Here is a 71,494-nt window from a genome sequence, read left to right as displayed (position 1 = left end):
CCTGAGTGACAGTCAAATGTGGGCGTGGCAACAGCACTGTTCCTTCCTTCCTGCCCTAGGTTGGGGGCTCGAGTCCTGGTCCAGATACACCTGTGTGGCATCATTCCAAGGCCTTTCTCCCTGGTGACTGGAGGGATTTCTCTCCCTGTTGACCTTAGTGGCCAGTCCCACTGCTACGAGACTGATTCCTGCTGCCTCTAGCTCTTCTTAGGGTGGGCTGTCTTCAGGCAGGGACACTTCAAGTCCCTCACTAAGTTTAGTCTCCCCATCTCATAAAGACCCTAATGAAGAAGTGCCTCACACTGAGTGAGTTATTCACGTGATGAATTTCAGGTAGTCCATCCCAGAAAACAGTCCAAGCCTGGGCAGACACACGTGCTCAGTGTGAATCCCAGCCCTCCTTGCTGGACTCTGAGCTGTCCTCAGGCTAAACACTCTGCTGTTACTGGGGCAGGGATTTACCCTGTGAGGTCACAGAAGCCTTACCTCATGGCACTCTGAGAATCACACGGGGCATCTAGTGCTCAGCCATCTTCCAGCTTGGCCTATCCTTTTCTCTACACAACCGATTCAAGCATCCTTGGAAACACTTAGCTTTGGGGAAGTAGCTGCAAGTGTTTCTCAGAGTCACCTCCCTGAGAATCACCTACAAGCATCTCCTGTCAGCCCTCCATCTCCCCACATTTGTCCTTGAGAGGAGGAACACAGTGGACAGCACTGCTTCCTCAGCTCAAGTGTCTGACCTCACACTCGGCCTCATCATCTCAGATTCTCTATTGTCACCATGATTTATTGCTGCCCCTCAGCCTGCAGGGTGCCATCATCTGCTCCTGGCATCTGGCATCTGGCTCCAACAGTAACCATACCATGTTTCCTACCTCAACTCTGTGCACCATTAATCTTTTAACTTGAGTTGGGTTGTGGGTTAGTAGCTAGTGCTTGCCTGACATGCCCATGGCCCTTGGGTTTTTAGGAGGATCATTGCAGCCACTTGGTGAGTTCCAGGAAAAGAACACTGAAGAAATAACCACCTCAGAGGCTGTCCAAGGAAAGAACCCCAGGCCTCTGCCCATTCTCTTAAGCCACAGTCACCATGGGGTTTGGGGGTGATGGTCAGCATGCTTCAGTCCCTTTCAGGAACAACGGACACTGAAAACACAAGAGCCAAGAAGCCAAGCAGCAAACCCTCATGTTCTTCATGTTCATGTATCTTATAGATCCACATGTGTGTTTCAGTGTGTGGTCCTTGGCCTCCATGTATGCACAATTAAGCTGGAGCTAGTCATTTTATCACCAGGGTGGTAGCACTGAGAGGTGAACACCAGAGGGATGTTCAAGTTCTCAGCCTCATGGAGGACTGATACATCACTGTAAGGGCTGCCTGCATGAATTGCCCCATTCTGCCATTTGTTCTACAACTGGACATGTGAGAGGACAGCAGCAAGGTATGTGAGAAACCAGATTCCAGATGCTGGCACCTTGCTCTTTATCTTCCTAACTGCAGAACCAAGGAAATCTCTCTCTCTCTGTCTCTGTCTCTCCCTGTCTTTCTTTCTACCCCACCCCTTTTTTTCTGGTCAATTTCTTAGTCTATGATACACTATTGAAATATATAATTTCACAACTTTATTCTGAAATACTGACTTGGATTAAAGGGCAGAAAATAGTTTTCACCTTTGTCTCCAACTTCTTTTAAGTTGAAGCGCCTTCATTTTCCTAGATAAGCTGATACTAACTTGAGACACTACCTGCTTATAATTTTAGTACTTTAGCTATTGCTTTAAATTTTTCATTGTTAAAGACCGTCTTAGGGTTTTTGGTTTTTTGTTTCACTTTTTTGTGTGTTTGTTTTGTTTTGTTTTTCTGTGAAGAGACACCATGGCCTCTGTGAAGGTTCTGTGCCCCAGTATAGGGGAATCCCAGGGCCAGGAAGCAGGATTGGGTGGGTTGGGGAGCAAAGGAAGGGGGGAAGGGACAGGGGATTTTTAGAGGGGAAACTAGGAAAGGAGATAACATTTGAAATGTAAATAAAGAAAATATCTAATTTTAAAAAAAAGGAAAAAAGGAGAAAATATCCAATTAAAAAAAAAAAAAGACACCATGACCAAGGCAACTCTTATAAAGAGAAACATTTAATTGGGACTGGCTTAGAGTTCAGAGGTTTTGTCCATTATCATTACGGCTGGAAGCATGGCTGCTCACAGACAAACATGGCACTGGAAAGTAGCTGAGAGTTCTACAGTCAGATCCACAGGCAGCAGAAAGATTGAGAGACACTGGGCCTCTGAAACCACAAACCCACTGCAAGTGACACATTTCCTCCAACAAAGCCACACCTATTCCAACAAATTCACACCTCCCAATAGTGACATTTCCTGTGAGCCTCTGGGGGCCATTTTAGTTCAAACTACCACATTCCATTCCCTGACACCATAGGCTTGTAGCCATATCATAATGCAGAAAGCATTAAATCCAACCTCAAAAGTCCCCATATCTATCAGTCTCAATGTTGATTAAAATCCAAAAGTCAAAGTCTCTTCTGAGACTCATGACAATCTCTCAACTGTAATTCCCTATAAAAATCAAATAAAAAAAGCAGATCACATACTTCCAACAAAAATGGTGGGCTGGCTACTCCAAACTCTGCATTTCCATGCCTAATATCCCAGTGTCTTTAAATCTCCAACACTTCTCATCTTTGTTGACTGTAACATACTTCTGTCATTTGGGCTGGTTCCATTACCTATTAGAAGTTTTCCTTGGCAAGTATCCCATAACTATGACATTGTCAACATGTTGAGGTCTCCATGGCAATCTAGGCTTCATCTTCAGAGCTTCACTTAATGGCTTCTATGGACCTCCATGCAGGGATACCCCTGCTATGCACCTGGACTCAGTGGCTCACCTTAGTCACAGAGGGAGATTCTATAATTCCTCTCTTATATCCTGGTTCTAAAACAGTGGTTCTCAAGTGGTGGATCACGACCCCCTTGGAGGTGGAACAACTCTTTCAGAGGAGTCACCTAAGACCATCAGAAAACAAAGATTTATAGTATAATTCATAACAGTAGCAAAATTACAGTTATGAAGTAGCAACAAAATAATTTTGTGGATGGGATCGTCACAACATGAGGGTCCAAACTAAAGGGTTGTAGCATTAGAAAGGTTGAGGACCACGGCTCTAAAACCAGAATGTGGCCCAAGATGTAAATTCCGCTGCTTTCTGGTATTGGGGTTTGGGATTCACCCCCAAAACCACACCAACACTAATCTCAGACATGGAGAGTTTATTGAGCATTTTCCCCAGGACGGATTGATTTTGGGGGCCATAGGGGAGGCTGTTACACTGAGTTAGAATCCTACAGATCTTTTAAGCCTGAAATCCACAAACATCTGTGCCAAGTTATTCCATCAATCAGGATTTAGGGATGGGACACTTCCTTACAAATATGTCTGTGTTGTACAATTATCCTGTTCCCATTTGTTGGGAGTATTCTACTGTGGCAGGGGACTTGCCTTGCCTAACATTCATGTCTTAACTTGCCAACAAGGATTTCAGTTACCCACTAATGTGTGTTTTCTGTCAAATACTGTGTCAATTCCCAGGGAGGTTTTGGGAACTTAAAACTTTACTTGATCCCTACTCAAAGTGGAAGACTTATTCCAAATGACTTCTTATAGTTGTACAGGTGTCTCTCTTATGTTGGGGTACATCTCAGGGGCAGCTTAGCATACACACGTGCAGGAAATGCTGCTGAACAGTTGGTTCAGGTCCAAGTTTCTTGTGGCTAACTATTCAAAGCAGTTCTGACTGACCTCTATTGTGTTTGGTTTCCAAGAACCTCAAAGCATAGAACATAACAGAATATGCATTCAACTCAGGCATCAGCAAGTTTCCTAATAACAGTAGTGACAACACATGAGAAAGTTTCCTTGTAACATTAGTAACAGCATAAAATGGCTGGCTAGACACACATGAGAAAGTTTCCTTGTAACATTAGTAACAGCATAAAATGGCTGGCTAGACAGGCAACAGTTACCCAGGCACTGGAACATGGACCCCTTGTTCAAGTAATTTTTCACCAGCTTTCTGACTTTGATGGTTTTCTTCACTGTCTAAGCTTGGTAATCCTGTAACTCCATCTGTTGAGAGCAACTAGGCTGCTCTCAAACACAGATACCTGCCTGCCTATAACTCCAGAATTCTAGGATTAAAGCGGTTCATCACTACACCCAGATCTAAAGTTTTCTTTAATTCTTTTTCACTTTTCTTTCATTCATTTTCATAAATTGGAAGCTTGGTTGTGTGGGGTCTTGCTCTGAGGTCATCACTCCCTTTACTCTAATTAGCATCATGGTTTTCTTTAATCTGTATACATTTTCTGGTGCTTCTTTTCTCTACAAACTGTTCAGTTTGTATTTTTTCCTTGCTCTGTTTGCTTCTTTTCATTATAGATCTGCATAAGTCTGGCCACTAATAACCATACAAGACAGTCAACACTAGGCTATAGCCTAGTGTTAGGCTTCTGCTATAGCTGTTAATCCATAACACTTCAATTTAGCTGTAGGCAGACTTTTTTGATTGAAAGTAGCCATGTTCTTTGTCAAAATATCAGAAGAATGATCTCTAAGCTACATACTGAAAATTTTCTCCTCTGAAACCTTCTAAGCCAGGCCCTGACAATTTTAGTCATCTTCAGCACCAATAGCTTCCGTTTTTCTACTTAGAATGGTCCACTGAGCCGCTCTTCTAGTCCAAAGTTCCAAGGTCTGTGGGAACTAAAAGGGGCAGGGGAAGAGGGGGGAGGGAATTCCTCCTATGCTCTGGGCAGGCAGACAGACGTGGGAGTGCTGCTAAACACTTTCCACTCGGCCCCAGGTGGGCATCTAAGCCACTGACCCCACTTGATGGGGGAGTGGACAAGGGGCAGCCCCTGACGGTGGGGGTGTGGGGTGACACCCTGTGCCCCGGGGTTATGGGAGAGAGGGCTGAAGGAGAGACATTCCCATGCAGGTGAGAGTAAGTGCAGCAGGCCTTGATGAACAGAGACAGCCTATGGTTTTAGAGCTTTATTGTAGAAAGGCAGGGGGAAAGAAGAGAAGGTAGAAAGAGAGAGAGAAAGACTGGCCATGGCCAAGAGGAGAGAAGGGGGAAAAGGAGAGAGAGAAGAAAGGCTAGAGAGTAAGAGAGTGAGAGAAAAGAGTGAGGAGAGTAAGAGGAGTAAGAGGAGTAAGAGAGCGAGGTGGGGCCAAGCAGCCCCTCTTATGGTATGCTGTTATCTTTACTGTTGCTCGGTAACTGGGGAGGAGTCTAGCCTGAAGGTCAGAAGCTTGGGACATTGTCTACATGACTAAAAGCCATGCTTCTCCTGTAAGGGCTGTGGGGGGCAGTAACTTCCACAGGAACCTAAGTTCCAGGAGATATGAGAGAACTCCTTCTGTCCCATGTAGGTGAATTATCACCACCAGGTCCCAGGGTTCAGACCTCAACTCGACTGGAGACCAGACTGTCTCTGCATAGCCCAATGCCCCACAAAGGTCTACATTGCTCCAATCATGAGCACTGCCAGAACTATTACAGTAATACACCACTCCAGATACCAACTACTGTCTTAGGATTGTATTGCTTTGAAGAGATACCATGACCACAGCAACTCTTGTAAAGGAAAACATTTAATTGGGGCCTAGCTCCTTTAATGGAGCCTACTTTAAATACATGTTCTCCATTGCCTGAAATTGACTTTAAAGTGTGGGGTGAGGAATTTGATAATCAAGTCAATCTTGAATTGTCTACCTTCCTGATAAGGATCTAGGAGAGCCTATGAAAAAGCTAACTTAACCTATCAAGATAAAGTAAATGGGAAAAGGAATTAGTTTCCCAATATCTCCCTGGCCTCATGAGCAGCACTTGGTATTTCCAATGCACTAACAAATCCATTTAAAACTCTAGAAGGCTTTGGATAGTCCTCCCATGTTATCTTGAGAGGCAAGATAAGAACTACAGCTATTTGAATCCCAACATAAAGAAATTTGGATATCGTGCGGATTCTTCATTAAACTTACTTATTTCCCTCACTAAATTGTTTCCTGCATGTGTTATAACACAAGAGGATAAACATTTGGAATGGATTTGTATACACAATATAGGCCATAAAATACTAACTACCTACATAGCTCAATTAGTAATTCAGGGGAAGACCCAATGGCAACAATTATATGGGCTTGACCCTTGCTGAATCATTTTACCATTACCTAACAATGAGTTTTTAAGAGCCTTACAGAACCCTATGGATTCTCAAATTTCATTTGCAGATTACTATGAAGGATAGGGAATAGTTATCCCGCTGGCAAACTATGGGATTTTCTCCTACAAAATGAATTTGTGATTACAAAAATTGTCTAGCCTTCTCCCATTCATAAATCTCTTATCTTTTTTCCTCAGTCCAACAAGTGGAACTGGCAGTTTTGATTTGTTTATTACAGTTAGTCCATAAACACTTAAATATTGTTTCAGAATCTGCTTATGTTGTAGAATTATTTCCAGCAGTTGAAACTGCTTTAATTTTATCCTCCCATCCTAAATGTTCCCATTACTACAGGAACTAAACAGCTGGTAAGCACCCTTACATTGTTTGTACTTATAACCACGCACATTCTAACCTCCCTGGTTTGATTGCACAAGGGAATAAGCATTAACTTGTCTGATTTTTATTTTTCCAGATCAGAAACATCAACACCAACACACTAATGCTAATAATCTTCACCCACCACACCACAGCCTGCGTAGACAAGAGAGACAAATTGTGCAAGAATGTCCTGCTTGTGCTCCCTTAAACTGTCACGGTCATGTAGTGGAGTTAATCCCAGAGGTAGAAATACTTATGAACTGTGGCAAATGGATGTCACTTACTTTGCTCTTATGCCTCCCTGGATGCCATCCCTGCAGCTCTGCATTGGTACAGGTATTCCTTAGAATCCTCAAGGTCCTTATGGAATGGTAGGACAATAATAATTAAAAAACAAAAATGGACACTAAGGGATAATTTTTTATTTAAAAAATTGTTTATTTATTTTATGCATGTGAGTACACTGTAGTTGTCCTCAGACCAGAAGAGGGCATCTGATTCCATTACAGATAGTTGTGAGCCAACATGTGGTTGTTGGACATTGAACTCGGGACTTCTGGAATAAAAGTCAGTACTCTTAACTGCTGAGCCATTTTGTCAGTCCTGCAAAAAATGATCTTGCACTTTCCTTTTTTACTCTTGATTTTCAAAATTTGCCTCCAGGGGATAAATGTTCAAGAGCTCAAACACTGGTTGTGGCAGCTCATACTTTCATCCCAGCACTTGGGAGGCAGAGGCGGGTAAATCTCTTTTGAGTTTAAGGTCAGTCTGGTCTACAGAGTGAGTTCCAGAACAGCCAGGGCTACACAGAGAAACCCCATCTTGGAAAACAAACCAAACCAACCAACCAACCAACCAAACAAACAGAACAAAACATCCCAAACATTTCTCTACAGAACACTGAACTGCCTTTAGACAGGCCTGTGTGGTTTAAACAGTCTGAGACTTGGAAGCCTCCTTGGCTGAAGGGAAGGGGAAGGAGATGTATATCTACCATTGCAGTTGGGTCCACTGAGGCATTATGGACTTCTCTCGGATTCCTGTGGCCCCAGTCACTAAGGACAAATGTAGAGGATAGAGCTGAAGTCAGGAGAAAAATAGAAAATCTCTAGCTGAAGGGCAGAAGATGGTGTTGACCATCAGAGTCAATCTGCTCACCTGGGGCAAGTTAAGCCCACGTGCACCAAGGTAGAAGATATTTAAGAGGAGACTGCATTTGTCCATAGGGCATCATAACACACACATTCCTATTAGAAGGCTAATATTTGCTTAGGTTTTACCAGACACCAGAACTACTCATGTGGGTCTGTTTTCAAGCGATTTTCTGGACATTTTTGGTTAATCTAATAATGTAGTCAACTGTACTGGACATAGTTTAGATCCTGCTTGTACTAATCTTTCCTATGAAAATTCCTAAATTTATTCCTGTTCTTCAGTCCAGATGTAGATGTCAAAGTAAAAAGAAAAAAAGACATTCAACATGATAGGTTAATTGATTGAAATCCTCATGGAAAATATGTTTCTAACTGTTCCACAGATCATAGTAAATGGTGTAATTATGATCAATTGGTTCTATGGCATATTCACAAATATACTCTTTTTCTACTGTGAACCCACAGTGTTAATGGCTTGGCAGGCTTAGCTCCCCCTCAGGCTAGGATTTGGTTTAATAATAAACTGAGACTTGAACAATGACATATATAGAAAGTTCCTAGAGCATTAAATTCTGTACAGACATGGTCTGGTAATTTTACATGCACTCATCCCAGTAATTATACATTTAGTTTAATAAAACCTTTTACATTATTTATGTAAATTTGCCCTATGATTACCCTAGAGGTGGCCTTAACATAAATATTACTCTAAATAGTGTGGTTATTTTGATTGCAAATTATATACACGGATCAATTGTACTTTTCCTTTCAATAAGTCACTAGATTCTATTATTTTATGAAAGTCTAGCATAGGATTATGGCTACCTGTGATCTGACCAGGCCCGCCCTCCTAGCATAGCTGCAGCCATTTTGTTCCATGCCCGCCAGCTGTTTCATATCATTGCTATAACATGCCTGCCAGTCATTGACACAGAAAAATAACTTGATTCAGAGCAGGATCAGGCTGAGCACATACCTCGTTATGTTCTGTATGTTATCAGGTTTGCTAATCTTATGAAATTCTACAACTGTAAGCTTCACATAGGACCCATCAAATTAAAGGTCAATACGAACAGTTATGTCTAAAATGACTTGAGTCAGGGCTAACCACCGGGCAGCACTTCCAGGACCTGTGTAAGCTTATTGTATTTTTGCAGTTTTAGCCTTTATAAGCTGTCTCTGAGAAATGTCCAGCATGCAGCTTCCAGCTTTCAAGTCTGAAGCTGTTGCCCTGGTGGATCAGTCTTTAGGTACACATTCAATGAACCACCTCTGTTAAACTGGGGTTGGGGTTCCTGTGGTTTTATGGGGTGACTCCTAGACCCCAACAGTAACAAAAAGGCAACAGGATTCCCATAACTTATGGGTAACACAGATAAACATTGATGAGCAGATGAAATAAGAGGTAGAAGACTGACAACACACAAGGTTAAATGGCTGAGGGATCAGATTATAAATGTGCAAAAGCAAGTGTCTATGAGGTGTGATTGGAATCTCAGTTTTGCCTTATCCGCATGAATTTTAATCAACAAAAATCACACATGAGAAGAGATTGAATACCACAAACAAGATTTTTGAGGGAATTTAAATTTTTATATCAAACAGTGATGACAAGGACTTTTTGATACACCAATTACCAGGTATTTCTTTCTTACAGCATGGCTGGTGGAATATCTAAAGCATTATAAGAAATGGATCTTCATTCCTGGTGGCAGAGTATAACACACATGCTTTCACACTGTTCATTGTGTTTATGATTTGCTTACTTATAGGATACTTGTGCATCAAAACAGTTAGATTTATCTACCATGTCTCAAATCAAAATCACTCTGGACATTGTTTGTTTAAAAATAAAATGGGGTGAGGGAGATACTGGATCATGGCCCAAGAACGAAGCTGTATGAGAATTCTGAGAACGTGTGAGAAAACTCCAAGAAAACAAGCCAAGAGTCTTGTGACCTCCGTTCCTTCTCAACACAGATTTGTCCTCGTGTGGGTTTTCTGCCTGTCCCAGGTAAATTAAGTGCATTTGCTTCAGATTACCCATTATCTTACTTTTGTTATTCACAGATGTTAATAATCATGGCCTGTCCTTGAGTTTGTATACAGCTTGAAGACATGTGAACTTTGCTCTTGTAAACTTGCTTAATCCTTAGAATATAAATTAACTGTTGCTCTAAATAAAATTGGCTGGGGTGAGGCTTTAGTCTGTCTCGTTTCTAGGCTCCATTCTCCCATGCTGACACTGCCAGCTAGAGTGGTGACAAGGAAATGTGTCCAGATCTGCAGATTATATGGCTGGAGACTAAAAGAACTTTATATAAAATACCAAATTCTAGTTGGTAAATTGGTTCTCACAAACATATAAAATGTCACATACTAGGGGTTCAACAAATAAGCTAGCATAGTTCAGAGGATGGATCTGGGCTTCTCCTTGCCAGAGAACAAGTTACACAGAGTCAAAGGGCTGATGTTAGAGTAAATTCTGGTATTGGGCTGGAGTATATACGTCAACACTTTCCCATGGGAATTTCTTTCTTGTAGAGAAATAAACATAGATATGCTTTGGTTGTCAGCTTGATTGGATCAAGAAACACTTAGAAAACTAGTTAAGCTCGTTCTAGGCATGTCTGTGAAGGTGTTCCAGAGGGTGATTGGCTGGTAGACCAGAAAACTGAAAGCAAGCAGAGCCATACTGCAAGGTGAGGGCAGGATGGAATGAAAAAGCAGAGGCAGAAAGCTGTCATGGACCCACATGGACACTGTGTGACCCTTGAGTGTCAGACTCCAGACTCCTTAGCCTTTGGCTGTGGCTTTACACCAGCATATCTCTGGACGTCTCAGGCTTTCACCTGGGGCTGGGGCTGAATGCCTGGCCTCAGTTGTTCTGGTTTCATCTAACTTTAGCCTGTAGGCAGATGCTGTGGGATCATTTATCTTCTGATCAAGCTGATAAGTTCACTCTTTTGATTATATTATCTGGGTTCTGTTGCTCTGGAGAGGAAGTAATACAGTATTTGTGTATGTGGTAATACATATCAGAGCTATCTTTTTACATGTTCTGTTTGTTTAGTGTCTTCGGCTTAAAATAATTATCATGCTGTATGCTCTGAGAGAGTCTCCAAAAGCAGGATTTTTTTTTTAAGTACTTGTAGGCAATTTGGTAAAATTGAGGCAGCATCATGTTATAATTCCCAAGACAACCTCAATTATGTCTAGATATTGCTAGAAGAGAAAAACAACCATATTCCTTCAGAAGAAAGGGCACACACTACAAATCAGCTAGGGCACTGTGGGCCTTGAAAGTTTTACCTTACTAAACATATGATGGTCACTTTTCACTGTCAACTTGGCTGTGTTTAGAACTGCCTAGGCGACATATCTCTAGATAGGTCATCAAGGGTATTTCCAGAGAGTTCATGGGAGGAGGAGGCTCTATTTTGAATGTGAGCACCACATGGGCCACAATCACTAAATAAAAATGGGAGAAAATGAGAAATCCACCTGAATTCCAGTTTCCTGAATGCATCATGATCAGCCACAGTACATTTGCTGCTATACCTTCCCCTACATGGAATGCACTGCCCCGGGTGTGAACAGTCCTTCCTTCAGTTGCTATCTGTTGGATGTTTTATCACGGAGATGAACCAAGTGAGTAATACAACGTGTTTACCAAGATTTTGATTGATAATAACAAAGGAAAAGATTCCTTGATTTTTGAAATATGTTCAGAGATAATTACAATTTCTAAAACTATCTTTTAAATTATCAGAAGGGATGAGGATTTAAATGACACAAGATGCCTACACATGGCAACAGTTAACATCTAGCCATGTGTGAATCAAATTCGGTGTACCGTTTCTTCTCTTCCTCTTCCTCTTCTTCCTCTTCCTCTTCCTCTTCTTCTCCTCCTCCTCCTCCTCCTTCTTTTCTCCATTTTTTCTCCTTCTCCTTCTCCTTCTTTTCTCCTTCTCCTTCCACTCCCTCTTCCTCCTCTTCTTCTTCCTCTTCCCCTCTTCTTCCTGCCCCCTTCCTCCTCCTACTTCTTGGTATAGACATCTTGCCAATTAAAAAGCTGTCTGAACCAGTTTTATTTCTATTGCTTGATAAACACCATGACCAAAAGCAACTTGGCAAGGAAAGGATTTATTTGGCTTCTCCTTCCAGAAAATAGTCCATTACTGAGGGAACTCAAGGCAGGAACCTGGAGACAAGAGCTGAAGAAGAGGTCATGGAGGTACATTGCTTGTTGGCTTGCTTCTGTATTCTGCTCTGCTAGCTTTCTTAGGGATGATGCCTCCCACAGTGGGTTGGGTGGCTCCTTCCACACCCCATCCTTAGTAATGTAGAGGATTGCCACACAGACATGCCCACAGGCCAGTCTGATCAAGGCAGTTCTTCAGTTGAGGGTTCCTCTTCCCAGGGGACATTTGGCTGTATCCAGTTGACAATGAAAACTAACTAATACATTTTCTAAATAGATTCACAGAAACTACTGAACTATTAAATTTTACAATGTTTCAGCTTCCTCAAACATTTTAGATTAATTAGTTTATCAGAATTCTTCTCGGGCTGGCGAGATGGCTCAGTGGTTAAGAGCGCCGACTGCTCTTCCGAAGGTCCGGAGTTCAAATCCCAGCAACCACATGGTGGCTCACAACCATCCATTACGAAATCTGATACCCTCTTCTGGAGTGTCTGAAGATGGCTACAGTGTACTTACATATAATAAATAAATAAAACTTAAAAGAAAAAAAAGAATTCTTCTCAAATCAAAGGTAGAATTTATAGTCATTTGATAGGTCTTGGTAAAGGTTTTTGGTATATGTCCCAGACAGGTTTTAATAAGCAGCTAGAGACTACCCTGAAAGCCAAGCAATTTCCACCATCCTGTTGTCAACAAAAAGGAAGGCAGATGTGTCCATTAATGGGCCATTAAAAATAAAGGATAGACCACAATACTGTCTGGGGCATTTATCTTAAAGCAATGCAAAGAACTGACTTCCATGGCTACACCAAGATTGTTCTCATTCTTGTCAGTTTACTTCTGTGGAAAAGATTCCTCAGTGCCAGCACTGGTCAAAACAAGGAGAAAAACAGGAATCATATTAATCACAAACACTGTCTTGTTTTAGAACAGTATGACTCTGTGTGTGTGTGTGTGTGTGTTAAAAAAGACTCCTTCAGCCATTGAGAGGTGCATTCCTCAAACTTGAAAGTTACTGACAAATAATTTTACAAATATTTTTGTCATTTTGATCATGAGTACTAACTAATAATATGAGGAAATTTTCACAGTAAAATACTTTTGATCCAAGCCCACTCTCTAGTGACATACTTCTCCAACAACTCCATACCTACTCCAACAAGGCTACACCTCCTAATAGTGCCTCTCCTGTGAGCCTTTGGGGGCCACTTTCTTTCAAACCACCACAGTTAATATTTTATCATAGAAATGTGTAGCAATATAATTAACTTTGGAATATAAAAACCCATCACAACCAGATAAAACTCTGTGGGGAACTAAGTAGGCAATCAAAGAGAAAAGAGGGAGAGGCTGTCCAAGACTCTAGGTTCAATCTTCTTTGCTTGGGGGGGGGGGGTAAAAAGGAGAGGGGAGACAGGATAGAGAGGAAGAGAGAACAGTAAAATCCTAGGAGCAAGGGGTATGCTCACGTATTTTCTAAATAGCTGACAGGTTTTTCAGTTGCATGCATTTGTATTATCGAGGAAAGACTTTTTAAAAGATGTAGCCATTTCTTTTTCTTTTAAAATATTAATATTTACAGCATGCTTTGGAAATTATATCATTTGAAAATGGAAAAATTTATTAGTGGGAAAAAATTAAATTTAACAGTTATTTTAGTAAATTAACAAAACTTTAAAGTACTTTTCAGAAACTCCTGTGTGTCCATATCTGAGCGTTTTTAGTAGAAGACTCATGGCAATAGAACTCAAGGATATTCACTAACAGTCAAGGGAATACACAAGCTGTTAGCGTGCATGCCCAGCACAGTGACACACAATCACAAATATGAACAAGCTGCACAGATGTGGATAATTCCATGTACAGCAAGTTAGCCAAAGGACAGACATTCTCTTCCCAAAAGAGGACAGAGACTAATCTCATTTCTCCAAGGTTAATCATGGGAAAATTAACTGTTGTAGAGAGGAACAGTTATGGCACTAAAACCATAAAGAACTATAAGGGCATCGTTGACCACAAAGGACAAATAATGATTCCACCATCTGTGGGCTTCTCAAAAATTCATTATATAATATAACCCTGTTGGAAAACATGAAATAAAATCTGTTTAAACTGGAAAATTACCATGCTCCTGTGTGTTATCCTCATGATAACAATATTTGTTCTTTAAAAACTGACACGTAAACATAGACTTCCAACTGCAGTTTCTGCGTATGAAATTTGATAGTATGGGTTTATTGATCTTTCTTTTTTCAGTGCTGGGGAATCATTCACAGCTCCTTGTACATGCTAGACATATCCTCTGTTGCCTATCTGAGTCCCCAGCAATTGATAACACCTTTAAAAAATGTTATCTCTATTAAATCTATTCAGGATAAAGGCTTAACCACATAGGTCATAAAGAAAAGTAGGAGATATTCCAGGTAGTGAGAACCCTACATAATTCAAGATATCAACTAAGTAAAACGTTGAAATGGTTATCGCACACAAGAAAGAGATGCTTCAATATTTTCAAAGCTCCTCGCGAATATATTTATTAACCAAAAAAATTCTCTTTAATACTTCTTGTAGTAAGCAATATTGTTGGTAAAAGGGCCAGAAAGAAATGCAATGTCAAGTGTTTAAGTAAATAAAGGGCATAAAATGAAAATGTAAAGCATTATAGTTAAGAGGAAAAGGAGGTTTGGCTTTATAAGTAGATACAAGCTATGCCAAAACCTTGAATAATGACAATAGTTACTTTATAATAAATGCAACTGTCATAGTTGGAAATGAGCTTCAAAAATGGCAAGCAGCTGGGGCCTGTGCTGGCTAGTTATGCCAACTTGACAGAAGCTAGAGTCATCAGATAGGATGAAACCTCAATTCAGAAAATGTCTCCATAAGAGTGTGTAGTAGGCAACCCTATTGGGCACTTTCTTAATTCATGATTGATGGGGGAGAGCCTGGTGGTCCTGGGGTCTATAAAGAAGCAGGCTGAGCAAGCTAAGGAAACCTGTAAGCAGCCCTCCATGGCTTCTGCATCAGTTCCTACCTAAAGGTTCCTGCCCTGCTTGAGTTCCTGCCCTCACTGCTTTTGATGAAAATCTCATATGAAATTGAGAGTGAAATCAACCGCTTCCTTCCCAAGCTGCTTTTGGTCATGTGATTCACCACAGCACTAGTAACCCTAACTTAGGACTGGAGAGATGGCTCAGTGGTTAAGACCATGTGCTCTTGCAAAGGACCCAAGTTCAGTTCTCAGCACCCTCAGCAAGCAGCTCACATCATCTTTTTAACTCCAGCTCCATGGAAATCCTATGCCCTTTACTGGCCTCCATGGGTACTGTAGACATGCAGCACACAATAAATGAAACAAATTTTTAAAAATTGGTGAGTAGGGGCTGAAGAGATGGCTCAGCTTTTTAGAGCAATGCCTGCTCAGCCAGAGGACATTTGTTCAGCCTCCAGCATCTCTATGGCGACTCACAACTGCAACTCTAGTTCCAGAAGACCTGGCGCCTCTGCTGGCCTTTGAGGGAGCTACACACACATTCATGCAGAAAATCACCCATACACCTTTAAAAAAAGTCTTTCTTATATTTGATGATAGAACTGCCTAATTTCTGCTAAGAAACTAAGACTTAGTCTTCTCCCCCATCCCCACCAATTTTATAGCTGTGTTTTACAACTCCGAAGGACACATGTCAACTGTGAAGCGTTTGTTTTGTTTGTTTTGTGTTTTGTTTTTATTGTAGATTGCCTTGGCCCCATTTGGAATGTTTTTTCTGTTTCTGTGCCCTTTACTTTGGGAATGAACAGGAAACCTCAGGCACGAGGAACTTGGCATTCTCTCAGGGCCTGTGTACCTGTCCTTGTCACTGTCTTGGCTTTGGGTTCACCACTACTTGGAGGCCAGCAGCTCAAATCCTTTCCTCTTGATCATGGTTCACTATGTGCAGACCAGGATCTGAGTGGTTCAGATGCCTTGAGGTGGACAGATCTGAATCCTCAGAGGGGCTCCTCAGTAGGACAGACTCCATCTTTCCACAGTGACCACAGTGAGTGCTGACCACTCTGTTACCAGGTAGAAACCCCGTGTCTGCTGGTTCGCTGTTGCTACTGTTTGCTTCAGTGCCTCTTAATGGACTTTTTGGATGTATTCCAGCCTTTCTCCTAGGGCCTCCATCTCCTCTTCCTGCTGCTGGGGTTCCTCCTTCCAGCATGAGACAATCAGAAGTAGATTGTTGGGGCTGCATCCCATCCCTCCCTTTTAAGGCAGCTAGACACACCACTGCAAGGCTCTTCTCTGTCCTGGTGCATTTCCCATAAATATGACATGAGTGGCTATCAAATACAGCATCCCCGCTGCTTGCTTTTAAAAGACACTCCATCTACCAAGTAGTCATATTCAGCCACTGGTGAGTCAGCCCAGATGCTCCCTGAATGTGTGCTTCACAGCAGACCAGCCTTTTCTCTCCATAACTCTTTTCAAAGGTGCCCCTGGAATGAAAGTGAAATTCTAAACATAACCAGTCTGATATGGGCACGGCTGATCCCAAGAAATCCTGGGACTCAACCTAAAGGTGAGGACACAGTGACTATTGAATCAGATGAAGATGAAGCTAGGAGATTACCTCACACTGTGTGAAACTCTGAGAAGCTGTCATCCCAGGACATGGAAGGCTGGAGCAGGAGGGTCGGAAGCTTCCAGCCTGGGTTACAGAGGAAGATCCTGTAGGAAGGAAGACAAAAGCAAGCAAACAAACAACAAACAACAAAAGAAGTCTCAGCCCTACAGGAGGGATTTAAAGTCAGATCTATATAAAATAAATTAGGCAATAGAAATCTTAAAAGACAAAATACAGCAGACTATATCTAGAATCCAAGAATAAGGCATACTTTCTTCACCAAGACATGAGTCCATAAATTATTTCTTAAAAAAGAATACAAGGTTTTTGTATTCAAAAGACATCAACAAAGTTGAAAACAAAAGATGACTTTTAAAAGAGAAAGATAGATACTCTACTGATATTTTATTTTAAAAGCAAAGAGAATTCCCCTAAATAGGGAAAATTCTCCATTGTTTAGGAGTTAGCTGTACCTTTTCTTTGCATTTTTGCTTCAGATTTCTTTACTTGGAGCCCTTTGCCAGCCATGGGCACCTCTGGCTTCTTTTTTTGTGGTCATGTTACTAAAGAAATAAAATAACCAACACAGGTGTAGTGACAGAGTCAAATGTGTGCTGTTAAGAGATACCAGGGAAGACCAAAGGGAAATATTCCTTTATCTTAACTTTTCCTTTAATGCTTTAAGTTAATTTTTAAGCTAAGGAGTAGTCAAAACTTATAAATAGGTACACAGTGAAAAACTTCACTCATCAGCTTCCTCTTCTGAACCTGTTCTACCTATAGTGGTAACCACTGTTGTTATCTTGGGTATTTCCTTTCCAAACTATTCTACACATGTATGGATAATAAATAAATAAATAAATAAATAAATAAATAAATAAATAAATAAATAAATAAATAAATAAATGGTGTTTATATGTGGGGGATTGTATAGTTGACAAAAATATTCAAAATGTTGCTTTGTAATATGGTTTAATAAAGCAAAGTAATTCACAAAGGATTGGCCAATTAAAGGAACGGTGGAATTCAGAAAGCACATTGGTACACAAATTTAATTTCCCCCTTTAATTTTTATCTGGAGATGCCACAAACCAGAAAGCTCACTGGTGCACCAGAGCACTCTTCCACTCTCACCACTAGATGGCGCGTGCATACTACGTGTGTTGCCCACGTTCTCGGTTCTCTTTTTTTTTTTTTTGTGGCTTTATGGTTTTGAAAGGGTTCCACCAAGGTTTCTCTGATCTGTTGTGTTTTTGGCTCCGTAATTTAGTAGATTGCACTATACCTTATAAGAACTACTTTCCATCAAGTTAAATTTATTTATTTATTTTACAAAAAGTAAAGCCAGGGTCTTGTGTATCTACCTGGCTGTGAACTATGACGCTGAGGGTGGTCTAGAAGTCCACTTCCACCTCCCAGGTGCTGAGATTACAGACATGCATCATCACACTGAGTTTGTGTGGTGATGGGGATTGAGCATATATGCTAAACTAGCGTTCTACCAGCTGAGATACCTACCTCCACATCCCTGAGATTTTATTATACTATATCTTTCTTGTTTATAAGGAATTAATTTATCACTTTCATTAATTATTATGTGGTGTTTGGGTGTTGTTTGGTTTTGGTTTTTTGCTTTGAACTCTACATTCAGCGGCACAGATTCTTAACAAGGCACGCTGATCTTGGCATGCTGGTAGAGGTTAATCACATGACATTTGCATGGCTGTAAGGGTCTTCAGCACAGATCTTTATCAGGAATTACCACCACCACCCAACACACACACAACAGCTTTTAACAAATAACAAGCTACCCATACACACATCGCTCTGTAACCGTCGTCCATTTATGAACACTAAGTACAGAGATGTTTCTTTTCTCTCACAGCTGCAAAGTGCAAAGAAGAGCGATGAGAACAGGTCAGATTTCAGACTTGATTCTGATTCTCTTGAACTGACATTCGGGTAGATATATTCGAGGCCTCGAGCAATAGTTCCCACAAGGATATTGTCTAAGGAGTGGACTCCCCAGAAGTAGAATCTATGATGCAGACACTGTAAGAAACGTGGCTGATGTAAACACCGCATGAAGTCGGAGCGCTGGTGCCCACAAAGTTGTGCTGGAAGCCAAGCAAGATGGCGGAAGGCTGGGTGTGTTTCGCCAACCTCGAAATCAAGGTTACCGAAGATCAGTGAAAAAGGGGTTTGCATTCACACCGTGGTCACAGGTGAACAGGACTGAGGAAGTCAAACATCAATCAACCCATTCTCACAGAGTTGTGCTTTCTAGGGTATCCGGGTCCTTCCCCCGAACAAGAAGACAACACTAACGGAGCACTCGAAGTTTTCCTCAAGAAAGATGGCTCTCATTTACTGCCGATTTACTGATCTGGAGATGCAGCGGAAGTGGCAGTTGCTGGCAGCCTGTTAATGACTGTCTACACTGCCATTAAATCTGAGGAGCTCTTAAAAACAGAGACTCGGTGAGCAGCCATCAGGTGCCAGAAACACTGTCGATTATGCTTCATTGCTCCTTCAGGACATGGGTTTTAGCCGTTGGATATTGGACAGTTTATGTGAAAAAGTGACTATCATCTCACAGTTGCCAAAGCAGAGGCTAGAGGGACACCAGCAGCTTAAAAATCAGGTAATGAGACAAATCCATGGGCATGAAATGAACAAACGTGGATTTCCAGAAACAGGTGTTTGGAAGACAAAGGTCAGTTTACCCTCTGCTGTGCGTGGTTTGGCTGTGTGGGGAGGTGGGGTGGGGTGGGGTGCAAGGTAGGGGAGGAATGCTATCAAGGCCTGCTGTGCATGGTCTGCTGGAATGCTATCAAGGAAGTTGCTAGGGGTAGGGTCAAAGAGGGAGGCTTGCCTTAGCATGTGGCTAGGATTGGAAAAGGTGAACATTGTGAGTTTACAATTCTAATAAGTAAGAGCACACAGGGCCTGAAGGGTTTCTTTTTTCTTTTCTTTTTTGTTTTGTTTTTTGTTTTTTGTTTTTTGTTTTTTTTTTGAGACAGGGTTTCTCTGTATAGCCCTGGCTGTCCTGGAACTCACTCTGTAGACCAGGCTGGCCTTGAACTCAGAAATCCTCCTGCCTCTGCCTCCCAAGTGCTGGGATTAAAGGCGTGCGCCACCACACCTGAAAGGTTTCTAACCATGCACACTGAGAGGATCGCAGAAGCAGAGAGCAATCAGCTATAACTTGAGCAGAGTGCATAGCAACAGAAGTCAGGGCCATTTACAAAGATCACTGTGGGGTAGACAGAAGAAAGAAAGGTGGGACCAGGCTGTGGAGATTCAGATAGAGATGGAGCAGGTGTTTGAGATGAAAGCAAAAAAAAAAAAAAAGTTCAGGAGCTGCAGGACCGTGAAACGGCGCTATGGCGCCCATGAGCGATGGGAAGGAATTTGGAAGCGCAGCACTGAGATTTAGAAGGAATCATTGTCAGTTTGAAGAAGAGAAAGCAAACTGGGAAGTTCAACGATGTATTTTTAGAGCAGACCTCTTGAGAAGAGCTGTGGTAAAACAGGCTAGACATCCACTACTTATTCACTACTTATTTATTTGAGACTGTTTCTCTGTGTAGCCCTGACTGGCTTGGAACTCATTCTGTAAAGGAGGCTGGGCTTGAACTCACAGAGGTCATCCTGCCTCTGCCTCCAAATGTAGGGGTTAAAGACATTATAGCTCCCCATACCCGGCTACAAGATCTTTTAAACTTTATTGACTATGTATTAGCTGCCAATATGCCAGCTTGGACGTCAGTGTTTGGTGGATCCATTTGACCAGTTTGCACCAGTTTATCCACAATGGTGGATTTAACAGTGTAAAAAATGTTTTTGTTGTTATTGGTCTTGATGGAGATTTAAGTGACTTTGAAAGATCCTGACAGAATGTAAAAGGTCACAGAAGCCCTGAAATTGGCAAGTTAGATTTCATTGTTAGCAGAACTGGCTTCACTGATTTAGAAAAATAGAGGTGCACAATGCTCTGGCCACTCCTTGAACCCGTGTGTCTGCCAATGTTTTGATCGTTCCTTGAACCTATGTGTGTGCCCACTGATGAAGCCCATTGCCAGGTGTTTGTGATATTGGTTGCTGGGAAAGAGTCGGAAAATCTCCCCAGCAACCACAACCAGGCCAATCCTGAGTTGCTACACCTGCACCAGACTCTTTCCTTGTACCCCTCCCATACCCATTTCTTGAGAATAGATATTGTTTAGATCTGGAAATCCCCTACTCCCCCTTTCTCTTTCCCCCCCTGAGGGCCTATAAAAACTGGGACCCCTTTCCCCTCGTGGTCGACTCCTCTACCCCTGCATGGGATACGAGTCATCCCCAGAGCTCTGGCTTTCCCCAAATAAAGCCTTGTGTGGTTTGCATCAAGCTTGGTCTCTCGTGAGTTCTTGGGGATCTGCTATTCTCCTGAGGCCTGAGCAAGGGGCTCCTCTTGGAGTCTTTCAACTTGAATTCTCTATGAGTCAGGGTACTTACAAATTAACAGCCATAAGTACATATTTATATTCTCTTTCCCTTATTTAACTAAAGAGATGTTTTCAGACTTACTTACGTACTTACTTACTTACAAACATGTTCTGGTGGTTTGATTGTTTACAGAATATCCCCCCCCACACACACACACACACAAAAAGACACTGGAAAGTTTCACTGAGGAAAAGTTGCTAGAAAATGATGCAAATCATGCTTCTCTATGGCAATTATAAACAAATCTTCCATCCAATGTCACTTTACAATAATGTATGTAGTCTAGAACAGTGGGTCCTGTGTCGAATAATTCTATTGTCTAAAAGAACACATGGGAAAGAAAGCCTACATGCTTATGGTACATGCAAAGCTTTTTAAAAAATAGTCTTTGTTTGTTTTGGAATACACACATTCACATACACACATTCACATATTCTCATTTAGTGCTCTTTTAGCTGGAATCTTGCTGCTGCCTCATTTTAAATAACATTTAATTTAAATATGTTCCATATTCTGCCCATGTTAACATGAACTATAGCATCCTCCATTTGGTAGGGTCAACAGGGGACGTGCCTTTAACTCCCTCTCTGCACTGTGTGGTAAGGAGCAGAGGGAATGATTTTCTAGAGAAACTGCAAAGCTGAAGGTCAACCTTTGTCTACGCACACCCAGTCTCTCTGTCTTACTAGACATGGGAATCAGGGCCTCTTGAAAAGGAAAAGGGATCATTCAACAGCTAGTTGTTCATGAATCACATACCTTCTTGTTTGTGCTGTCAAAGAATTCACATGACAATCAGTGTTGTGGTGTGACACTCACATATACGTTTATATGTATATAAATATACATTTTATAAGTGCATTTGCAGAGCCTGCGTTTATGTGCAGCTTCCTGAGGAAGGCACCCTTGACCAACAAGAGTTGCTCCTGAATATGTGAATTCCTTCCTCTCCACGTGGCACCTCTTCACAGCCCACTTGGGGTCTCCCCGGAAACAGCACCCTTACAGGAGGCTTTGGAGTGCTGCCCCATAGGGCCAGGACTTAGATATTCAGAGGGAACCATTTAGACATCAGTTACTGCACCCTAGTGAGTCTAGCATCTTGTGTAAGAATCAGGACTTGTTCAACAGCAGGGAGATTCAGGCTTGGGTCAGCTCAGCACCTGGGGGAACAACTGCAGGAGAAACGTTCCCCTCTAGGGTCTGATTTCAGCACGTGGTCTTCATCTTCAAGCTCGATGTGATCTTTGGTAGCCCCAGGCAGGCATGGGGCAGCAAACAGCAGCCATAGACCCTACATTGCAGCCTCAGGCTTCAAGTGCAGCCTTTGCTGAATCTGTGACCCAGAAGCTGTAGATGTGCTGACATGACTAACTCAGGCTGTGTGCCCATGCCTGAAGCTACACGCCAGGGTATATGATCTGCGGTATAGGTAAGTCTGAGCCACATGCTTTATTCCTGGATCTGAAGACATTTAGCCTGTCAGAAATGAAAGAGGTCTCTGATGAATCTAGGGCTGCTAATAGAAAGTAGGTGTGGCTGCTGAGGCCATCTGTTTTGAAATTTTATACTAACGTCCACTCGGTGGTTCATAAAGTTTTCCCGGTTTTAAGTCTCAACCAAAGCCAGTGGGAGAGCAACCAAGGTGCTCCTCCCTCTCTATGGTGATGCTCAAGAGCTCCACCAAATTCAGTTACCGCCCAGATAGGTCACGGTGGTCATGATACAAACTGGCAAACACAGATGGTTCAAAACACACTAGATCAAAACATTTCATGCTGTTTATTTATTTACCCAACAAATATTTGGAGATTGCCTCCCACTGGCCTCTAATAGCATTGCTGCTGTGTACAGAAGGCAGACATGTGCTGTCACTATTGAAGTTTACTGTCAACTGTCCAGTTTATATGTACAAACCTGTAAAGTAAATTAAATTTACCTCTGTCAGTGGCACACTGTAGCTTAATATAGAGATGGATTCCCTGACCTAACTTGTGAGCAGTCTTCAGGTGAGTACACGAGTCTCAGCCAACCAGGGCACCAACGCTTGAAGCGGAGGTGGTCACCAGTCCAGACACAGCCATGAAAGAGGAAGGCTGAGCTGGAGCCAACCTGTTTTTCTCTCTGTGTTGTCTTTTTTTTTTTTTTCCCTGTCACCTTGGGCAGAGAGTTGCCTGGTGGTCCTCTCTGAACTTTTACTGGTTCGGGCTATCTTTTCTTTGTTAAATTTAGTCTGTCTGACAAAGCAAAAACAAAAAACAAACAACCAGGGCCAATGATCTTGAACCCCACCCCAATTCTCCCCACTCTCCTCCCTCCCCCCCCCCCCGATTTCACGTTCTTTTAAAAAATGCATCAAGTAAAGTTTGTACTGCTCTAACCACTTCCCTTTCGCCACGATTAAGGTCCAAAGTCCCGCCAGTGTTTGCCCTACATTGCCACAGGGATCCTTGTTGATTGCCCCATCGCTCCAGCTCAGGGCTCAGGCTCCACAGGAATCTTTCTCACCCCACCCCCAGTTCCATACACTCCAGCTTACCCCAAATCTCAAAGGAATGGAAACAAGAGACATCCAAAGCTGTTTTTCATGAGAACAAAACGTCCTCAATTCCTGGAAGCTTTATCTGGCTTCATGCCCCTGCATTTGACTCTGGGGCCATGCCCCTGACACAAGACAGTGGTAAAAGGAGGGTGTGGGGCACCGTGGGTACCCAATTGTCCTCTCTCACTCATGCTCTGCTGCATCTTCCCATTGCAGAATCCCACATGCCACCATCCACGCTCCCCTCCGCGACTTCTGTGCTAAGTGTGTATCATCACACATAGCTTTAGGACTGGATTTAAAGACCAGATCAGCTTTTCACTGTCTGCAAAATTTGGAACTTACTGGCAAGGACATACTGAAAAGGAAGGGTTAGAAGTGAAAATACCAAATAGAAAATACTAAAGTAGAAGCTCTTGACAAATAGAAATAATTATGGGCACATTTGACAAAATGGACTTCAAACAAAAAACAATCAGAAAAGAAAAGGAACCTGCCCTATATTAATTAAGGGACATACTCATCAAGATATAATTATTGCTATAAGCATAGGTGCACTGAACATTGGTGCAGCCAACCTCATAAAGCAAACACTACCAGATATAAAGGGGCAGATGGTCCAATAACAACGAATGAGTGAGAAAAACCTATTCTAATCAGTATATAGGTCATCTGGGTTAAAAAAAATCAGAGAAATTTCTGAATTATACTGTACCATAGATCAAACAAATCTAACAGACATCTACATAATTCTATTGTATTCTATACAATAACTGTAGAGTATACGTTATTCTCAGCAGTCCATATAATTATCCCTCAAGTGGACCACATTTAAATCACAAAACAAGGCTCACAAATATGGAAATATCATATCACATAAAATAAAAATAAAAATCAATAGCAAGAGAAACAACAAAACTGTGCAAACATATGGAGGCTAAACAGTACACTCTTAAGTGGTCATAGGGTCATTCAAAAAAATCAAAAAGGAAAATTAAAATGTCTAGAATAAAATGAAAATGAAAAGCAGTTCCTCGTGAAAGCTTACCCTCCTTACATGTGCAGAGATAAGGAGGCGACAGCACAAGTGTGGAAGTCAGACAGTGTGGTGGAGATGTCTGTTGTCTCTCCTTCCATCTTTCTGTGAGTTCCAGGGACCAAACGCAGGTCACCAGGCTTATGTGGCAAGCATCTTTATCTTCTATGCCATCCTGCCGGCTGGAGGAAAGAGTCCTAAAGTGGAAGAAAACAGCTATGAGTGTTTGCATTTTAAAGTCATAGACTTGGAGGGAGGGCAGGGGATGGATACACTCCAAATACATTGTATTCACATGTGAAAGTACCAATGAATAAATTAAAATAAAAGAACTTTTACAGTTAAAAAAATAATCAGAGATGTTACCAATAGATAACCTAACGATGCAACTCAAAAGTCTCAGAAAAGCAAGAACAATGCAAACATTCTTTAATTCTTCTATATGGTCAAATAAAACTCCATTGTGCCCTGAATGATAATAATAACAATTTTAGCATACATTTGCATCACACTTTATCCGTTCATCTCTTTATAGATGTCCAGGCTGATTCCAAAACTTGGCAACTGTGACAGTGCTGTAATAAACATAAATGTACAGATATATCTTTGGGACATTGACTTATGGTCCCTTTGCCATATATATGATCTGTATAGCTGAGAGAGCTGAGTTATATAATAATTTCAGTTTAAATTTTTTTCCAAGAATTTTTATTGATTCCCATAGTGGCCAGAGTGGTTTACATTCAAGACTCCACAGAAGACCTATACAGCCAAAGCAATCCTCAACAAAAATAAAAGTAATGCTGTAGTTATCATCATACCCAATTTCAAGTTATAATACAGAGACATTTGAGAAGAATATTAACTTTTAAAAATTAGTTCTGAAGAGAAAGAAACTCTAAAGCTTGTACTTGGCGGATGAGGAACAATGATCCGAATTGTAAGGACATCTTTTTCTTAATAGAGACCTCAGTAAACTCACACAAACATCTAATTAATAGGATTAAAATAAATCATAATAGAATGAAATTCAAAACAAGAATCCCTTGCCTTCTCACAGTAGTATTTTTTCAGATATAGGTATAAGATATTAATTATTATAGAATTTAATTATGAATAAATAAATCTTACTATCCTAGTTAATATCTTTAAATTTAAAAAATGCATTTGATCATGTTTGCCCATCTCCCCACTCCTCCCAGATCCATCTTCCCCTCCCTACATACTCAACTTGATGCCTCCTCCTCCTTCCCCTCTCCTCCTGCTCCTCTTCCTCCTCCTCCTGAGTCTTCTTATTTTTCTTCCAATCATGCTGTCCAGATACTCTTGGATGTGTGGTCAACCCACTGGGAGCCACACCCTTAAGGAAGCTATCTTTCTCTCCCAATAGCTATCAATTGCTGATAGCTCCTTGGCTAGGAATGGGACTCAGTGTCCCCTCCCTTCTCCATGCTGGAATTTCGTCTGGCCAGAGCCTGTGCAGGTCTTGTGTATGCTGTCTCAACTGCTGTCAATTCATTTGTGCAACTCTCCTGCTATATCTTGAAAACACTGCTCCTTTATAGCTGTCCCCTGCCTATGGCATTTATAATCTTTCTGCCCCTTCTGTGATTATACCTGAACCATGGGTGGAGGAGGTGTTGTATAGATGTCCCATTTGGGGATGGGTACTCCACAGTCTCTTATTCTTGGCACCTTGACTAATCGTGCTCTCTGCATTCATTGCCATCTACCACAATAAGAAGCTTTCCTGATGAGGATTGACGGACATATGCATATATTTTTAAAATCAAAGTTTCTAGGGACATCAGTAGATAACAAAATGTTTCCCAAGTGCAGAGAAGGAAGGGAAAGAGGAGTTAGGAGGAAAATTGTACGCAGTGGGAAGTGAGGAGTAGAGAGTGATGAATTGAATGGTAAAACACGAACATGTTCCTTTTAGTGTCGTATTCCAGTTATAGAAGAAATGCAATGGCTTCATCTCTTAGTGACAGCAGAGCTGATGAACATAAGAAGACATAAGAGCAGAGAGCAGTTTATTTTGTGCAGCAAGTAAGGGCAGCCCTAGAAGTAATTCTCAAGCAGTGGTTTTTCCTAACAAATAAAGCAAGATGCTTTGACTGGGGAACTCACAGGTGTTTGGATAGAAAAGCCTCATTTACCATGGGTGGGGGGGGGATGGGGGGCACACACTCCATTCTCAGTTCAAGTTTATATATGTCACACACTTGACAAATAAGCAAACAAATGGTGTGGCTGCAAACGCAGCTGGGTGAGTTTTGCATTATAATGAGTGAGGACTATTCTGGATCACCTCAAAGAAATATGTAAGTGACTCAGAGCTTTGGAATGGTCCTTGGACATTTCTCTGAAAGGCTGCAGGTTCAAGGCAAATCAAAACAGAGCACATTCCTAAAGGCACTTTGAGAGACATTTAAAGGGCCAGCAGACTTTGCCTAGTATAGCAAGTTGCTCTTAAAGTGGTTACCTAGAGACTATCTTCTTACTTCAGAAGAGAATTGTGTTTGTTAAGTTTTTCTAAAGCTTTGTTACTCTTTTGTTTTGTTTTGTTTTGTTTTGTTTTGTTTTGTTTTCAGTCTCTTTTTCAGATATGAAAATCTGTAATCTTCTCTGCAGAGTTGGAGGCAAAGAGTTATATCAGAAATACCCAAAGAGACATGCCATGAAAAGGTAATAAAGATATAGATATAAATGATAGAGATAGAGATGATAGAGATAGAGATAGAGATGATAGAGATAGAGATAGAGATGATAGAGATAGAGATGATAGAGATAGAGATAGAGATGATAGAGATAGAGATGATAGAGATAGAGATAGAGATGATAGAGATAGAGATAGAGATGATAGAGATAGAGATAGAGATGATAGAGATAGAGATGATACAGATAGAGATGATAGAGATAGAGATGATAGAGATAGAGATAGAGATAGAGATAGAGATGATAGAGATAGAGATAGAGATAGAGATGATAGAGATAGAGATGATAGAGATAGAGATAGAGATAGAGATAGAGATGATGGAGATAGAGATAGAGATAGAGATAGAGATAGAGATGATAGAGATAGAGATAGAGATGATAGAGATAGAGATAGAGATAGAGATAGAGATAGAGATAGAGATAGAGATGATAGAGATAGAGATAGAGATAGAGATGATAGAGATAGAGATAGAGATGATGGAGATAGAGATAGAGATAGAGATGATAGAGATAGAGATAGAGATAGAGATAGAGATAGAGATAGAGATAGAGATAGAGATGATAGAGATAGAGATAGAGATAGAGATAGAGATAGAGATAGAGATAGAGATAGAGATAGAGATAGAGATAGAGATAGATGATATAGATATATCTTGCCACAAGGGAGTGGCTTCCTGCCTTCAGCTCAGATTTCTCTCCTTTAAATGTAGCTTTCCAGGCGGTTAGAAAAACCCAGATAGCAAATGCAGTGGAAAGCAGGGAAATTCCAAAGGACTTCCCAGATTGAGCAATAATAGTACATAGTACATGTGTCCATCACCCACTGCTTATAAACCAAAGCCAAAAATGTCTGTTGGATGAAGGGAAATTGCAGCAGGAACCCACAAAAGAGGCAGGAAATGAAGCAGAGGTCACACAGGGCTACTGCTTACTGGTTTGCTCCTTAGAGCTTGCTCGGTCTGCTATCATATAAAACCAGGGCCACCTGCCCATGGGTAGCACTGACCAGAGTAGGCTTCACCCTCCCACAACAATCATTACTCAAGAAAATGTCCCATAGATTTGCCTACAGGCCCCTCTGATGGAGGCATTTTCTTAATTGAGCTTCTCTTTTGCCAAATGACCCTGGTTTGTGTCAAGTTAACAAAAACACCAACAAGCACACCCTTTAATAGCCAATTTGTAAAAGCTGGAATCTGATCCTGAGGTTAGAGGACCCAAGAGCAGTCTGAATACACAGAAGGAAAAATGGGGAGGGGAAGGGAGGAGGACAGGGGCGGGTGGAGGAGGAACCCTTTCCTGTTTATGCCCTGTAGATCTAAAAATGCCATTAAAGCATTATATACAAACAGGCTGGAGACAATTTGAGGACTCCACCAGGGACCCTGAGTCATCTGTGTACACAATTTTACTGCCAAGGCAAAGCTTGCTGAAGAGAGATGGATGCTGGCTTTTCCAACTAAACAAAAGTAGGAGGGGAAGTGACATGTCTAGAGAGAAGAAAACCTATCCAAAGGAGTTTCTACGTTATTCACTGGGTGGAGGTGGAGGCCCACAGTAGGACAGGCATAGAGAACATGGGGGAAGAGAAACCAGTTAGGCAGGAAGCCAGCCTCTCCCAAAGTGGGGAAAGGGTTGCTAAACTCTGAGACAGACCATTTCGTGCAAAAACCACCAAAACAAAAGGCAAACAAACTGATGTTTGTTTTCTAGAATGGAAGAGCCAAGAGCATTTCTCTGATCTCAGCTGTATAAGACTGGGGCAGAAATAGTGAAACAGAAATTGATACCACGGAGCAAAGGAGGGAAATGATGCCTTCTTTGATTTTTGAGGTTGATTCAGCTTTGCCTGTTTCTTTGGACGAAGACTCTATTCCCAAATCCCTTGCTGAATGACAAAGAGATAAAATTGGCTGCGGAGATGGCTCAGTGGTTAAGAGTGCTTACTGCTTTTTCAGTGGACTGGAGTTTGGCTCCCAACACCTAGAAGGTGGGTCACAGCTACCCATAATCCAGCTTCCAGGGAATGCCATGCTCTTTTCTGACCTCTCTCTGCAGGCACCGGCACTCACACATGCATGCCTACACAAAGGAATAATTTTAAAAACAACAGCAGCAGCAGCAACAACAACAAAACCAAGTGACCCTGTTGCATATGTGAATTCCTCCCATGAGACCATCTATGTGACATCTACATACTGTTGGTTTGCATGTCCTCTAACCAAAATCCTCACTGGAATCAACCCCCAACCCTTGCCAGCTACAGAGAGCTGCCATGGCCTTGGCATTCTCCCGAAGAGTTGAGTCTTCTCCCTCCCTGTTGTTGCCAAGAGCCATCCCAGCTACCCCTGATGCCCAGGCCTAAGACAATCTTGAGTTACATGTACAGCCTTCCTTTTGGCCTGGAGGCTAGGTCACATGGTATGACACTAAATCGCCACCCCTGAAAGCCTCTAAGTGCAAGAAACTCCCTTTGTCCTATGGAACAGAAATGTTTGTCTTTTCCTTCCGGTCCCCTCCATGCAATTATGAGATAATGTTATAAGCCTCCTAATGGCTGGAACTAAAAGGAGTTGGAGGTTATTTTCCTTCCAACTCCCCATCATTCTATATATGGCAGCTATCTCTCCTAATGCCCTTCTACTTGAAGGCCTCACCATGGCTGTCTAAGGCTATAATGCTATGATTCTCCTAATCGAGGTCCTTTGAATGGTAATTTGCCACACCTTCCTTTCTATGAACCTACAGATTTCTTCATATCTTTAACAGATGCTAGCATCAAAATATCCTGGGGTATAAACTCACATTACACCACATCTCCTACACCTAACAACTTCATGATTTCAAAGAGCAAGGTGTGGTTTCTACTAAGTTTTTTCTCTTCCTGACTGGAGTTTCTCCCTCCTCTTCTTCATCATGTACAGAGTCACCCCAGGTAGCACATATACAAAACTGAAGACTGGGGCACTCTTATGGGGCTGTCCTGTGGTGCACTAGAGTCGCCTACTGTGAGTGGAAACAGAAATGGCAGTGTCTCAAGTGGGAGGGGCAAGGTCCTGCTTCAGAGGAGAGAGGATGCTCAGGTGGATGGGAAACCCAACAGTCCCTTCAGTGTGACAGTGTCATGACAGTTACAGAGAAAATTCCTCTGAATAGGAACATTTCATTCTGGAGGGTAGCTCATTAAGACCAAAAACGCCAAAGCCAAAGGAAGGCTTGCTAAGAATAGAAAAATAAACAACTCAAAAGTCTCAGGGAGTTCCCGAAACTTAAAAGGCCCCACTCTCCCTAAAATTATATGAGCAGGGAAGATTACAGAGGAGGCTTAGGTCAGCCAAACTGCCTAGAGAAAATTCTCCACTCATCAAACTGCCTGAAAGTTATGTAGATAATTCCATGATCCCAGGTCTTACAAAGTGTCACTTATGTTAGGGTTTTAGATGATGGTGGTGCCCCTGAGCCCTCTATGTTCCTGTAAGTATCCCCTAACACACACTCCTATAAGTAACCTCAGTAAAGGCACTGGGCCATGGAAGTTGGACTTTGGTGGTATTCTTATTTTGGTCTGTTGTTACTTCCCTATCTATGCTGAGAAGATATACATTTATGTCTCCTCAGGAATAGTGCCAGGACAGATAGGCTTGCTGACTGAGACGTTATCAGTTCCTTTTTCTAACATACTCCCTTCCTCTTTTTGACTTAATAAAAATATGCCTGGGATTGAAGCACTAACAATTTTCTCGTGGGGCTTTTTGGCTCAAAAATGGCTGTCTTTCCCCTGAATCTCCAAACATGGTCGCATTCTGAGCCACTGGGGATTTCACATTCAACACAGATTTTTGAGGGGAACATAGTTATCTTAACACATAACACCTATGACCTCCAACTCCACCACAGAGGTTGATGAAACTGTGCCCTCTCTTGGCCTCTGAGACATCCAGGACTGCCTCTGCTATTCTATGGGCTGGAATCTTTGTAGGTGGAACTCTGGGCATCTATGAATGACAACTAAGAAGTACTCCTGCCTAAGTAAGCCATAGTTTCTTGAGATTTAGCTAATGACCAGGCAACAATGCCAGTGCACACTCAGGCAGGGGAATGCTCATCACTTTGCACTGTGCCAACTAGTCAATCACCTATAGCAATCGGAGCCCCTCCCCCGAGTGTCATCTTTATAACTTCCTCGTGTTCCTCACCTCTGACAGAAACTCGACAAACACTTCACACTACTTTCTTGCCTGCCACTTCACACTCTTTGATGTCTCACCTTCTAAACAAATTATATGTCTTTAATTCCATGAGACCCAAACCTACAGGCCTGTCTATGGCAACTGACCCTTGAACATGTAGTGGGATGGGTTCTGGGAGAATCAACTTCAAAGTATGTAAGATCACCTGAAAGAAGGGCTTCTCAGTAAACATGTATATGTGGTGGGAGTAATTTGATTATGTTAATTGGGGGGTAAAGACCCATCCACCACTGGAGCCACCATTCCCTAGGCATGGAATCCTGAGCTAAGAGAAGAGAAAGAGAGCCAAGCACAGTATGTACATATTTAGCATTCTCTGCTTCTGATTGTGGATGTGATATGACCAGCTACTCCAGGCTCCTGCTGCTTTGATGCCCCTCCCCCGCCAACTGATGGACAGGATAATAAGATAAACCCTTTCTCCCACAAGTTGTTTTTGCCAGGGTATTTATCAGGCTCCACCACCACTCTTCTGCCCACACGACAACTCGAGAAACGCCCTTTCCCGGCTCATTGTCTGTCTCAATGCAGAGCCCACACCTTTCTGTGAGAGGGTATTATTTTCTGGTTGTTTCTGCTTTATCGGCATTGGAGAAAATGACATAATATCTGTTCATGGAAGAAAGGACATTGGCGTGAGGTCAGTGGGGAGAGAGGAAGAGAAAGAGGGCTGAATAGTGGGTACATCAGAAGTAGGTGTGTGCTGCGGGGCCAGAAGAAGCCCTGGGAACAGTTGCGTTGTCCCTGGATTACTCTGGACAGGGACACATGTGGGTTTGGGCGGATCACAGGATAGCAGGGATCTTTTCTTTGGCCGGGGACGCAGGTGCTGGATCCCCACCGAGAAGTTTCTTCTCTGTCTCTTCTTCATTCTGAAAAGACAATAGGAGGAAGAGATTCATGAACGAAAGGTGAAGAATCCCGAGGAGGTTTCCGCACTTGAAACCAGCAGAAGAAGGGACTGACAGGGAATGACAGAAAGGAGGAGCTCTCCAGCAGGAAAGGTGAGGGGCAGAGTAAGAGAAGTGAGGAATAGACAAAGTGGGGAATGATGAAGGCAGCCACAGAAAGGCACAAGGTAGCAGAAGCCAGCTGGGACACGAGATGGGTTCACACTCCACAGACAGTGAGGGATGAAGGAAGATCAGGGACTTCTGAACCCATGTGTTACTCTCCCCTTTTCACTGCGGAGACCCATACTGCCCAGCAAGCCCCTTCCCAAACACTCACCAGGGCCTGGGAGTTCCGGCCAAACATTCTTCGGAGACTTAGTCCCAGGGAAGCCACAGACACAACAATCTCCAGGATACAGACCACCGTGAGCATGATGCAGAACGCTAGGAACAAGTTCTAGAGGCAAAGGAAGAACAGACTCAGTCAAGTGTTGGTTCCCCTGATTCACATCGCCACCTTTCCAAAGCCACACGCAATCCAGACACTTTCCAGGAAGGCAGGTGGCATTCTCTAAGTGACAAGGTGGCCACCATTTCTAATCCACTTGCTTGACTGGTGGAAATGACACCATGCCATCGATGGACAGCCCTTCACTGGTCTGGCAGCTTCAATTCCCGCCTCTTGACAAGCTCCCAGGACCTGACTGGTATACTGGGAAGCCAGAGGCACATGAAGAAGCTGTTGCAGGTTCTCAGGATGACAGCTCAGCTGAGCTCCCAGCCAAGAGCCACGTCATCTGCCTGCCACATGAGTGCCTCAGTGTGAGTGCCCAGCCCCAGTGAGCTCTTGGATGACCACACCCACTACCTCTCTAGGAAAACCCAGGTGTGAACTGTCTCGACCCAGCTACCCCAGAGAACCATGAAAACTATGAACAAAGAGGCATTTAAATCTATCTTATCTGCTGTGTGTTTGTGTGTGTGTGTGTGTGTGTGTGTGTGCGCACACGCGTGTGCACATGTATGATACCTTATGCATCCATAGGTAGATAAGCAGAATAGCCATTCAATAAAAAGGACAGAGTGGTGGCCTACAGCCTGTGCCCAACCCCACCTTTAATTCAGGGATCTTCATGTACAAAGTCTGAGAAACGCCCAGCTTCAATGATAGCTTTCTAACCAAAGGCCTTGGGGTGAAAGCCAAGTTCACTGAGCTTGTTCATTCCTGCCCTCCAGGGCTCCAGCCCCTGAGAGTGAGGGCGGTGTGGGTTCTGTTCTCACCATCATCATGTTCAGGTACTCTCTGCACCTCTCTGTCTTCCAGTCTGAGTCATCACTGTATCGCACTGTCCAGGGTCCATACCCAGGGTCCATGCTTGATTGCAAGGAGTTGCATGTGGAAAAGATCTCATCGTAGTAGAGAACACTGGTTTGCCTGATTAAGCTGTTCACACCCAGAACGGTAGCAGCTGCAGCTGTGGCAATGCAGGCCAGGAGGAGGAGACATGATACCTGGCCCTGGAAGAGAGAGGTCCAGATGCCACTCTGTTCATCAGTGGCAGAGTCACAGAGTCACAGCCTCAAACCCACCCAACTTCCCCTGCCACTGTGTCAGGAAGCCCCTGCTAACCCTCCAGGAAAGACCCATTGTATCCCTAACTAAAGGATAAAAGGTAGAAAAGCACGGGAAGAGTGGCCATTTTGGAGGGTAGAGATGGACAGGGTTTATGGAGGAAGCTGAGACTCACGGACAGTTTCCCCTGCCTCTTCTCGTGGACAATAGTACCAACTCCAGCTACAATTGCCTGGAAAGAGAAGACACCAGAAAAATAAATGGCCTCCAGTTTCCTTTTTTGGCTAGGTTTCCCATCACACTTCCACCAACAGCTCCAGGAACAGCCCAACTAAAGCAGGGTTCCAAAGGCAAGCAGCATACAAGCGGACACTTGTCACTGTGTCCTGCCCTTTCTAACCTTGCCCAGAAAAAAAAAAGTGCTTCAGAAGGGTTCTCTCCAGCCCCCAGGCAACCATTTCCCTTGGGCTCCACTTAGCTCCTTGCTAGTTTCTTACTCACCACAGACCCCGACCAGAAAGCACAGCCAAAGGCACACAGCTCAGTCCAAGGCCCGAAGTAGAGGCATACTCCAAGAGCACAGCTCACAAGCCCCAGCAATATCTGGGTCACCTGCAAGACAGGAGGGGGAAAAATCAGCCCCCTTCACATCACAGGGATAACTGCACAGCTCCAGCCCAGGGGCTGGGCTTAGCTTTCCCTCTGCTTTGGCCTCCTCACATCTCTGACTCTGGAAGGATCTGTCCTAACAGCTGCTGAGTCGCACTGGTCTGCGCTGCTCTCCATCCATCTGCCTTTCATTACCTTCCCCTAATGTCATCACTTTCTGCTGGTTCTTACCGTTCCCATCTCCTTCTCCCTCCGGAATATCATCCTGTTAAGTCCAGTACCTCCTTCAGCATCCAATCCCAACCTAACTCCTCATATCCAAACACAATGGCAAGGGCTCCGTGTAGACAGGACATAGTGCTGAGGGGTGGGGGGTTGGGGGTGAACATGCAGAGACATACATGAGCCCTTGGATCCCATCCAGATAAGCCTTGATGAGGTTAGCCATGCCTGTAAGCCCAGCATTGGGAAAGAGGTGGTGGGGAACTCAGAAGTCCAAGGCCATCCTTGATACATGGCTAATTTGAGGCCAGCATAGACTATATAAGGTCTTATGTGATGGGGAAAAAAGATGTGCCAGAGAGACCCCTTTTCGAAAACGGTGTGGCTGCAGATAACCTACCATGAGGGACATGCCTCAGTCTTTCAAGCTTAAGGCAGGCTCTTTAAGGAATCGTCCAGGCAGTGATTAAGGAGGGTGGCACTTAAAGCCATTTCCTTGAACCATGGAGTTTCCCGACAGGCTATCCTACCATGTGATGCTCCCCACTGCTCAAGCCCATCCCGATCTTCTCATCTCATCCGTGGTGCAGCCCCAATAAACCACAGACAGCCCTAACTATGATGAGTGTACTCCTAGAAAGCCCAATTGTCACTGACCTGTGCCCCATCTGCATGTCCTTCCGGCACCTCGGATTCATCCATTAGATTGTACCAAACCCTACACCCCAAGGATGGCCTCTGCCTTCCAGGGCTCTCACCATCTCTAAACTTCTGCATATTTCTGGCCTTATTTCTTCCTTACACCCTAAACCCATCCCTTCCCAAGTTGGGGGGAGGGCACTCAAAAATCCGGATTCCTGTTTCCTCTCATTGCATCCGCTCTGACACACAAGCACCGAGCCTGGATCTTCTTACCTGGGTTCCTCCTGGCTTTGAGGCAACCTGAGCCCAGTTTGTGCTCAAAACTCATGCATAGAAGCTGGTTCCGAGCTCCTCCCCCTGTCACTCACGGTTTCTGGCAAACCTTTACTTGTCTTTACTTTCACAGCACCAGTACTGGCGTCACCTGCGGCTGCCCTGTTCCTGGCACTCCTTTACCTTGGAGTTCTTTTCTTTCCGCATCCTGCTGCTCCCTGGCTAAGCCCGTTCCCATTAGCTTAGAGTCTTGCTCACACCCGGATCCTCAGATGAGATGTCCTCCCAACTTTGGTACGTGTTTATGTCACTGGATCTACTTTTAACTCTCGTCATGCTGAGAACTTCCAGGCTCAGGGGTCCTCTTCGCCTCTACTTGAAGGGTTTGGTTAGTGTTGTCTTGCATCTGCAGCCTTTGGCCCCCATGAGCTAACTCAAGGGAAGACCTGATCTCACAGCCCTGAAACTCTTCTCCTGTCACCCACTCTCTGTCGGACACAGCCCTCTCCGCGCCAAAGAGAGATAGTTATGTCTTTCCATCCGAATCCCTGCAGAGAAAATTCCAAATCCTTGCCCCAAATGCAAGGGGAGCCATGAGCTTGTGTGCTTCCCTGAGGATTCAGAACACTTTCCTCTGCATCCTATCCAAGATGGGAGTCCCCACCCTCTGTGCCACTTCAGGAACTCTCACCCCTAGAGACAGCTGCCCATAGTGGATTCTGGCCTGAGGCCAGGAGAGAAACTTCCTCAGGGAGCCCACAGCTCCCAGCAGCTGCTCCAAAGCAGATTTTTGGTGGATGTGGATGCTGATGTGAGTGGACTGGGGATGTGTGGAGGCCACTTTGACTCCATTCACAGTCACTGTGCTCTGGGTCATCTTTCCTGCTGGGGAAAACAACAGAGACAGATGAAGTGCCAGTTAGGAAAGGTAAAGTGGAGTAAGGAGTGGCCCAGGGGCTCAAGGTGAAGAGGATCTTCCGAGCAGTGCAGATACCTTGTCACAGTGGCCCTGATTGAAGATCCAAATCACTTGTAGAGCCTTTCACCAGGCACAGCCCTGGGCCCCCTCCCCAAAGGATTAATGGGATGCTATCGTTTGAATGTTCGGTGCTCCTAGGTGGTGCTCCCCACAGGCTCACACAGCTTGCTTGACTGCAGGTGCTTTTGGTGGGGGTGGATTGTGGAGACTTAGGAAGTGGGGACTGGCTGGAAGATGTAAGTCAATAGGGTATGCCTTTGAAGAGCATCTACCCCCTCAATCCCCCCCATAGTCATTCCTCCCCTCTCTCTCTCCCCTCTTCCCTCTGTCTTTCTTTCCTTACCACCTTGAGGCAAGCAGCCTCTAGGACACATTCCCTCTGCCTTTGTATTTGCCTTGCCTGCGGCCCAGAGCAATGGCCTTATCTCAGCTCAAAACACCAAAAAATAGCAATCCATGCCAACAAACCTATAAATCTACCCTCCTTCAAGTTGCTTTATTCACAGTAACATAAGGCTGCCTAACATAGCTTGGCTTGGATGTTACTCAGTGGGACGAAAAGGAACTGAGTTTACACACACACACACACACACACCACCACCACCACCACCACCACCACCACTACCACCATACTTTTACTAGTTAAAAAGTTGAAAAGAGGGCCAAGGAGATGGCTCAGTGAATAGCTTAGCTGTAGAGGTCCAATGATGGCTTCCTGTGATCCCAGCACTTGGGAGGTAGAGACAGGATCCCGAGGGCAAACTGACCAGCTAAGCCCTGCATTTAGCTGAGAGAACCTATCTCAATTAAATAGATATTAATCAAGAAAAACATGCAGTGTCAACTTTGGGCTTCCACAGGCATGCTTACACACATATGTGTGCACCTACACATACACATGTGCCCAGATACATATCAACATACATGCACACAGACTATACAAATATACACAAAAGATAAAAGAGAGTACAGCTTAAACCCTTCCTTTGTACCGTCTTCCAGTTGCCTCATTGCTTTCTATATGGGAACTAACATGACCAGTTTCCTGCAGAGCCTCCAGTGGCATGTTCTGTACACAACAGTATGTAAACATATTCCTTCTCACCCTTCCTCACAAATGGTCACCTATCATGCATGGTCCTGTACAACAAGGGATCGGTGTGCCCATATATTTTAGAATCATCCTACACCAGTCTATCCAAAGTTTCCATTTGTATGACTGCATAGTACCCCTATGTATGTGTGTGTCTGTCATAATATTGAAAGAGTATCCTATTGACAGGCACGCAGGTTATTTCCAACCCCTTTGCATGACAACCAGGGTGGAAGGAATAATGCATTTTAGTGGCTGTTGTCAGTGACACACACACCCCAGCCCCCAGCAGATGTGGTAGCAATGACCACGTAGGAGTTTCATCCAAGAATGGAGCAGCTCTCCCCCAACCTCCATGGAGTGTGCCAGCTACTTCTGCTTTCTCAGCTAAGAGATATCACATTCTATTGTAGGTTTTCATTTAATTCAAACACTTGCTCCATTTTCAATGCTTGAAGTCTGACAAATGTCTATCTTCATCCAAACACAGCTACAATCCAGGCATAGGAATGTATGTATTGTAAAAAGTTCCCTCCATGTGTGGTGGCACACACCTTTAATCCCAACACCATGGAGGCAGAGGCAGGTAGATTTCAGTGAGTTGGAGGATAGCCTGGACTACATAGCAAGTTCTGGGTCGGCCAGGTAGACACAATGAGATCCTGTCTGAAAAATAAAAATAACGATCCCCCAGTACTCTCCCCACATAAAGCATCTTCCCGGCTCTCCAGCTTGGTTCTCTCACCGCTTCAGTGGCTGGCTGGCTGTTTGTTTTGAAAGGCATTTTTTAGTTTATGCTTTTGTGAGTTCCTCCTCCTCACATGTCCTGATTTTTTTCCTTGAAGTTCTTTTATATTTGAAAATTACGACTGGCAATATGTACTGCTAGACACACACCCACATGAACAGGCATGTTTAAATTACAAACAGGCAGTAATTTTAACAGAGATGTTGATCTTTGGATTGTATATTATAATTTGGTAGATACAGAGGCAAGGACCTATGGTGCTGGTCCAGGTATTAATTTCTGAAAAACAGTTTCTACTGTGGTCTGTGGTATATATTACTTTTCTCCCACTGAATAAAACCACTGTTCCGAGTTTCCATAGGGCCTCAGGCGGGCCCACAAGGTCTTCATATTCTGCCTGATTACAGCCTCCATTCTAATCAGCACAGAGCTTAACACAGCTTCCCGACTGTCTCCTGTTACGGGCTTACAACAACCATTTTAGCCCCTCTGATGGCTTGCCTCTATCCAAAAGAAGTTCTGCCCACTGGCTCTCCTGGGCAGTCTGGTTAAGCATCAGTTCTGACTGGATATTGATGGCCACTCCAGTCACTTCCCTTTGCATCCCTCATGTTCTCCCCGACGCCACAGAGCACCCTCCACTCACCCGTGCACCTCAGAGTCGGAAGCACAGGACTCTGACAATCTTTCGGGAGGGACGAAGAGAAACACAAACGAAGGCCTCAGGTTCGCACCTTCCCTTGAGGTTCCAGGAATAAAGTCTCAGTTGTCTAGGTGCTGGTCCCCTCCAGACCCCCAGTGCTATCCCTGCCCTGGCCACCAGAATCCCTCTGCTTCCTCTGCAGAGCAGGAACTAAAGCCCTAGGCACCAAGAAGCCTCTCACCACTTCTGGCACCGCTCCAGATAGTGGCTCTCTAATATCCCTCCTCCCAGTGTTCAGAAACAAAGAAAAGGAACACCCCGTGTCCCCACAGCTGTCCCACCTCTGCGTGGTCTCAAGGGCCCTGCTCTTAGAACACAGACGTGAGGCACTGATAACTATGGAAGGTAAAGCCGGACTCTGACCTCCCTAGCCTCAGCCCTGTTTCCAGAGTCACATCCTCTGTCCAACACATCCCTCCCTCCCCAGAGTCCTACAGGAAAGCAGAGAGAGAAGGAAAGGAGAAGCATCCTGAGCCAAGATGAAGCTTGAGGAGTAGACTTGGAGACTCTTCCAGAGAAGAGGGAACCCTATGCTCCAAAAGGGGGCTACCAAGGGGCCGTGAAGGATCCTGCCTCACCTGCTGTCCTCTGCGATGGGTGGGGCTGGAACTGAGAGGTCTGGGAGGAGCTGAATTAAAGCTGACCCCAGAGAGAGGAGAGCAAGAAGGGGTTGGAGGGATGGGGGCCTGACCTGGAGCCTCTCAGTTTGCCAGCAGTTAGCTGACAGGAAAGGGCCCCACTTGAGGGGGTTCCATCAGGAGTAGATGATCAGGCCTGCTGTAGCAGGGATACAGGTGACACAGAGACACTCATACACCCAAGGTGGCACAGGCCAGCACCTGCTCAGAAAGCTCTATCCCTGACAGGATTGGGAGAGAGAGCACTGTGCAATCAAAGGATTCCACAGGAACAATCAGTGCCAACCCCAGCTCTTACCTCGCCCACCTTCTCCAGCTCTCCAGTGCCCAGTAAGGAGCTGCCTGCTGGAAAGCCCCTAAAGGGGCCCTCAGTCCCAGCTGCCTGCCAGGAAGTGTTGAGGTCTGCCCATTCCCCCTCCCCTTCTGGCTCCCACCCAGGTTCTTCCTCCTGCCAGGGCTGAAGTTCTCAACTACTGCCAGCGCCTCTGTGTGAGCTCTGGCCTTCCCTGCTGCACACTTTCCTGGTCCCAGAGGAATCAGGTAAGACAGCCCACCATCACTTTAGCATAGCTTGTTTCCCAGTCCACCCAGATCCTTCCAGTCTGACTCCCTGAGAGCTTGCTAGGGGAGTGGACACACTGGGGTGTGCCTCCAGGGACAGGTATGGCCTCCATCTCTACCACTCAATTCTGTGGGGACAGGGTCAGTCAGTGCTTGTCGTTCATCCAAGGAGATGGTGGCGTCTGGGTGAGGTGGTCTCCAGGACCCTGGTAGGGAAGAGATAATTGCGACAGAAGCTTATGGAGCAGTTAGAGGGGGACACTGTTTAAGGGGCTTGGCCTCTGACCTGGATTCAGAAAACGCTGCAGAGAAGAGATCCAATCAGGGGTTGGGTGGAGAGATAGGTTGTGTGGGTTCTGCTTGATCCAAACATCAGGCCCCTGAAGGCCATGGCAGTGGGGCACAAAGCAAATGTGGGGTGAAGCGGGTACTCCAGCATCAGGCTTCCCTGACAGACAACCCTCCAAAAGAGCTGAAGATACAGCCCCACAGCCAGGGGCAGCCATTCTGTGTCTCTGTTGGCCCCCAACTCCAAGCCACCTCTGAAACATCTGCCAAATATTTCTTCCTGCTTCTCCTTTTCTCCCTCACAGACGATGTCCGCGGACATGGAGACTGCAGACCTCGGCAAGGTGGACCCTGAAGCTCCACAACCCACCCACATTGACGTGCACATCCACCAGGAGTCTGCTCTGGCCAAACTTCTGCTGGCCGGATGCTCTTGGCTAAGGATTCCAGCATCCGCTTCCACCCAGAACCAGGGCAGCAGCAGAGTGCTGGTGGCCTCCTGGGTGAGAGTAGCTACGTGCTTGATGGGCCCTGGGAGGGACCCTCATTTGGGCCATATTTTCCTCTGGCCTCCTCTATGCCTAAGACATTGAGTTGATTTTGTCTCTGTGTGCAGACAGTTGCAGCTAACAGGTAGCCCTGCTGCTGGAGAGCTCTGTTTCAAGTCCTCTCTCTTCCAGGTGGTGCAGACCGTGCTGGGGGCTCTGAGTGTGGTTCTGGGTGGAACCCTCTACATAGGCCGTTATTTAGCCATGTATTCCGAAGGCGCCCCCTTCTGGACTGGGATCGTGGTAAGTATGGCATCATGAAGGTCCAGGGCTGTCTGAGAGCACAGAGATGGCGGTCCCTTTGCTTCCCTTCCACCACCACCATTGACGTGGCATCCCAGAGTGTGTAGCCAAACAAGACCTGAATTAAGTAAGCCAGTCTGGTGCTTGTGTACATGACAAGTGATGAAATGGTCGCCTGTGCAGCTGCAGGTCAGCTTTGTCTCTTGTCCCATGCTTCTCCCAGCAGGCTGACAGAAGCTCCTTGTCATCCGCAGTCATCAACAGTTAAGGCTCTCAGGGCTAATCTACCTCTAACACCTGCCTCGAGACAGGGGAAGTGGAGCACATCAGGCAGGAAGCACTGTCTTCTGCTCTCTTACTTCCTTATGCTCATCCTATGGGGACCCAGGGATGAATTGTGTCAGAAGAGTGCTATCGTATTTAACGACAGCTGGTTAGGTTGAGCTGGTTATGTCATAGGTACAAAGGACTTTCTGATAGACCCACACTTTCAGAACAGCAAAACATATTGAGAGGAGAGATTAAAGTAACCATGCTAATCCATCCAATGGCAGGACTATATGGACTGGTTATAGAATAATCAAATAGGATCAGGACCCATCTGCCCACCGAACTGTGTCAGACTTCCTGTTCTTCTATCCTAGTTAGATGGACCCAATGGCTGCTAAGACAAGTGTCTGGACCTGAGGCTGCCTAAAGTCACATGCTGCATTCCCAGCTTTTCCAACAATATGGGACTCTGACCTACAAGATCTCTGGTCCCTGGAACGTTCTTGAAGAATTTAGTGTGACTTTAAAAGAAGGTTGTTGGGATGGATAGGAAGGTTCCCACCTGACTTAACCGAGTGTACTTAGGTGTCAATAAAACAGTGTCCTACAGCCTCACAACTGTGCTCCAAGCTCATTGTCCCACACAGTTACTCCACCATAGACAACAGAATATAGCAGAACATCTGAGATGCAGAGGAAATGCTCTAGGCCATGTGGCTGGCACTACAGATGGCAGACACAGAGGAAATGAGGCGGGGGATTAATAGACACTTGTCCTATACTGATTCTTTTGGTTCAATCTCTCCTTAGGCTATGCTGGCTGGAGCTGTTGCCTTCCTTCACAAGAAACGGGGTGGTACCTGCTGGGTAAGTTTAGGACCAGGCAGGACCCAGGCTCTACCTCAAGGATATGCTAGACCTCCTGCCCCATCACACACAGGCTGGCTAAAACTGAATCTTTGAGGTCTCTCTTCTGCTCTTCCTAGGCCCTGATGAGGACCGTTCTTGTGCTGGCAAGTTTCTGCACGGCTGTGGCTGCCATCGTTATTGGGTCTCGTGAGTTCAATTTTTACTGGTATTTTCTCGAAGATGATGTGTGTCAAAGAGACTCTTCATATAGATGGCCCGCCATGCCTAGAACCACTCCAGTTCCCGAAGAAGCTGCTAGGATTGCCTTGTGCATATACTACACAAGCATGCTAAAGGTAAGCGGCCATGGAGAAGACCAAGTACAGATAGTGGCAGAGAGACGGCCCATGGGAGAAGGCACTCCATCAGCAGGAGGTCCCTCTCCTCCTAGTCTTGGTGATTGTTTCTAAAGATACAGGAGTGAGTAAACAAATCAGAAACTGTTCCCACTGCTGTGGGAATCACATACTGTTAGGAAAGAAACACTATGAGCCACAAACCATGCATGGCCCAGGGTTGCAAACATGGCAAGAGTTACCAACATGGTAAATGTGTGTCCATTCTGGAACAGTCTCTCACGTCACAGCTCAGGCTGCTGAGGAGAGTGGGAAAGGTTTCTGGGGAGTTCTACCCTCTATATCCATGACCCCTCCCCATTCCAGAAGCTGTAGACTTGGAGGTGATGGTTAGAAAGTGACCCTGGTCAGGAGAGAGAATGGAGAGGGGTGGGAGTGTGGCTGTCACTCCAGCACGCTTGTCTTTTGCCCTGTGTTCTCAGACCCTGCTCATGAGCCTCCAAGCTATGCTCTTGGGTATCTGGGTGCTGCTGCTCCTGGCTTCTCTCACCCCTGTATGTATCTACATCTGGAAAAGATTTTTCACAAAGGCGGTGAGTCCCTTTGTTGGTATGTTTGGGGCAGTGGTGCTGTATAGATGAGACATGATGCTTAGGGAAGAAGGGAGTTCATTATGTGAGTCCCAGAAAGAATCATGTCTTTCTGTCCTATCCAATACAGTCTGTTTCCAACCAATGTTCCTATCCAAAGAAGCCAGGGAAGGCCACATCTATCCTAGACCTGTGGCGCTTTTAGTCACAGGTCCTATGTTGCTGAGACTGGTTCTAGCTGGCTCCAGAATTACCTGGCCTAGAGCACAGAACCTTGTTTTCCTTTCTCTTCCTGTCACTAACATCTCACCTTGGCTTCTTCCTTAGGAAACAGAGGAGAAGAAACTGCTGGGTGCAGCTGTGATCTAGCCCTTTCCTCTTGCTCTGGGTGTCCCTCCTTCTGAAGCCTGAAAGAAGAATCAGGCAGGACTAAGAAGACCCTCCCCCACTAGCAGGGCCATGGCCACTGCCTGGTTCTGCCCAGCACCACAGCAGCTCTCAGCAGCACTTGCTTGTCTCTCCATCCTTCACCGTCCTATATCCCTTCTCAGGCAGCAACTTGATAATAAACTCTCCTGTTATTGCTGGCAGGTCCTTGCTTTGTCACACCAGGGAATTCACACTGTCTGGGAGGCAGGGCAGCGTGAGGACAGCAAGCCTCTGATTCTTCCCATAGCTCCTACATCCTACCCAGCTCTAGAATCATGCAACCTGCAAACAGATGACCGGGTGTGCAGGGTGAGGGGGAAAGGGACTGTCCCCTGAATTCTGGTTTAAGAAGATGGATGTCTGGTAGTTGGATAAATAGGTTTTTATTTTCACGTTGAGCAAAAATCAAGACATGACACCAAGATACAACCATTTCAGAAGTCTCATTGCTTTATGTTGAGGATGGAGACTTGCTATGTAGCACCATCTGAACCTGAACTCATGATCCTTCTGTCTCAGCCTCCTGAGTATTGGGATTACAGATTTGTTTCACCGTCCTGGTTCTGAAAACCTATTTTTCCCCAAGTTAGTTAGCCAATATATTGTGAGAAAACCCCCAGATTAATTGTCTTATAAAAATATATAAAACTTTAGGACAACATATGATTTGTATATTTTTAAATCTCCAATATTTATACTGTCAAGAATGTAAGAACAACCTTGAAGGCCCTAATGGGAGCAGGAGGATGACTCCAGAGAGCTGAGTCTGGCGGCAGCCTATATCAGGGTTCCATGAGCACCTGCACAATAGCATTCCTCCTGAAGGACCCAGAGGGCTCAGCATGTGTCTGTATTCATGGATAACCTATAACATCAAAAAGATACACCTCAGAATTGAGAGGCAGAAAGACATCCTAAGTGGGCTCTAGGGAAACACAGTGTGGCTTCTTAAGGTTCCCCTCTGGTGAGATGGTGAGAGACCACACAGGCTTCTACCAGAGGAACCCTTGTAAAATTCTGAGACTGGGATTTTACTGAAGGCTGACACAGGGATTCTCTCTCTCTCTCTCTCTCTCTCTCTCTCTCTCTCTCTCTCTCTCTCTCTCTCTCTCTCTCTCTCTCTCTCTCTCTCTCTCTTTCTCTCTCTCTCTCTCTCTCCCTCCCTCAACAGATTGTGCTATTCAAGACTCCCAGAGTGGGAAAGCAGGCATTCTCTCAAAATCCCTTTGTTTGCATAAGCTAGGCAGTCACATACTGCAGAATTTTGTGTCTGTGCATCCAAACCCACCCAGTCAACAAAAAAAGTATTCTAGCAGCCAAAATCTGAGAAGACAATCAAAGCCCTCCATGATGAACAGGGTGGTGTGGAGAAGTGGAGGAGACAACCATGGGCAAAGAAGGCTTTATACTTGAGAATGATGCCGATGCCGAGAAGCCAAAGATGCGTTAGAGTGAACAGTTGCCAAACAGACAAAGTTAAATTTCAAAACCAAAAGGCTACTTCGACCTCTTCACCTCTGCTTCCCATCTCAGAATCTAAATGTGGTCACTAAATATGAAAATTAACCAGCTCGCTTACCATCACCACTTGCAAACTCTACCACCCCCACAGCACCACCACAACAGGGGTGGAAAGAAGAGAACCAAAATTTCCAAGGTCCTGCTTTTTTGTTTTTCTTAAAGTTACTTTCAAAGGGGAAATTGGTATTTCTCATTTCTGTCTTGCATGCTTGTACAGATCGCCTGCATAATGCAGGCGACCTAACCAGACTTCAGGATGTTCTCTGGTTTCCTGTCCTACATCTTTGCTGTCCTTGCCTGCAGTGTGACCATGTTTGTTAAACTCTCAAAGAAGAAAAATAGAATCTTACTTAAAAAATAAAACGCCCTACCACAGACTGGAGAGATGGCTTAGTGGCGAAGGGTGTGGACTGTGCTTGCCAAGGGCCTGAGTTCGGTGGGATCACCCATGTCGGGCAGCTCACTGTTGCTCCAGCTCGGGGGGTGGGTGTAGATATCTCACAATGACTGCTGGTTTCTGTGGGCATTGCATTCCTGTGTAAATACCCACACAAACACGCATAGACATAAATTTTAAAATACTACTTTTTTTCTCCTTTCTGTCTATCAAGAAGTGAGGAGTGTTTCCATCACACACTCCTGCCGCCATGATGTTCTGTCCCAGTGCCTAGCAACCGTGAAGCTATGGGCCCAAACCTTTTCCTCCTTAAGAAACAAAAAGTAAAGCAATGGCAAACATAATCTTATTCTGATCATTCCAAGAACCTTCTTCTTACTTCAAAGGAGCTAGAGCAGGGTCCCCAAGTGAAGGTATAACCTCCCTTCAAGCTTCTACAACAGGTGTTAGGCAAACCTACCTAGTGGTCGGCAGGACTGACCTGGGCAGAAGGTGCGTCTTCAGAGCACAGGGACAGCAAGCAGTGAGCTGCTGGCAGAGGCTGGCATTGTTCCCCAATCTTTATCTTCTCTCTTTTACTTGTAATACCTGCCCTGGATATTGATTGTGTACATTACTTCCCCGGATAAAGGCTGTGTTCACCATCTTCCTTTGATGAGTTGATCTAGTAAGCAGATGAGGAGTTAGTCATATGTTCACGTCCTGTGAGGCGCACGTAGGCAGTATCCCCTGCTCTCCTTTCTGGCCCTGGAGCAGCCACATAGGTGATGTGAGGGAAAGCATGGTCTACACAGCACATGGATTGTGAGATGCCCAGCTAGAAGTTGGTGAGAGAGAGAAACTTGTATTCAAAGCCAGAAACCATTCTGAGCAATGCATTGTCACCTCACAGAGTGGCAGCTAAGTCCCATTGTAGACAAAAATCCATCATTAAAAACAAACAAACAAACAACTGTTGAGCTGGAGAGATGGCTCAGTGTTAAGAGCACTTGCTGCTCTTTGAGAGGACTCGGGTTTAATTTTCAGTATCTACATGTATAGAGAGATTTTAATCCAGCAATGTAGAAGTGGGGCCTTGTACTTCCTCCCAGCTCCATGCTCCTAGAAATAAGACTCAGACTCAAAATATATTTACAAATTTCTTGGCCATATAGCTAGGCTCTTCTCTACCTAGAATCATAACTTAACCCATTTATTTTAATCTACACTCTACCACAAGCCTGGTTACTTGTGCTCAGGTACCATGTGTCTGTCTCCTCACATCTTTCCCAGATGAATTGTCCACACCTAGCTCTACCACAGCATTCTTTCTGCCTCCTGGATGTCCCATCTTCTATTCTACCCTTTCCTATAGACTGGGTTTTATACTGACAGGTGATGCATTCATACAATATACAAGATATTCTCTCTACACAGCAACATGGCTACTCTGGTTAGAATGCAGAAACATCCTTAGCACACACCTTCTTAATCCCTCTGGCTGGAATACAGACATGCCTTTAGTGCACATATTTATTCCCAAACAATGAAGATAATGTTACATTGTAGATGTCTAAATGGGTGGCAGACAAAGTGACAAATCAGAGAAAGATTTGACAGAATATGATATGCCCAACTCTCATGAGAGCAGAAAGGAAGGCAGCATAAGAAGGAGCAGTACGGGGGAGGAGGAGGAGGAGGAGGAGGAGGAGGAGGAGGAGGAGGAGAGAGAACAAGCTAGACACAGGTGAAGACAAAACAAGCCAGAGACTGAGGAGCCAAACGATTAGAACATACTGCCAAAGTTAGTATGAGGCCAAGCAGAGCAATTCAGTCAAAGGCCAAGAGAGAAACCAGATTGAATCAGTCAGCTTGGAGAAAGAGTTTGAGCCAGAAGAGCTGAATTGAACCAGCCAACAGAGTTCAGAAAGAACCAGGAAGGGTGAGCATATTCAGCAAGCAGTAAGTCTCAGAGGCTGAACACATTCTTGGCCTAAAGTAGATTGTATGGAGGGTAGAGGCTTCCAGGACTAGGGCTAGCTCAGCAGACAGGGGCAATAAACCTCAGAGATGACATTTATATCAGAAGAAAAGCTACATTTATATACAGAGTAGCTCACAGTTCTAAAGGAACCTCTTTTGTCTCCTGTAGTCACCAGGCATGCACTTGGTGAACACACATACACACCGGCAAACACATATAAAAATAAATAACTAAAATTTAAAACATTAAAAATTTAGTGTCTTCCTAAGAAGGATCCACAAAGCATATCAGATACAGCGCATGGCATCTGGGTATGGGCCTTAGCAAAAGTCAGTGGGAAAAAGGCACTGCTTGGTAAAACCTAGAATAAACAGGTCAGAGGAAGACATGTGACTCTTACTCCACTTGACTGGTCTCCATCACATGCTTGATCCTCCTTATCTACCACCTGCATTCACTGAGGACATTCATATCCTCCCACAGAAATGTCCTTCAGTCTTCTCTAGTGTGACAAATGAGAGGCCAGCCCTGATGCATCGATGCCCACATACCCTCCAGTCCCTAATGCAGCTTCAACAGCCACTTCAAGTCTGAGTTCCTAGCTCCCTAGGCCAGCACTTAACCTTGCACTGCTCTGTCTCCAGCCACAGAGACTCCTGGGGGAGCTGAAAATGTTCTCCTACCTTTGTTTAAGAATAATGACCTTTCTAGAGTCTCAGCTGTGTGCTCTTTCTCACTGCTTCAAAATCGAAGGATGTGTTGCTTTTACCTATATAAGCCACAGCCAAAGGGAAAAGGCAGAGGGGTATATACCATGGTAGTCAGCACAGTGGGTTCCTTGTTGCAGGGGTGGGAGAATGAATAGGAAAGGGAAGAGACTGACTTATGGAATCACATAGGGGTCTAGAGTCATGGTCTCCCCCTCATTCTTAATCCAGGAAATGTGTATGTGTCATTAACAAAATGTGTACATGTTTATACCCTTTTCTACATGAATGCTATAATTGCAGTACAAACCATACACTACAACTTCCTGTGTCAATTTAATACCAAAATTGTAGAAGCAAGGACTTGTGGGGAAGTTTTTCATTGTGTCAGCTAACACGCACCTGCTCAGCAGTGTCTCGTTGAGCGTTCTGCATCACAAGAACATTTCAGAGTAATGCCTGGTCACTGCCAATGGCAGGACTTCTGATAAGATAGTTTCTGACGATTGTCCTCAAACATACAAATCACTACAATATTTATAGTTGGCTTGGATGTAGAAATGGCTCAGAGGTTAACAACACCGGCTGTTCTTCTAGAAGACTCGAGTTCAGTTCCCAGCACTCACATTGTTGGTAACAACTGTCTGTAATTCCAGTTCCAGGAGATCAGATGCCTTCTCTTGGCCTTCACAAGCACTAAGAATGCATGGGATACACAAACATATCTACAGACAATACACCTATGTAAAGTGTAAGACAATTAAACTCCAGGCTGCCACAGTACTGACTGGACAGCCCTCCTGATTTCTAACCTTTGTCTCTGAGTCAGTCTTCCTTTCTGTCTTTCCTATAATCATACTCACTCTCCCCTCAGAGGACTGTTCAACTTTGTACTGACTGGCCCTGTACAGGCAAGAATGGTATGAAGAACAGGGAAGATCTGGGATTTCCTGAGACTGCAGAGAAGATGGAGGACAATGATGGGATTGAAGCTGTGGAGTAGGAAGTGTGGGGCAGGAGACGGAAGGCGGGGCAGGCTTCTTGTCAGCGGCTCCCCAAGTCTGGAACCCTCCAGAGGCGGTAAACAAAGCAGCTTGCCAAATCCTGCCAGTAAAAGGCTATTTCCTAATAGAACAATTTGATTTACTGAATGTTTACAATCTGGCCATAACAAAACAGATCTAGAAATACTTCGGAAGCTAAGTCCACGCCATCTTTAAAAGCTCAAAAAGGAGGTGCTGCAGCAGGCCTTGTCTCAGTCTCACTGTGTAATGCTCATCAGAAATATGTGTTTTAAAACTCTGATGAGTTCTCAAACAGAATTAAAGGAAGGTTGCATTTAAATCCAGACTCCTAGTTCCCTCCATAGTCCTTCTCTGAACCCTTTGCTGCAAGCATCCAGATGTGACTAAACCTGCCACCTAGTGGCTATTTAAAATAAAACAAAACCTGGTGGTAGTTGGGGGGGGGGGGGGGGTAATTGAAAAGCTTTTTCCAAAGTGCTCATTCCCCGACTGAGCAATTGTCTCCTAGCACTTCCTGCATGGAAGGTCCCATCAGCCTCAGAAGTTCAAGGAGGCTCAGTTGTGCTGGTCCCTGCAGATGCTGAGAAGTAATGACCTCCACCTTCCTAGTTTGCCCAGACACCTGTTCTATCCCAGTCAGCACAGAGCTGTGCCCCTGGGTCCCAAATTTAGCGATGGAGGAAGAATTTTCCTACCACTCCACTGTCTTCCACCCTTCTCATCTCAGAATAAACAGAAAGTAGGTGCTTTAATTCTAGGTGGGAGTCACCCCTTTGCAGCTCACCCTTCCTCCCCGTGGTTCACAGAGACCCTCCTCAGCCCGGTCCTGACCTGGGCTATCAAAAGGACCCTGTCCCCACAAAGAAGGAGGTATAAATGATCTGAATGGTCTTTTTGTAACACAGTTGCCTCCTCCTGCCACGGGAAGCTGAGAGGACACCGTCTCCACACCACTGGAAGCAGTATGAGCTAAAGACCAAGACCAGAAATTCTTGAGAACACAGTCCTAAGTCCCCTGTACCACCAGGTCACATTCAGCCACAAGACACAGATTTCTTAAACAGGACACAAAACAGGACATAAAAGGAAAGGCTGGGGAAAGCTCGTGGCACTGGAAACAGACATGTCTGATTCCTCAAAAATGAACAAAGGAAGTGAAGGAGATGCTCTATCCAGTGTCAGAGGCCGTCTGTGAGTGCGCGATTAACAAGGGACAGGTTGAACTGTGGGAACTCGCCATTTATAGTAGGATTGAGACAGCAAAGAACCAGCATCGAATACGAGGAGTTCAGGTAATTCATTCTGGATGATGATGCAACAGAAAAGGGAGCCAAAACTGAACTCTAGGTATCAGGGAAAATCCAAATGGCCAATAAACACTGCAAATGTATCCAATATCAACACCCACATGGAGCCAAATTACAACCACCCTAAGGTAACATAAACCAAAGCTACTACCATATTTGACCGAAGAAAAACTCCTGTCTGGTAACACCAAGTGATGGTACGATGGGAACTGTCTCATGCCCTGGCAGGGATTGGTGTTGTCACACTGAAAAGTGACTACACATGAGTATAAAGTTGCAGCCTGCCTCTGAAGACTCCACCAACACACTTGCGGACAGATTCACCAGCCCACCTGCACTAGTCGGATCATAGAGACATGGTTTGTAACATCCCCAGTCTAAAACAAACCATCAGTAAAATGGATATGTCAGAGTGAAAACCATACAGGAGCATCCATGGACACATGGCACTGAGAAAAACCTATAAGACCCACAGACACTGCCTTCATTAAGAGTCTGTTTGTCTGAGGATCGAAACAGGCAAAGCCAGTCTAGATCCTCTAGGCCTGCATCTGTGGAGGACAAAAGCCAGTCCGGAGCAGAGGAAAGAGGAAATGCACACAGGCCATGTGCATCAGTTGTGGGTGGAGAAGAGACAGGGCATCCTAGGGACGATGAGCCGTTTCATGGCTTGCTTTATGTATGTCCACAGGACCTTATGTCTATGTGGTTTTCATTTACATCATTTTGTTATTAAAAAGATAATGAAAACAAAATCTCATCTGGGTCAAAAGTCTCTGGACATACTCTGAAGGCAAAAGGATGGAGATTCCACTGCAGTGGTGTAGTCCTCAAGTTGGTGTTTACAGATTGTACTCTGAATTGAACATTACAGAAAAGCCAGAAGTGGGCGTTACTTGAAAGAATGAGGCAGGAGGCTTGCCTAGACTGTGTATTTGAATTCAAGGCTAACCTAGGCAGTGTAGTGAAACCCTGTCTCAAAATAAAGATAAAACCCAGCCCTGTTTCCGGCCCCCTGGCATGTGAACAAGAATCATTTAGGAAAGAGGTGCTGTTCCAGTGAGCTTAAGAAATACCCAGTCGGTCCCTGCCACTGATGAGTTAGCACTTGCTATAGCCTGCACACAGTAGGGCAGTAAGTATCTTGCAGGAACCCCAAACCCAACAGCAAGGTTTGACAGATTCCTTGAAGCTGCACCTCGAACACAAGGCGGCGCTGTACTCCCTCATATAGTGAAGTGGGCTTTCCCGGGACTATGTGCTCCTATGTCTTTATTGGCTGTTACAGAATGAGTGGCTGGCAGATTGGTTATGAAAATATGGCCCCCGACGGAGAGGGTCGAGATCCCAGGACACCTAGACTCAGCAGAGCCTCTACAGGCACCCCGCCTCTCTCCAGCGCCCCAGCTGGAGAAGGGGCCCGCACCCCCGCCCACCCGCGATGCCTAAAGAGGAAGCTGCGTGGCCCCTTGCGTGCTGTGGCTGCTTCTCCCAGGTACAGGAGGCACGTGCGCTTCTGCGTTTTCTCGACAGGCAGCGCTGTTCTAATGGTAAGCTCCCTTGCTTCACTTTGGAGCCCTTGACCTTCACAGAAGTAAACACCAATGACTTGCAAGGCTCCCACCTCCCCACCTCCTTGCCTGCCTCAGGCTGCTGCTCCCCCCTGAGTTGTCCTAGCTGGTGACTGTCATCCCAACGTGACCCTGACTAACTTTCATACACAGTGGGCTCCATTAGGCGATTCTAGAATCGAAACAGCTTCTTCCACACTCGATCACACTAGAGAGGGCATTGCTGGATTGCAGCCCCAGAGGACAGAATTGCTTTTGCACTCAGTTCTTTCTTCAGGGGTAGTAGGGTGGATGTTTTGGGTGGTGGTGGTCATGGTCGTTGGTGGAAGTTATTTGGTTGGGTTGGGGGTGGGGGGCTGTTGGTTGGTTGTTCGCTTATTTTGAGATCAGGACTCGTTCTATAACCTAGGCTGGCCTCAGATTCACAGCTAACTTCCAGCCTCAGCCTCCCAAGTGCTGGGTTACAAGTTGATCCACGACACCAGATCTCAGGGTACTCTTGCCCATGATTTAGGCCCAGGCTTTCTGTCACAAGGCATAGAACATATATTCAGTTTATTGTCATGAAAAACCAATCAGGCTGTACACAAGAGACTTGGTATATGAGCCTTCTTAGAAAGATAGAAGTTTGGAGTTTGCAGATAATGGACTCATTAGACTCCTGTGGCCAATAAGCCACTAGTTTTAGTTTTCTTGTGGACACCCCCCACTCCCGAAGACATCTCTCTGTAATAAGCTGAGAACAGAAACTGTTTCTTGGGGGCCTAGTGACTACTATTCTGGAGAAAGAATGTGACCCTACTTGCTTGGGAAAATGGGTGCCACATTCTTGCTCATAAGTACATTGCCTTCATTCATTAGGTAGGGGGACAAAGGAATTCCTGGCAATTTTTGTTGTTTTTTCCTCTGCAGACCTACCTTCTAGCTCTACTCTGTACCTGGAAGGCTGGCCTTTAAGGACTCCATTCACACTGGCCTTGACTTTGGGTTCATCCTGTAGGTAGCATGGCAGGCAGGTGAATAAGGTCATTGTATCAGCACCAGTGGCTTCGTCTGTGCCAGGCCATGTCTGTCATGGCTTGGCTCTGCATAAAACATCTCTGAGCAGCTAGAAGTGAACATGGCACCAACCACTGCGAGGCCTGGGTGCTCTGCCAGCCCATGCTGATTTCTGTAACCTTCCTCATCTTTGTAAAGTTCCGTTCTGCCTGTGAGAATGCCATCTGTCCCCAGCAGGACCCTGGCCAACACATCGAGCTTTCTCCTCCTTCACTTTTATTCTCCTTTGAATGTGGAATGGATTCCACTCCCTGTGCCCACATGTAAACATAAAACCTAGAGCTAAGCTCGGTGACAGAGATGAGACACGAAGGAGAACAACCACCGCCACCAGCCTGGTGTCTCTAGGATGGAGGTCCACAGCCAGTGGGGACAGAGCCCAGTTGGGGAATGATCATGTGAAGCATTCCAGTCATACATGAGCCAGACATGAGGGAGGGAGGGAGGAATGTTTTTGGCAGCTGTGTTGAAACTAAAGGAGGCCGTATGAAAAGGACTGCAGGACTGCCTGGGATCAGACACTGTTGGGGGCCAGAGTCTGGAAATAAATGGAGAATGCAGAAAGGGCATTCTGGCAAAGACAGAGTGATGGAAGGGGCAAGCTTGGGAGCAGGGAGGCCAGCGAGGGATGCTTCTGGGATACAGGCAGACATAGGCCGTGCACTAAAGAGTAATGGAGTGGAAGAAATAAACACAATTCCTAGGAAACAGACCTTGTTACTGAGCACCCTTGCAATACCAGCGTTGTTGAGGACTGGAGACTGTATTGTGAGTTCTAGGTCAGCCTAGGCTGCATTGTGAGTTCTAGGCCAGCTTGGACTACATAGTAAAACTGTCTTGAAATACCCACATCACCATCATCATCAACAACAACAACAAACATCATTTTGCTAGTACACTGGAAACAGGAAGGAGAGAAGGGTGAGTCTGGAAAACCACTTCTGAATGGATGGCCATGGTGTTCTCCACAACAAGAGAGGCAATGTATTCCATTCTGTTTTCTTGAGTTGGGTGCCTGTGGAAAAGGCAAGTAAAAAACAAAATAAAACCAAACCAAACCAAACCAAACCAAAACACTCAACAATAAAAAAGACTGTTAGGAAGCTATAGATGTAAGCCTGAGCTCGTAATAGTCTAGACTCAAGGTGTACTCACACTGTGTATTTTCTTCCTTTTCAAAGCATTTACTTACTGTATGTGTCGGAGTGTTCTGCCTGCATAAATGTCACATATACATGTGTGGCTGGAGCCCATGGAGGTCAGAAGAGAGGTAAGGTCACCTGGAACTAGAGTTGCAGACACTTGAGTCATCGTGTAGGAGCTGTGTCCTGCAGAAGTTCAGCCAGTGCCCTTATCCACCGAGACATCTCTCCGGGTATGTCTCACAGAGTGTGCACTGGTCATCTTCTGCAGAGGCATGAGCCAGGAATTTGGATGGGCTTGTCATGTGTCTGTCCTCTTCTGTGTGCTAAGAATAATGTGACCAACAGTCACGATGCTGACCATCTCATGAGTGCTGTCAGCCCTCAGGCTCTGTGCCAGGTCCTTTATGGCTGGCCAATATGTCGGGATCTTGGACCCAACAGAATGCTCACAGCAACCCTATGAGGCTCCAATTCGGGAAGAATTCAGTAACTTGTCCCCAGGCCAACCCATCTAGAAAATGTCCTCATGGCTAGGAATCTCAAAGGTCTTGGGAACTAAAACAACAACAACAACAAAAAAAAAAACAAAACAAAAAAACAACAACAACAAAAAACTCAAGGTCTTGGGAGGTTCCTTAATTTTTCTTTAAGCAAACAGCCCAGTTACTGTCTTTTTAAAGACTTCAACTCCACCTTCAGAAAAGGTAAGGGTAAGATTTGCTGCTTTACCTAACTCCTATTTTCCATTTGCAGAAGTTCTGAGATTCCCCCCCACCCCCAGACCTCCCAAGGGTGAGGCTGACAGAAGGAAGCTGCTTTTGGACTACATTCCAAGTAATCATCACAAAGTTCAGTGTGGAAGTGGGCATAATGGCACACTTCTGTAATCCTAGGCTCTGGGATGCAGAGTAAGGGGAATTACCAGGAATCTGAGGCCAGCCTGGTCAACAAAGCAGGTTCCAGGCCAGGAAGGATGGTTTTGCCAGACTCTGTCCACAAAACCTAAGACACACAAAAAAGACGCTGGGGTTCAAGTTGCACCCTAAAAAGTAAAAACACAAATTAAATAATTAACATTTAGCTCTGCTAGCTTTAATGCACGCGCGCACGCATGCACATTTGTCCTTTTATCCTTTTGTACACATTTCAAAGCCAGGTACAAATATCTATGATCACCTGAAACAAAATATCTTTTACATATTGTTAACCAGATTTCTATACTTGTCTCGGTTCTTTTTAATATGTTTTCTTTAAGGTAAGATTAACACACAATGTTAAATGTGCACATCTTGTGTATGGTGTATTCCTAATCTAGTTACTAAAGTGAATTGGTAAATTTTGTTTCCCGACTTCATAATGTATCTATTCTCCTAAGAGTACATTGGGCCTGCTGGATCAGTAGTGTATCAGCAGGGCCAGCTCCTGGAGACTCCTGCAACCACACTGACCCTGTGATTCTATAGTTCCCCGGCCTTCTGTACTTCTGATGGCCTGCTCTCTTTTTAGAAGGATAACCCAGGCTGTTCTCTAGAGTCTCAAGAGTTTGAGGACCAACCCAGCTGCAAAGCATCTGTCATGTGAGGGGCACATTCAAGGGTTCTGTGAACTCAGATGTCATCCTGAGAGTCACCATTCATCCCAGCTCCAGCATCATTTAATGAACTTTTACAAATGTTTCCATTGGGTACCCCAAATTCCCCTGAGGATGCAGAGTGCTTCATCACCTGTGGGGAGCACTCTCAGACCCCTTGGCAGTAAGTCACTTCTCCTACTCTACCCACCAGAGACAAACACTTGTCTCTTCACTTCCTGCTGAAAATGAATTAATAGCCCTTCAACCTTTGGCTCTGGTTTCTCCTACTTAGCAAAGCATCACTGGGGTTTGCCCACACTATGTCAGTATCATCTTTTTGAATTGCTGAGTAGTATTCAAGCTAGACAAACCTTAGTCAACTTACCCTGCCCCCTCCTGTTGATGGCATTATGATCTTTGTTGCTGACATTGTTTATCCCTTGGCTTGTAATAACCTCCTTGCCATTGACCTGTGGACCCAACACAAAATCACACCCATAAGCCTTCCAAGAAGCAGTGTGAAGGCTGGGACTTTGAAAAACACTTTGTAATCCACTGCCACACCTCAGCTCAGGGGGCTGCTCCCTCCTCCCTACTTGTTCATACTTTGACATTTGTCCTTAACTGTTTTATGGTCCTCACTTGTTTATAGATTTGACTCCTATTACTGTTGGCATGGAGCAAGTTTCTGAAACAGGGGGATAGAACTTACTTGTGGAAGACGCAGAGGAGCCTGTGATAAAGTTAGTCACGTGCCATGAAGCCTGGGTTTCTTTTCATTCTTACAGTACAGAAAGATTTGCTTTGTTTCAAAAACAGACATGACCTGGAGAGCCAGATAAGCAGGGAGTTCCACTTCCCATTTGCCCTATTTTGCTTTTTATTGCTGTGATAAACACCAGGGCCCAAAGCAAGTAGGGCCTGAGAGGGTTTGCTTTGCCCTATGCTTTACAGCCATCATCAGAAGACAAGACAGGAACCCAAGTGGGGCAGGAACCTGGGGAGTTGAAGAAGAGGCCATGGAGGAATTCTGCTTACTCACTTGCTTTCTGTGGTACATTCAACTTGACCTTTTATACAACCCATGATCACCTGCCCAGGAGTGGGTCCACCCCTATCAATTATTGATTAGAAAATGCCCCACAAGCTCTCCTAAGGGCCAATGAAAAGACTAGTCAACTGAGGGTCTCTCTTCCCAGATGACTGTAGTGTGTGTCAAGCTGACACAATGTTCCAGGCTAACTGGCACAACTGACCTCTTGACAGATTGACACAGGGACACATCATTGTTAAACTGCAATTTTTCCTTCCTTGGATATTCCCAGTATTTCATGGTAACACCTTGGTATAAAACATATCATAACCGTAAAAGCCCCATAGTCTTTTTACATTTTAAAAGTCCATGTTCTTGGCTGGCAAGATGACTCAGTGGTTAAGAGCACTGACTGCTCTTCCAGAGGTTCTGAGTTTGATTCCCAGCAAACACATGGTGGTTTACAACCATCTGTGATGGGATCCAATGCCCTCTTCTGGTGTGTCTAAAGACAGCAACGGTATATTCACATATGTAAAATAAATAAATAAATCTTTAAATTCCTGCTCCCCTGCAAATAGAAGTCCATGTTCTTTCTTTTAAAATCCAATGTCTCTTAACTGCCACACACACTGGGAAATGCCATGCACTCCGGTCAAGTCTGCTTGACCGGCTGAAAAGTCTGTAAGCACTCAACGAGACCTCCTGGAGCTTTGGCGTTCTCATTTACCCATATACTCATACCCTATTCCTGCGTTAGTCTGGTGTATGGAACCACGAGCTCTCTTTTAATATTTTATTATAAATGCCTTTTCCCCCCCATTATATAGAATGAATTTTATATAGAATTGAAACATCATTTTTAGACCCACTCTTTGCCAAGTAGTAGTCAGCAATAAGATAATATTGATGTTGATCTTTCCACTTCTGTTTTAGAATAAGTATCAGCCACAACTGGAGCACCATAACAGGACAAAGGATTATACGGAATGATCTTATCTGCTATGCTAAAGCGTTTTTATAAAGTAGTTAAACCTTTAGTCTTGACCCATTGGTCCAGAGTGTTTCGTTAAATTAAGCACATTTTTTTCTTCTATTTTAAGTTTACCACCCTAGCCCGCCCCACCCCCCAAGAAATGTTTTCTAATTTTACATCTGTGTTTGCAGTTAGTATTTTTTTCTTTCTTTTTTTTCCCTTTTTTTAATTAGGTATTTTCCTCATTTATATTTCCAATGCTATACCAAAAGTCCCCCATACCCCCCCCACTCCCCTACACACCCGCTCCCACTTTTTGGCCCTGGTGTTCCCCTGTAGGGATCCATCCCATAATCAGCCTCCAAACGCTGACACCATTGCATACACTAGCAAGATTTTGCTGATAGGACCCTGATTAGGCCGGGGCCTAGCAAACACATAAGTGGACGCTCACAGTTAGCTATTGGATGGATCACAGGGTCCCCAATGGAGGAGCTAGAGAAAATACCCAAGGAGCTAAAGGGATCTGCAACCCTATAGGTGGAACAACATTATGAACTAACCAGTACCCCTGAGCTCTTGACTCTAGCTGCATATGTATCAAAAGATGGCCTAGTCGGTCATCACTGGAAAGAGAGGCCCATTGGACTTGCAAACTTTATATAAATGCCTTTTAAGATTAAATTCTGTTATAGTTAAGTCTCCCCAAGGTTCCAAGGTCCCAGAAGCCGAGCTTAGAATTCTGTAAGAATGCAGTAAGGAAGTAACCTATTCAGTTACTAATTAAGCATTACAAAAGACGGAGCCAGTAGCTCAGAACTGGTCTGCAAAATATTTACTAGGACAGTAGCAAATCTCACCCAAACAAGGGAATATCTTGACAGAGCCAGGGAATCCCACTGAGATAGAAACCTTCAGTACAGGCTGCATTACATTTTAGAAGCAAGTTGGTGGATTCTCCTGACAAGTGGAGATTCTCCAGATACTTAAAAGTTACACTCATGTGGGAGTTTGGCAAGGCCTAGAAGATAGGGGTGTTGCATTATTCATGAGGCCTGCCAAGAGCAGAACCCCCTGGTGCTGGCCTTCATAAGGTTCAAAGGTATAGCACTAGAGTGTGAAATCCTTACCTGTCACTAAGATGACCCTAGGCAAGACTGCTTTATCTTTACTGTAAACATTTACCTGGTTCCTGTAAATCCTTTTGAAGTCATTCCTTTGTTTTGTATCAGGTAACTTCAATGTACTTTTCCTGCTACTCTTTGTATTTTCTGTACTATATAAGATTGATGTTCACTTTGTGAGAGTACATTCATATTCTACACAGTCTCACATGTTGGTCTGTCTGTCACCTGCTGCCGCCTTGTCCACCTGCCCCAGAGACAGACGCAGACAAAGGGACCCAGAGGGTCGGCGGCACTTAACTATGGATTCCTATAAAATTTAAAATAAGTAATACACTTTCTTAGTCTAAGAGGGAAGAATTAGGACATAGTTTCAATCAGATCAAACCAAAACCCAACCCCAACGGTGCATTTAGCTCAGTGCGCAACACTTAGGAATCATCATGATCCTTTGAACTCCCAAGAGCTTGGGCAGTGCCACCTCTACAGCTCTGCCATATGCATGCAACTTGTCTTGTATGCTCCAGAGGACTCACTCCACACTGCCACTGTCTTTGGTGGGCATCCCGTAGCCTTATCATGTACACACCCTATAGCCAATATGCTGGGGTTTCCATGGCAACTGAGGTCCCATTCTCACCAATGGCAGTTTTCTTTTCAGGGACTGCATCCCTGCTACATACTGTTAGGCTCCTCTCTTTCATGACCCCTTCAATCCTAGGATCTTCACAACAATTGAGGCTGCACTTTCACATATGGCCTCTCCTGGCATCTTACATTTTAAGTCTCAGCTGCTCTCCAGGACTCCTCCAATCCTTCGGGTTTCAGTACTGTGTGGAAGATGCTTATATATTACCAAGTTTGGCTGTAAGCTTGAGATGCCGTCTTAGCACCCTCTGGACCACAGCCTCTATGTGCCGACCCTATAGAAATCCTCCCTAGATTTCCCCTCAATGATGCTGATCTCTTATCAACCACAGAACTGTAGGCTCTCCAGCCTTTGGGATCCAAAACAGCAGCAACCCACCTCAGACTAAGCACTATGCTGATCCTCTCTCTACTCCTGAATCCTGGAGCCTCACTGTAAGCATCCCTGGCTCTTCAGTTGGTCTGACAGGGAGCTTCTTAACCCCTAAGTACATAAGCCAAACCCCCTAACAAGTCTCTCCTCACACCACCCTGTCTCTGTCAAACCCTAACTGATACAGATTTGGGGAACAAGAATGGTTCTAGAGGAATACAAACTCAAAGAAACACAAACTTAATTGGTTCTTTAATCTCATTAAACCTAAAAGTGTTGAGGACTTCACTTCTAATGCAAATGCTACCAAAAGTCCACGATGCATTTGCAAATAAATGCAAAATAAATGTCCTGGGTTCTCCTGATCTGTCTCTTATAGGATGAGAGAAAGTTGGTGACTCAACTTATGATGTTTGTGAACACTGGAAGGGTACCAGGGGTCATAGCAACACTGGCTGCTCTCAGCATCTCAGGACAAAGGAAGGAAGGATGGAAAAGAAGGACCATGAAGATTTGGATTCTGCCTCCAGCTACACATAAACACCCTAGAATTCTCTAGGTGTGCCTTGAGCTGAATCTTCCTTGTCATTACAAGCTGAAACTGCTGAAATCAAGAGCTTGTCCATTGTATAGTTGCTGAGTTACAGTGAACACTGAATGTGCAACCTCTGGGGGACATCTACTGTACTGGCAAGATTATTGGTTGGGAAAAATTGGAATTTTTCAAGTTAGGATGGGACTGTGTGGAAGAATCTGAAGGAAGCTAGAGATGTAGTTTCTGAATTCTGATGTCCTGCTTATGAATTGAAGTGTTTTCTCTATCCCTACCTGCCCTCACACCCATGATGTGAGAAGTGAGTAGTGATCTCCTCATATAGTGTGACCAGCCTTTCCACTTAGCTCTAGGGACCTAGGCCTGCATTGCCGTGTATACCATAACGGCCTCCCCAGGGCAGCTGCCATGTAAGATGATGCTGAGTCTCTCCAGGACCCAGACTCACCACTTCACTTTGCTTCTAGACCTACAAGCTAAAGTCCGGCAGGCCTCTGAAAGTGAGGCACAAAGTCTGACTCATGAGGAGATATGTTCTGGTCCAAAGAACTTCCTGAGTTTTGTAATTTATACAAATATAAATTCAGGGAATAGACCCGTTGACTTAAATGCACGGGATACTTGTGGAAGAAACATAAATGTGGGTCTGGATAAACTTATTAATATACTTCCCCAAACAGAGAGTGTGTATTTAACAGTGTAGCTCAGGGAGTTAGGAATGAGGCAAACACCTTGACTGGTTGGCTAATATGTGGACCAAAAGGTAGCCCATTGGGAGCAGGTTAGAAAGGTCTGATCTCCTTGGGCTAGCATAGAAATGATTCAAAGGTGTGGAGAGATTACATTTCCATCATAGAGTAATCATTAAGTCTCTTCCAACATACTGGGAGGGTCCAGAAGATATGTGTTTGGCCAATACCTTGAACAATAGGTTTGTGAACAGAGCCATAGCCCCTTGCAAAGCAATGTAAGCAGTCCTCTTTATTGACCAGACCTTACTGTAAAAACCGCTGTCTCACAGTTGGAAATGAAATGAGAATAACTTGGCCTGAAGATGATAGGGGCCAAGTAGTGACACCCCAAAATATGGCTACCAAAGTAGACATCAAAGGCAAGGCAACAATCAGAGCATGCTAGGTTGGAGAGACCTCCGACCCTGAGCTGAATATACTGTTCCTAAAAGCAAAATAGATAAGATGGCTACTGGGTTCCTGCTTGATCTGGACAAGCAGGAAAGTTTCATGCCAGTTGAAAAACAGTGCATTTCACATCATAGACACAGGATCAGTGGCACTCAATCAATCTCAGAATGCTGAGAAAACAGAGAAGCTAAGTTCCCTTTAGGATGACCCACACACTAGGCATTTATACTGCTAATATCTCTCCTAGGCTTTTTCAAAGGGAGCCGTGTGGTTTTGCTACCCAGTGTAACTGTGCATTGGGGTGGAGACAAAGAAATAAGCAGACTCTTAGGAGAGTACGGTTCTGAATCAACACTGAGTTCATAAGACCGGAAACATCCTAGAGCTCCCCAGCCAGAGTAGACTTTATGAAGGTCATGTGATCCATGAAGTTTCAGCTGAGCTCTGACTCACAGTGGGGGAGGTAGATCCATCCTGTCATCACATCTCCAGTGATAAGATGAATAACTGGCACAGACTTTGTTAGTAATTGGCAGAATCCCCATACTGGCTGTCTGAAGAAGGGAAAGTATGGAGGATGGGCTGCTGAGGGGGAAGGCCAGAGAGTCTTTGCAGCAGCCTCTGCATGGGAGCTGAATTCTTAACAGGGTTGTAGAGATCAGTGTCACGACCAAGGACTTAAGAACATATATGTACCATATCTCCATACAGTTCTCTATTGACTCTTACAAAGGCAGACCAGTGGATTCTGGTGTCTAGCTGTGGTAAGCTTAAGTAAGTGGCAATCACAATTGCAGCTGCTCTGCCAGATGTGGTTTCACAGCCTGAGCAGATAAACACATCCCTGGGCATTTGCTTATGCAGCTACAGATCTGGCAATGGCCCTTTCCACTCTCCCTGTCCACAAGGCCCACCAGAAGCAGTTTAATTTCAGTTGACAAAGCTAAATAAAGCTTCATTGTTCCACCCTGGGGATACAGCCTCTCTCTAGCCTGAAGTCACAGTCTGATCCACAGGGATTTGGTTGCCTCTGCTTTCATGAGACATCGATTCGCTATATCGATGGTGTGAAGCTGACTGGGCCTGGTGAGCAGGAAGTGGCATCCATCCTGGGCTCATTAGAAAAATACTTGTGTGTCTCATAAACCTGACTCAAATAGATAGTTTCTGCCTCATTGAAAATCTTCAGAGTCCAGTAGTATTGAAAGTCCAGTAGTATGGACTGTGGCAAGGGCGAGATAGCCTTCTGAAGGTGAAGGGCAAGTTGTTCTACCTCTCCAATCTCCTGCAACCAAGAAAGAGGTAACTTGGTATCCTCTGCAGACTGGCATGTGAGTGAAGCCTAATCACTAGTCTCCTGGGTAAGCCTTGTCCCTGAACATGGTTTAACCATCGAGGACGTTTGGGTCACATGCTGTAAGCCAAGTGTGGTCTGTTGCTTCACGGTGATTCCCCATCCTGCTTCAGAAAAAGCCTTCAAATCACTGTCATGGTGGTGCCTCATCCTGCATAAAAGGCATCATGAAAGGCCTGTGCAGCCTGGCATCATCCTGTCTGAGGAAACCAACCTTTCCTTGTGTGCCCACCAATCACATCTTTTTTCCCAATAGGTCTCCTCCCTCCCCACTAGTCTATCTTGGTTTTAATTTCTGATGAGCTCAAACCTTGGTGAGATAGAAGGGGTCCTTACAGTAGCTTCCCTGCTTCCTGGTCTGTAGGAGGCTTGGAGGTCTTTGTGTTCACAGAGAAGCATCAACATGACCTTTCTTCTCAGTAACAGTTGTGGGCTAACATGTAGGTTTACCTACAAATGTAGGTAAAATTGAAGAAGCTGTCCTCTTATCTGTGAGAAGGTGAATCTGCTTTTCTATCATGGACAAAGTTATTCTGGGCTTCTCAGAGGTGATGATAATATTCTCTGGGGGGAGATAATGAGAGTCTCTCTGGGTCTCCGTAGTCTTTCACGCCTTCTATGGCCATCAGCGTTCTAGACGTCTCTTGTGTCGTCTTCACCAATGCCAAGTTTTGCTCTTCCCTTCTCTCCTCTGGGTCCTAACTGTTAAGGACAATGAAACCCAAATCTACTAGCTTTATCTAGATGGCCTAGGGTCCCATTTGTAATTTTTGGGGTTTTCTTCTTATGCCAGGGTCTGACTGGGTGATGCAATCTTGACTGGGTGATGCAATCTTGCCCCATTAAGGCCCCTCGGGAGTTGTAGGGTGTAGTGAATTCACCTTTCTTTTCTCCAATAAGGGGCTTTATGGATTTCATTCTCATACGTGTTCATTCCTCTGTATTGCACAAACATCTAACCTGCCTCCCTTCCACAGTCATTTCTGTGCTGTGAGGAGGGCAGCCAGAAGCAAGATGAATGGGCAGGGAGCACCAGGGAGAATTGATAGTGACTTTTTCTAGGTGTGTCTATTAAGGTGTTTTGGAAGGGGCTAGCACATGAGTTAGTGGACTGAGTCTGGAAGAGCAGCCTGAAGTGTGGGTGAGCTCTGTCCAATCAGATGGGGCCTAGACAAGAGAAAGGAGAGTCCGTCTTGTGCTCTTCTGTGCTGGTATATCACTCTGGCATCTCCAGGGTTCTGTAATTTTCCACTGCTCATGAAAATGGCCCTTTGAAACGGTTGCTTCCTTGTGTTTCAAGATACTTTTCCTCATACTAGATATGGATCAGTAGTCTGCTGCATCTTTGACATCACTCTGCACCTGGCAGATTCTATCCCTGTGGTAAGTAGGATAAGAGGCTGGGGATAAGCGGTGGGCACACCCTGTATATTTCAACAAGAGAAGGAAGGGGCATTCTTAAGTTTCCAGAGTAGGAATCAAGGATTCAAGAACCCTTAAATATTTATTGCCTGTCCCTGTGAGAGGCCCTGTCCTCTTCATGGGCTGATCAGAATCACTTCCCAGCAGAGCCACTGGATTGAAGAAGAGTCTCAGGTTTAAGGAGAAGCCACCAGTGACTAGACAGTGATATTCTACCTGATTCTGACAGCTTAAAGTAAGAAATGAGTCACTGTCAGTCAAGGTGTGTTCCAAGCCTGGCCCCATTCTGTCTGAAGGGCTTGATCATAGAGATGACTTCTGATCTGACCTGATTTCCAGCCATCTCGTTGTTCATGTAGATAATATACATATGTGTATAGAGGCCAGGAGTCAGTGTAGAATGTTTTCTATGCATTCTTCACCTTACATTTTTGAGACAGAATCTCTCATTGGACTTCGAGCTCACCTGTTTGCTAGGCTGGCTGGCCAGCAAGCTCTAGGGATACCCCATCTCTGCACTGGGATTAGAAGAACACATCACCATGCCCAGCTATCAGAAAGTCCTTGTGAGTGCTGGGGATCTGAGCTGAGGCCCTCAACACTTAGACACAAGCACTTTGCCAACTGAGGCCCTCCCAGACCCTTTGCTGCAGTTTTCAGGTGTCAGTTGTTGACTGAAACATGGTTTCCGAGCAAGTCAGCTGCCTCCTGCGGCCCAAATAGAACACAAATGTCAACCATACTACCCAGCCTTGCTCTGTCTAACCCATCCTCAGATCCAGCACTGCATCGTTTTCTTCTTAGGGAAAAGATTCCTTGTTTATTGCTTCAGCAAATGGGAACCTCAAGTGGAATCAAACTGAAAAACGTTGAACTGGAAGAGGAAGACTTGTATCAGCAAGATGGAGGCCCAGAAGCCCTGATCTGAGACTTTGGCCTCGGAGGTTTGTTTGCTGTCACTGCCTGTCTGCCTGGAGCCTCTCCTCCAGGTACCTGCTGATAATGGTCCTTCCTGGGCCCTCTGCATTTGGCCTTTTCCCCCATACTGCCACATCATCAACCCTTCTAACCTAACTACGCTACCGTAAGAGCTGACTCCCCTGCTTCATCCAAGGCAGGGCTGTCTGTGCACTCAGTTGGCCTGAGCAGGAAATGGAAACCGGGTACCCCAATGAATAGGACAGTGAGGCAGAACACTGAGGCAAGTGCAGCCTTTCTGGAGCACTGGGACATCCGCAGCTCTCCTTACCAGGACCTGTGATGGCACCTGTGATGGATCCTGTCTTAGACAAAGTGGAGGAACTTCACTGCTTCACCAACAATATCAGCAATAGAATCTGCTGTGCAGACAGAGTGAGTTCAATAGCAAAATCACTCAGAGGCCTTCTTCATGAAGTGAGGAGGGCCTGAGGGGAAAGAAGATGAGGAAGAAGTGTGGGGAGCAATATGAAGAAGGTATGCGGAAGGAACATGAGGAAAGTTTGAGGAGCGAACACTGAGAGACTCATCAGCCTCAACTCAGAAGAAAGAGCAGACCTGCTGTCGGGGTTGCTGGAGCCATCCAGGTACCAATCTTGCACTGCTCATGAAAGTGTTGTGTCTTAAGAGTCATCCTTGTGTCTTGAGATAATGTTTTTCTCATATAAGATATGAATAAGTGTCCTGTTAATTTATGGGCCTGTGGTGTCTTGTTACCCATGGTGCACTTTGTCCCTGGGTCAAGAGTAGACGGTAGGAAGGGCTAGGGGCAGGGCCATTTCATGCACAGCTGGCTGGAAAGAGGAATACATCTTCTCGTTACAGACTGTGAAGAAGGGCTCAAGAATCTGTCTGCCATCCCATGGGGTTCCCTGTCTACGCCACTCTGCCACCAGGGGTTCCTCCCTCCTTAGTCATTTTAAAATTAACTTATTTTATGTGTAAGGGTGTTTTGACTGCACGTATGTTTGCACTGTGTATGTGCCCGGTGTCTGGAGAGGCTAGAAAAGGGTGTTAGATCCTCTGGGCCTAGAGTTGTGAACCACCACGTGAGTGCCAGAACTGAACCTTGGTCCTCTGGAAGAACAGCAACTGCTTTTAACCACTGAGCTCTCTCTTCAGCCCTGTTTATCCTCTTTATCTTAAGGAGAAGAAAGCACCAGTTCTCTAAGCTCCTTTGGTTACTATCAATTGACATACGACACTAGCTATAACCTGTCCTTGGGGGTAGAAATGGCTTTCTGCCTGATATCAAGAAAAATTGATTGGACAAACAGATTAACCGGTTGGACACCATCCATGAACATCAACTTGAAATGGTCCGAGTTCTATTTAGGGCCCAGGGCCCAGGATCTAATCTTTTCCTTAAAGACAAGGTCTTTGCAGTGACTGGATTTTAGAAAGGTCCAGGTACGCTTTCTAATAGGTCAGTTTGTGACAAAAGTAACATTTGGTGGCCAAAAATACTTACACTGCTTTTTGCCTTTGTGAAAAGACTTCCTCAAGAGGTGAAATCTGATCCAAACATTGGTGGTACACACCTTTAGTCCCAGCACTTGGGAGGCAGAGGCAAGTGGGTTTCTGAGTTTGAGGCCAGCCTGGTCTACAAAGTGAGTTCCAGGACAGCCAGGGCTATACAGAGAAACCTTGTCTCTAAAAACCAAAACCAAAACCAACAACAACAACAACAAAAGGTTAAATCTGAGTTGGGGGGTTGGGAGGTTATACTTGAGTGGACATAAGCTAAGGCAGGTCAAAGGATTCCTTCTCAGAAACACTAGTGGGAGTGGGCACTGGTACTGTCACAGCTGCAGGTTACAATGACACGGATATGGCCGGAGCCTGCCTTGCAGGGGAATTTCTTCCTGAACACAAACCCACTGGTGTCTTTTTCTGATAGGAGCCCTGTGCAGAGCCCCTTTTAGGTTTGGTTTGCTCCCTCTGCTTCGTAGTATTACCAGTTAGGCCACTCCTTCACTGTACTTTCCCTCTGGGTGCTGAAGTCTAAGAGGTGGCCCAGACCTGGCCAGCTTCCTTCCTACCAGCAAGTCAACCAAGGCTTCTCAGTGCCCTTTGGCACTAAGTGTAAGGAGCCCATTGGTGTCTTTTGTATTTTCATCCTGTCTGTTGTGTTGGATTTCAGAAGGGGTCGGGGTCTCACTGAGCATGTGATTTAGGTTGGATTTGTTGAGGACATTCCCTTCTCTTCAGAGAACACAATGGCTAGAGTCCAACCCCTGTGGTCCTCATGGTCCCCTGGTCAGAAGTGGGGTGACTCAATGTGAATGAAGGTGTCCTTTAAGAAGGGTTCTTGTAACCCTTTGGGCTCTGGCTGACTGGGCATGGTAAAGCCTTTTCTCTCCCTTGGCTCTGGCCTCCACCTCTCAGTCACTGACTACTAGCAAAGCTAATTCCAAGTTTGAAGTGAGAGTAACAGGCTTTACTTTATAGACTCTGTAAATGTTTGATACTGCAGACACTTTGAGCTATAAAGTGAGACCAGAAGACGGTAGCCCCTTTATGGAATCTCCCTTTTAAAAATAAAAATAAAAATTGTATGTGTTTTGCCTGCATATGTATCTGTGTACCGTGTGTGTGCAGTGTCCACAGAAGCCAGTAGAGGATGTTGGGTCCTCCAGAACTGGAGCTACAATGGTTGTTTATCACCATGTGGGTTCTGCCCTCTGAAAGGGCAGCCAGTGTTATTAACCACTGAGCCATCCTTCCAGCCCTAGTCACTTTTTTCACTACTTATTTATATACTTTGTTCTATGTCCTAGTCCTTTTTATTTGGGAATCACAGTAATCTTTAGAAGAAATTTTGTGCTTTCAGACAAAATTTTAAATGATATCAAGTCTCCTTTGGGGGCTGTCATCACACAGAGCAAAGCAGGAGGCAGATCCTTGTTCCCGGTGAGCCTGGTATTCAGCAAGTGTCTCCTAAAGCTTTTACATTTGAAGTCAAGCTTTACATCAGCCATCTGACTCCGGTATTCTGGTCCCAATTCACATACAGTGTCACCCACCTGAACTCCCAGATGGCATCCATCTGTCCCTAAGTCCTTCAGTTCTGTCCCTTTAAGAAAGACAGGCAGATGAAGAGATGAAGGGCAAGGGCTTGCAATCTTTGGCCAGATGTCATCTGTAATTGCCACCAATCATTAACTGTGGGAGGGAAGGACTGTGGGTCAGGTGCTAAGATAATCAACAACAATATGAAAGGACTAAAAGTTGGGCGTGCAACACAGTGAGCCCAGGAGAAGGGACGGCAAGGCCATGGTGAGCCTGGGACAAAGGACACAGAGCCTGAATCTTCAGATTTTACACCTCATTTCCCCCAACCACCATTTTTGTTAAACTTAAATCAAAGCCAGTGGCCTCTGCTAAGCATGGTGTAAGCCAACCCTGGAATCTAAGGCAAGAGAATTGCCACAAACTCAAAACCAGCATGGCCACTCACATAGTCTAAAAGGACGGTGCCACCTTACCTTTTCACTTGCCTGTTCCCTGGGCACCTCTCAAATCCTCCTCCTCCGAAGTCTCCACTGGGTCTCCTGAAGCACCCTTCACCTCACAGTCCCAAAGTTTCTTGCTTTAGCCTCCCACTATCCCCATTTCCTTAGCACACTGACACAAACCTCACGAAGTGTCTCACATCATGTCCTAAGAGCCCAGCACTTACATCAGTTGTGTGACTCTACAGCCACATCTCCTTGCCCTTCTCCTGTTCCTCAGCCCTGTCACACCCGACACAGCTCCTCGCTGTGGAGTCTCAGAGCTCCAGCCATCCACACCAGAGCACTGTAAAGCCACTCCTGTGCTCTGCACAGGCTCATTACAAGGAGGTGGGAGAAGAGGGCATGTGAGGTTGCATATGTAAACCATGTACTTCCTGTGATTCAAAATATGAGCATAGTTGGAAATAGGGTCATTCCAGATGGATTGCTTGAGATGGAGTAGCATGGGCAATGAGCTAGTGAGTGACTGGTGCCCCTAGACCATTAGAAAAGACACAGGTGCAGGACAGGGCACCAGGAAAGGCAAGGGCCAGAAAAATGCATCTATAATCCAAGAGACAGAGGATGGCTTTTTAATACTGCCAATGCTCCAAGCTGAAAAACGCAGGAAGGACCCATCCCTTGGTCTTGCAGAGGGAATGTAGTCCTGACAATACTCTCATTTCAGGCTTTTGGACTCCATGGCTATAATAGCATTTTTGCTATTTTGTAGTCTGATTTTCAACACATTGTAGCAACATCCCAAGAAAGCCAACATTCTATCCTTTCTTGTAAAATTGCTCTATGTGCTCTTAATAGTAAAAACAAAACTTCCTTGCATGTCACAGATCTCTACATGCATGCAGAACCACTCTTTGTCTTCTCCTTTCCCCAACCCTGCCAGGGTAGTGTTTCAACTTTCACTGTCATGGACTCCAGTATGATGGCTAGCTGTCACTCATTCTGTCTACCCTGGCATCTGTTTATGGACATCTACTGCAGAACTGACCTCAACAATGACCTCAGAAACCCATATAAGACCCCATCTTTTGTGTGTGTGTGTGTGTGTGTGTGTGTGTGTGTGTGTGTGTGTGTGATACCCATGTATAGGTGTGTTTATTCACTTGCTTATGCATGTGTGTGTGTGTGAAGGGCAGTAGGTGATCTTAGATGTCATTTTTCAGGCACCCTCCACCTTTTGTTTGAGACAGGGTCTCTCGTTGGTCTGGAACTTCTCCAAATAGGTTAAGCTATCCCATGAGCTTAAGTGGATCTGCCTGTGCCTATCTTCCATCTTACCATCACAGGGATTATAAGCACGCACCACCAGACCTGGCTTTTGATGTGGACTTGTGGGATCTGAACATAGACCTTGTGATACAGGTGTCTTAAGGACTGAACCCCCCTTTCCAACTCTTATATGTATGTACCTATATAGACATGTATGTATATGTAGACTAACCTTAAAACCATCATTAAAATGAAAGCAGACAGTCTCAAAAAAATCATTTATGTAATTCAATTTATAGAAGATGTCTTGGCAGTTCTCAAGGGAAATCTTGCATACTTACAGGGCCACTCTGAGGCTTCACTCCTGGTGCATTTATTCTATGCTCCTTGATTAGGCATTGTCATCTCTGGGAACGTTGTGCTGCTCTACCCTCAAAATTTAACAATCCATCCTGGAGGAAGACTTAAAAAGCTGGGGAAGTCTGGTGGTCCTGATGCATGCCTTTAATCCCATCACTTGGGAGGAAGAGGCAGGAATATATCTGTGAGTTCCAGGCCAGCCTAGTCTACAGACCAAGTTTTCAGGACATAGTGAAACCCTGTCTCAAACAAACAAACAAACAAACTTATGGAAATTTGCAAGACTCAGGAAGCTCAGAAAGTTACAGCACTCACGAAGCAGCTTCTATGTATTGTGTCCAACCAGCAGATCACAGCCTGGGTTCTAGCCCGGAAAGGCATTTTGGAAACCT

General features: G+C 44.7%; 2 protein-coding genes across 8 annotated transcripts; one reads left to right on the top strand and one right to left on the bottom strand.

The window, feature by feature from the left end:
- Nucleotides 1–32,194: 32,194 nt before the first annotated feature.
- On the bottom strand, nucleotides 32,195–40,373 carry Tmem176b (transmembrane protein 176B). 7 transcript variants are annotated; one of them, XM_021164437.3, is made up of 8 exons: nucleotides 39,951–40,096; nucleotides 39,316–39,408; nucleotides 36,541–36,734; nucleotides 34,605–34,715; nucleotides 34,279–34,335; nucleotides 33,812–34,048; nucleotides 32,868–32,987; nucleotides 32,195–32,509 (listed from the first exon to the last, which is right to left on the bottom strand). In XM_021164437.3, the coding sequence occupies exons 3-8, from the start codon at nucleotides 36,724–36,726 to the stop codon at nucleotides 32,423–32,425; spliced, it is 798 nt and encodes a 265-aa protein (XP_021020096.1). In that variant the 5' UTR covers nucleotides 36,727–36,734; nucleotides 39,316–39,408; nucleotides 39,951–40,096; the 3' UTR covers nucleotides 32,195–32,422. The 7 variants fall into 7 exon arrangements, with proteins under 7 accessions (XP_021020096.1, XP_021020099.1, XP_021020104.1 ...); XM_021164440.3 differs by having other exon boundaries at nucleotides 36,541–36,731; XM_021164445.3 differs by lacking the exons at nucleotides 39,316–39,408; nucleotides 39,951–40,096 and adding an exon at nucleotides 40,309–40,373.
- Nucleotides 40,374–40,427: 54 nt separating this feature from the next.
- Tmem176a (transmembrane protein 176A) lies at nucleotides 40,428–44,305 on the top strand. Its single transcript, XM_021164448.3, has 7 exons — nucleotides 40,428–40,550; nucleotides 41,165–41,362; nucleotides 41,540–41,650; nucleotides 42,731–42,787; nucleotides 42,907–43,125; nucleotides 43,608–43,718; nucleotides 44,043–44,305. Exons 2-7 carry the CDS (start codon nucleotides 41,168–41,170, stop codon nucleotides 44,082–44,084), a joined length of 735 nt encoding a protein of 244 aa, XP_021020107.1. The 5' UTR covers nucleotides 40,428–40,550; nucleotides 41,165–41,167; the 3' UTR covers nucleotides 44,085–44,305.
- Nucleotides 44,306–71,494: the final 27,189 nt, after the last annotated feature.

This window comes from Mus caroli, unplaced genomic scaffold (assembly GCF_978045245.1).
Source record: "Mus caroli unplaced genomic scaffold, Mus_caroli_1 scaffold_7, whole genome shotgun sequence".
Lineage (NCBI taxonomy): Eukaryota > Metazoa > Chordata > Mammalia > Rodentia > Muridae > Mus > Mus caroli.
This window is presented reverse-complemented; position numbering and strand designations above follow the sequence as displayed.

What these genes read in the sequence shown, in the direction of transcription:
- Tmem176a (XM_021164448.3), top strand. Translation starts at nt 41,168, where the DNA reads ATGTCCGCGGACATGGAGACTGCAGACCTCGGCAAGGTGGACCCTGAA. An exon ending in ACTACACAAGCATGCTAAAG is followed by an intron (nt 43,126 to 43,607) that starts GTAAGCGGCCAT and finishes CTGTGTTCTCAG; the next exon opens with ACCCTGCTCATGAGCCTCCA. An exon ending in AAAGATTTTTCACAAAGGCG is followed by an intron (nt 43,719 to 44,042) that starts GTGAGTCCCTTT and finishes CTTCTTCCTTAG; the next exon opens with GAAACAGAGGAGAAGAAACT.
- Tmem176b (XM_021164445.3), bottom strand. Translation starts at nt 36,726, where the DNA reads ATGACCCAGAGCACAGTGACTGTGAATGGAGTCAAAGTGGCCTCCACA. An exon ending in AGAGGCAGGGGAAACTGTCC is followed by an intron (nt 34,049 to 34,278) that starts GTGAGTCTCAGC and finishes TCTCTCTTCCAG; the next exon opens with GGCCAGGTATCATGTCTCCT. An exon ending in GCCGGAACTCCCAGGCCCTG is followed by an intron (nt 32,510 to 32,867) that starts GTGAGTGTTTGG and finishes TTGTCTTTTCAG; the next exon opens with AATGAAGAAGAGACAGAGAA.